Source organism: Carex rostrata, chromosome 12 (assembly GCF_964058835.1).
Source record: "Carex rostrata chromosome 12, lpCarRost1.2, whole genome shotgun sequence".
NCBI classification, from domain to species: Eukaryota; Viridiplantae; Streptophyta; class Magnoliopsida; order Poales; family Cyperaceae; genus Carex; species Carex rostrata.
Genome location: NC_135929.1, coordinates 5383725 through 5448210, shown reverse-complemented (window position 1 = coordinate 5448210; position 64486 = coordinate 5383725). Strand labels below are relative to the sequence as shown.

Genomic DNA, 64486 nt, shown 5'->3' with positions numbered 1-64486 from the left:
GGCAGAGAATAATTATATTTTTTTTCAAACGGTAGCCGAAATGGTTGAATTTGAAGTTCCTCCAATCTCATTACCATCTAAACAGCTAGTTTCTGTAGATATAGTGGATGTTGTCTTGCCTCCAGTAATTAAAACGGAGAGCTCCATTGTTCTCACGTTCTCAAGTGTTTTCCTGATAGGCTATATGAATGCGAAATAATTTATTTTGACAAATGCAAATAATTAGGAAACGAGAAAAGAGTATATATATATATATATATATATTCTCTTTTTTTGTATGGTACGTATTTGTCGTCGGATGTACATTTGCAACTTGTTATTCAAAATAGTTTTCTTGTTCACAGTTTGTGTGTGTATATAATTTAGAATTTTTGACTATTAATAACTTGGTTGATTTCTTTTTCAAGCTAACTATTAAATTTTATAATTTATAATGTCGTACCCAAAGCATTAAAATAAAATGCTAAATGGTGTGGCAGAAAATTAGTAAATAGAAACGATAAATGACATCCTCCATTTCAAGATATTAATTAGAGAAGAATAGCATCAGTGGTTCAGTGGTTAGTGCATCACGCGATTCAAATAGTATAGGTCAACGGATTTGCTGACCTGTGCCAACCTGGCCGGAAAATATCAAATAGTTCGTGTCAATTATGAATCGTGCATTTAAAAAGGGTAAATTTCGCTGTAGGTCACTAAACTTTGTTATTTGTCACGATTACTCAAGTTTAATTTGTCTCTTTTGAGTCACTCAACTTTGTTATTTGTCTCAATTAAGTCACTTTACACTTTTCTATCCAAAATTTTAACGGAATATACTAATTCCGTTAGTATTTTGGATGGAATATGCTAATTTCGTTAATATTTTGGATGTAATAAGTATATTCCGTTAATTTTTTGGACGGAATAGGAATATATTCCATTAAAATTTTGAATGGAGAAGTGTAAAGGGACTTGATTGCGACAAATAACAAAGTTGAATGACTCAAAAGAGACAAATCAAACTTGAGTAATCAATTCGTGACAAATAACAAAGTTTAGTGACCTACAGCGAAATTTACCCATTTAAAACGATCAAATTTAAAATTAATTAAATTAATGATGTGTTATAACTGAGGAGGGTTCAAATTTTTCATTTGCTTTATGCCTCCATCATACCTCAACATTTTTATCTTCAATTTCAAAGTTTAAACAAATGATCTGAACTGCTCAACACGATATCCACGTTAAAATATGAATGAAGTCCAAATTTTATATTTTTTTTAAATTCTTTAAATATTTTTAAGATAGATACAAAATTATTGTTTTTCAAAAAATTTGTTTCATCTAAAAATAATAATTTTATATTTATCTTAAAAAATAGTAAACAAAATTCAAAAAAAATATAAAATTTGATCTCCAATCATATTTTCAACATTTTTATCTTCAATTTCAAAGTTTAAACAAATGATCTGAACTGCTCAACACGATATCCACGTTAAAATATGAATGAAGTCCAAATTTTATATTTTTTTAAATTCTTTAAATATTTTTAAGATAGATACAAAATTATTGTTTTTCAAAAAATTTGGTTCATCTAAAAATAATAATTTTATATTTATCTTAAAAAATAGTAAAAAAATTCAAAAAAAATATAAAATTTGATCTCCAATCATATTTTAACGTAAATATCATATTTAGCGTTTAGAATCGTCTACTTAAATTTTAAAATCGAAAATAAAAATATTAGAGTACAATTTGAGTATGAAGCACTGGTAGGGGTGAAAACGGAGTCAGATATCTTTCCGAATCCGGACTAAACGAATTCGGATAATCCCAAAACCGACTCGGATAATTTTCACATACTCAGTTTTCATTCGGATACGAATACGGATATATTCTCCGATCTGAAAACGGAGCGGATATCCACTACTATCCGAATCAAAATCCATCTCTCATCCGTAAGACCTTTCTCGTTACTCAAGCGGTCAGGAACTTATATTATATACCGCTCTATGCACTCTATCTATTTCCTCGTGGGTCTAAGCAAATGGAGATCCGGACAATTCAATTCAGCTGACTTTACTTCGCGCTTTGGTGTTCTAAATTTTAACGGAATCTCACTCTCTTACGTGGCTTATCACTATTGGACCGTTAAAGTGGTGGTGTGACTTTGGAGAGAAAAAAAACTAAGAAAACGACAAGCATGAGGGGTTCCGATGTGGGACCCAGGCTCTCATCCCATCATTTCATCTCATATAATATATATTAATGTATTTATATCTCTAAACCCTGAAAACGGATTAAGAAATATTCGTTCAAACCCGCTTCAAATCTGTTCCTGATTTGAATTGAGATAAACAGATGCAATAATTTTGTGAATAAATTAATTATTTATTTTCATAAATTTGTTAATTAATATTTATATCATAAAGTTCATGTAACTCTGTTATCCGACAATTATCTGTTTCGTATCCGTATTCGAATCCGTATTCGTAGACTATCTGTTCTGTATCCGTATCCGTTTAAGACGGATTTAGTTTTGAATTTTGATATCTGTTTACTATCCGTATCCGTATTCGTATCCGCTCATTGAAAAACGGATGTGAATATGGTATCAACATTATCCGCTCCGTTTTCACCCCTAAGCACGGGTCATTCGAGCCCTCCTCGTTATATATAACTATACTGCAATCTTTCAATAATGCGAGTGGCCCACCATATATATTTGCGGAACTAATTGACTGAAAAAAATGAAGACAATGACCAAGATTTTTAATTATATTTTTATTCCCTTTTTGTCTAACAATTATTTTATTATTATTGGAAAATATGCATAATTGCATACACTGATACTGCAGGCGGTATCCGAGAGAAGACTTCCGACATTTTTATTTTTACCCAATTAGAAAATTATTTTAATAATAATAATCAAGGTTTATCAAAAATTTTAAAAATACTCAATCCGTGGAATTTTTCCACGGGTTGGAATTTTAATTCCCACCAGTGGAAAAATTCCACGGGCCCAACTTTTTTTTTTTTTTTTTAAAACCAGAAATTTGTATTTATTTTTTATTTTTTGTATTGAAATATTAGAAATATTGGATATATTTCTTTGAAAATAGATGGAATACAATATAATTTGATTTATTAGAAAGACTGCAACAAATAACCCGGATCAATATTTTTCAGGTCGGATTTTTCGCGGCTGTAAGAAAAATTAATATATTTCTTTATGTGTTATTGGAAAAAAATAAAAATACTTAGATTCCGAGTTATTGATCCCGGTTCAAAAGTCACTTCTATGTAATCTAGAAAATATTATGATCTTTCTAGTACATTTAATTTATTAAAAGTTTTATCTATTTTGAGAATTATTTTTGAATAATAATCATTAAATAAATTAAAGTTTTTGTTTTTTTTTTCAAAATAGATATAACTTTTAATAAATTAAATGTACTAGAAATATCATAATATTTTCTAGATTACATAGAAGTGAATTTTGAACCGGGATCAATAACTCGGAATCTAAGCATTTTTATTTTTTTCCAATAACACATAAAGAAATATATTAATTTTTCTTACAGCCGCGAAAAATCCGACCTGAAAAATATTGATCCGGGTTATTTGTTGCAGTCTTTCTAATAAATCAAATTATATTGTATTTCATCTATTTTCAAAGAAATATATCCAATATTTCTAATATTTCAATACAAAAAATAAAAAATAAATACAAATTTTTTTTTTTTAAAAAAAAAAAAAAAAAAGTAGGGTCCGTGGAATTTTTCCACGGGTGGGAATTAAAATTCCACGGGTTGGATATTTTTAAAATTTTTGATAAACCTTGGTTATTATTATTAAAATAATTTTTTAATTGGATAAAAATAAAAATGTCGGAGAAGACTTTGACCTGAATTGCTTGTCTTCTGCCGAACTTCGCGAGCAATTTGTTCGCAAAAATTATTATCTTATTGCCACTTGTTTATATTAACCAATTTATTTTCCCTTCATTAATTAGTTTGATTGTTAATGGCTTATTAATGATTGACCAGATAAATCCTCGCGACGCTTGTACGTGGATAATAGAATTTCGAGCAAACACGATCGAATTGAACCAAATAGATTTACGTATTTTGTCAAACCAATCGACCCAGTCGAAAGTAGATCGGCTTATTTTCAATCCTTGGAACTAGCCGAGTGCAAATTCGGTCTGGATAATTCTTTTTTTCTAGTTACAATATTTGCGGTAAAGTTTAAATAGGTTTATATTTGCATATTTTGTATTAATTGTTTCCAGTTTTTTCTTTGGACTTAGGATTAACTATGTTATTGAGGATATGCGAAATAAAACATTTTTTTTTAATCACTTTTTCAAAATAAATATTTATTTGATGTAGATTTTTTTTTTCAATATATACGGCGCTCATTCCCTCTTATAAAATGGGCCAAATGTCTTTCATTGTTACATTACAAATAAAAGGGACTAATGTATTATTTGGATAAATTTCGTCAAAGATCACTAAATTTTAATTAGCTATTGAACTTTCAATTTGTTTAACTTAGTCACTCCCCAACTATTTTCGTATAAAATAGTAATAGAATATGCTGTGGCAGCCTATTCATCATATTTGATAAATTATTGTCACCCACTTTCCTCTTCTTTCTACTTTTGTCTTTTTTTTCTTTTTTTTCAGCCATCCATTGTTTAACCCTTAGATTACCACATATAGCATATCAACAAGTCCAATCTCCACAAATGAGTTAAAAGCAAGAGCCAATTTAACTACAAATCCATAAAACATTTGAACCAGTTCAAAAATGCTCATACCAGCACATACTATTAAAACAGAAGATATCACAAAAACAATTCAGCTTAGAACCACTGTGACACATCAATCTACATAATACCCATAATTTGAGAAACCTGAAATCAGCGTGCACCAACAAATCGAATCTCTGATGAGCATTTCATTGAACAGCTTGCGGAACCGGCCAAAATTCCAAAAAAATTATTAATAGAAAAATACAAAAATAAATATCAACAATGGAGAAGGAAATAGCGTAAATTTGACATTTAGGAAAAAACGTGATAGTTTATAATGTCCATAGGACGTTATAAACAATCACGGCCAGCTTAGTGAAATTCACAGAAAATACTAAACCTGATGAGAAATTCTCATCAAAGATTTAAATAGTAGATATTCAGAGGATGCTATCCGTTAATAGAGAAATGATTTTTCTAACTTTTTTTTCTTTTCTTTGTATGTAATGAAATCTAACAAAAAAAATCGATCTCAAAACATATATAAAGTCACTATAGTATCGTGTCCATGCATTATAACATGGAGATATTATATGAGGAAAAAAAATTCGCATACAAAAAGGCATATTTTTATAAAAAAAAAAAAGATATTTAACAATATCCATAAGTGATATTAAAATAGATTGGTTTTAAATTCAAATTATAAATGAAATATCAATTAGTATAATTAAGTCCAATAAAAACAAGTACAAATCATAACAACAACGTCAACAACAACAAAATAATCGAAACTATAACTTAAAATTTATCATAATATTAAGAATATTGTACAACAAATATTGGACCAATTATGAAGTAACAACATAGAAATTATGCCTGAAGTATGAGACAATTATGTAGAGATCCCAGTATCCCACCAATAAACTGTTTACTTCAAATCAGAGATCTCACCAATAAATTTGCATGTTGGTTAATCAGGTAGTATGATGTATTTTTTGCATTTTTAATATAGACATCATGTTAAGTTTATGATGTATTTTTCTTCTTTCCCTTTCATTTCTTCCAATAAGCAAATTTTTAGTGTTTAATTAGCATTACTTTTATGAATGATTTCGCAAAATATATATATATGCTTATAAAATATTCTTCAACGAGGCGGTGGTATTGAAATAATACTTTTTTTTTAGTGTAAGCATCATTTTCTAACGTCCTACAGGATTGCTAGAATTGACCAAACATTTGATTTCTTCAAAATTCTCATGCTAAGAGCTAATCTACTTGGTAGTCGGTACAAGCAAACAATTAAGTCTAGTCAACAACAATATGAAATGCATGCACATGATGTGTTGACATACGTAATTTGTCACAATCAAGTTGACACATGTTACTCTTCTTTATTTGACTTCAAAACTCTTCTCTCTTTGTTTCTTTCTGAAAATGAGACATGATGAAAAAGGACAATCTGTTTCCCTATCTAATGTTCCTTGTCCTTGTTTCTACAATTGCAACGTCTACTCCACAACAACATGAATGCATGCAAGTCATCCATTACATACGTAATTTGAAATAATCAAGTTGAAATATGTAATTAGTTTTGTCTTGTTCTCTGGCTTTTCTTATTTATTTGGCCATTTAAGGCCTTCTCACATTGTTTCTTCCTGGAAATGAGACTTGATGAAAAAGGGCAATTTATGTTTCTCTATCTAATGAGGTGCTCCTTGTGAGTTGTGACCTTGTCCTTTGTTTTTACAATTGCAAAATCAGACCTAATTTAAAAATGAAATGTTACTAAAATAGACAACTGAGTTACCACTAATTGTTATTCACCTTCTTCCTTTTTCCTTGTATAATACATATGGTTCCGTCCGTATTTATACATTTCATATCTAACTTTTGTTAGACTGACATTTATTGAATTTCAATAATTATATTAAAAACAAAAACTCAACAATATAACAGTGTATCTTGTCATGGGACTACAAGTGTTGTGATATCCTCAGCTCCCATCAGTGTCGCAATATAGCTGGAATCCGACTAGTATTACTTATTCCCTGCTCCTTGTATTACCATTACTACTATTTCCGGTATAATGACTCCCACTCCTAACAGGACCATTTCTGCTATTCTGGCAGGAATAGTATTTGGTAGAAACACTCTCAGTCTCACCAGTCACCTCCAATTCTGTGCACTCCTCCAACTTTGCCACAACTTCATGCATAGTCGGCCTCTGTGATCCATGTGGCATAATGCATTTGAGTGCTAGATCAGCAACTTTCCATACAGAGTTCACATCGTAATCTCCTTGCATTCTTGCATCAACTATGCTTTCGATATTTCCTGTCCTGAGCCTATGGCGTACCCAAAAGACAATGTTGGTTGTCTCAGCTCCTTCTGTTGGTGCCCGAATTATGACCCTTTGGCCCGTTATTAGCTCTAAAAGCACCACTCCGAAGCTGTAGACATCACTCTTTTCTGTTAGTTGACATGTCATATAATACCTGTAGATGTTTCAGTTGCATAAAATGGCAATGAATAATTAATAACATAATGATAACAAATTATAATGACAATAAATGGAAGATTCAAATGATGGGTGCATATATACTCTGGATCCAAATATCCTGGTGTGCCTACCACACACGTTGTTATGTGGGTTTGTGTGTCCAAACAGACGGCCTTCGACAAACCAAAATCAGCAACTTTGGCCTTGAGATTTGCGTTCAAGAGAATATTAGTTGTCTTCACATCTCTATGTATCAGCGGTGGGTTACAGCCCTTGTGTAGATATTCCAGTCCTGCATTTCAGTGATATATCATCTTAGAATGGAAGTCTGTGTCAAGATAGCATGTGTTAAAGCCCCAAATTAATTAATTATTGGTTAATTCATTTTTTAATCAAATCTCCATTTGGCAAAGTCACAAAATTGTGTCCTGCATGTGTGATTCTTTCATGTGTAGAGTATAACTAGACATTCATTAATTATAGACCACTCCTGATTGTAAAGCCTAATTATATATTTCATAGCTGATTTCATCAATGACTCAACTCTTAATTTTATTTCTAAACCTTTTGCAGATTCCAAAGCGATACGTATTCTTTGTCTCCAAGATAAAGGCGCAGAATTGCCTGTCCAAGAAAAAGAAAACGATGATGGATTTTAGATTCCTTGAATTAAAGGACTTCAATTCAATGATGATAAGAACAAACATATAATTGAAATTAAGTTGCATATTTATACCTTGGAGATGTTCTTGTAGGGTTCCTCCGGCCATGTACTCGTAGACGAGTGCTACACAACTTCCCTCTTTACAATAGCCTATCATGGATACCAAGAATTTGTGATGAACTCTTGCCAAAATTTTTGCCTGTAAAATTTGTCATAAACATTATAAAAACTGAAATTTTTTAAGCTTAAACAAACTGTTAAAGCGGCTCCTAATTCTCATAGTCAAGTAAGAAAAAAAAATTTGAAGCAAACTAAGTTTTTTTTTTTTTTTTGGAGATATCTAAGTCAGAATATTACCAAGAATATAGTTAAATTAAATGTTGAAAATTACCTCTGACAAAAAATCTCGAGTCCCTTGCGGAGATGATTCAGACTGAATCTTGACTGCAACCTCAGTCCCATCTTCTAAAAGGCCGTGAAAAACAGTTCCAAATCCTCCTTTCCCAAGGATACGTGAAAATTCGTTTGTAATTGTCATTAATTCTTTATATGTGAACTGGCGATTCTCCAGATGAAACGAACTATCTCCAAAGCCATCTTTTATGAAATCTGAATATTGTACCTTCCCAGTAGCTAAAATTTTTCAAAAATAATATGGATTTATAAGTATCATTCCAGATAGGAGATTAAATTTTCAAACACTAAGAGTAGATTAGTAACATGTATTACTGTATCAATATGGTACCCAACTTGCATAGCCACTTAGGAAATATGTCGATGTTCCTTGAGTCCTTTTTATATTGAATCTTATTTCTAGTTTTATTTTTATTTGGAAACTATCAGCTTCCAGGTTATAGGACTGCCTAAATCTTGTGGCACTAGTAATACAAAAGGATTTTTATCTTGATTTTTCTTAAGTTGTGGTTTTATGGTTCATTGATATATAGAGTCCACAATAGATAATCATGTATGAACTATGAATTGGTAGAATTTGTACTGCAAATATATTGCAGATTGAGTTGCTGTGCTTTTTGTTACTATATTTACCTTTATCTTTTGGCTTTCTAAATTTACAAACGAGAAGAGCTACCGCTACCAGAATTAGAATTAGAACCACCAATACTGGCACAACAATAGCAACTACTCTTGTTGAACCATTGTTTTTCTTCCGCTCATTTGAGATGCAGTCAGTCGCGTTATAACAGACATTTGCATTATGCTCAACTCTACCATAGATCCAGCAAAAAAAAAACTTTAGTTAATTAGCAATTCATTAAATTACAAAAAGTATGGATATGATGCAAGTAGCTAGAGCAAACCTCAGTATAAGTGAGCCAGCTTGTGATTTTTTTAGAAGGGCGTCTGGAATTGGTCCTTCTAGTTGGTTTCCTGTCAAATCTCTTCAAGAAAATAACCAGCTAGCATGAACAAGGATTTGATCTTCAAAATTTGGTACCGAACAGACCGATGAGGTCAGGTTTTGAAATATTTATGTCAGTACACAGTACAGTACGTTTACCTAACATTGGAGTCTGAAATATTTGTACCTTGCTAGAATCAGGCACTGTTATGGTTTTTCAACAGTTAAAAACTTAAAATTGGATATTGTGGTCTTATACATATAAACTTTATACATACTAGAGGGTTCAGATAACAGTAAAATTGTTCACAAGATGAATCTCAGAGGCTAACTTACAGAAGTGTAAGCGATACTAGTTGAGATAGAACACCAGGAATTAGACCCGTCAAGTTGTTGTAAGACAAATTCCTGGAAATAGTATTTCATAAAAGCATTTTTCCTAAAATAAGGAGATAAATTTGGCTTTGCACACTAAAATTCAATTGGGCAGATTTCAAAACATGAAACTTACAAGGACTGTAACGCTTTTAGCTCTGAAAATAAAGGTGTAAAGTCTCCCATCAATCCACTGGATGCTAAATTCCTACAGAAGTATAGAGTTCCAAGTTGAAAACTTAAAAAGGGCAAATAGAAAAATTGCTGAGATAAAACCATATACTTCTTAATTTCTTAATCAATTTTCAAGTTAATATATTTGAAAAGAACTCACAAAGTTGTGATCCTTGGAGCACTGAAGGAAGCATAATCACAGATTAAGCCATCCCAAATGTAATTTTTTGGAGCACATGGATCACCAGCCCAGTTCTTTTTTATCTGATATTTTGCCTTGATTGCATTCATAGTACTTACTGTGGTTACAGTAACAGAACAACAATGAGAACTATCATAGTATATAGTTCCACAAAAGTCTCATGACTAATGTGTATCCTTATGCTGTTATGCAACTTCGAAACATCATATAATGCACGCCAACGTATCGTTCACATGAAAAGTATCATTAATCGGTCATCAAGCTTATCAAGTTAATGTTGAGATTTGTATCTTTGCTAGGGTCCTATTGGTAAATAGGAATTATAGAGAAGTCTATGGACTTATTAGATAGAATGTAAGCTATATAAACCCAAGAAGTGAATCAATAAAATAACTTTTTTTTTGGCTGAAATCTTTTGTTAATATTTCATTTTCTTCCAATTGTGAGCTATTGAAGTTGTATTACAACAAGAAATTGTACCGTTGGAGGTAATTATTGTCCTGGTAATAGAATACTGCTATGAAAATCATTTATGATGCTTAGTAAGGTAGGTTTGATGAAGAATTCATGGTACCCCTGATTGTACAGGATATACATTATATATAATATTAATATTTGCTGGAGTACCCATCAAGTTCATTGGTCAAACAGTTTAAATAAAAGAAGAAAAATCTCACCATCTCCGCCATCAGTTGGTGCATTTGCGACAGGAAGCACAATGAAACACTCAAATGCATTGAGAAGTGGTGGCAGTGTCGAGTTTCCTGTGGCCACAAGGGACACATTATATTGCTTTAACTGGAGAGCACTTCTCCCATAAAGTGCATCGGTGAGCAGGTAAGGCGGCGAGTACGACTTGTCATACCACATCTCTCCATCTACAGTAACGTTGAACCAGCGGGATTGGTTCTTATCTAGGAATTGGATTTCAGAAAAGTGCAATGCAAACCAATAACTGGGGTTTTTATAAAATGGGTTGGGGCCCCAGTCGAACTTGAGCACAGAAGAGTTGGCCGGCGTGACTGCTGTCTGCATGACAGCAGAGGGGCTTTCAAACGGGTCGATTATTAACTTTGATATGTGGGAGGTGGTAGTTAGCTCAGTCCAGTACGGCTCGTTGCTCCATGGCTCCCACATGCGGTCGTACTGATCGTCTGGATACCTGTTTCATTATATCTCATTTTGTTTAAATGACATTTTTTTAGTGGGGATCCTTTATTTTATTTTATTTTTCTGTTAATACCTTACAGGATTGAAAAATCTCATAAGTCTCATATCTGTTTTTAGTAATCATGGCCATGAAACTTAATTGATCACATGACCTCTTAAAAGTCATTTTATTAAATTACTAGGTAAACTACTACACCGTTTTGCAAAGAAAACAAGTCAACCATGGGAGAATTAATCATAATTTTTAAAACGATTTATTATGTGCAATCATCATTTGCTAAAATTGTACCAAACATTGTGGTTGATTACCTCAGTTGATCACATGATTTTGATCAGAGCAATTATTAAGGTACTATACAATATATGTGTTTTGAATTCTTGAGGCTACAAACAATTGACTTCATCATGCTACAATGCACTCCTTCTATCATTCATTTATTTATGCATTCTACTATATCATTAAGATGAATTAACCTAAACGAAAGGACTGATGAAAATAAACATGACAGGATATTGCCAAAAAAAAATGAAAATATACATGAAAATGATAAGAGGATAAAATTAAAAAATGCCTGATTACGGCGATTTCTGTTGGTCCTGCATTGAGACGCTTTACAAGTGAGAGAGACTGAGTCGAGTTTGCGAGTGGGTAAATGCTATCTTTCAAAGGCCTCAAATCCAATGACGAGATAAATGGGATCCCTCCACCAGTATTCACCAAGCAAACTTGAACATAATTGGCCAGTGCCACTGCAATTACCTCGGCAATAATGGGAATTCCTGCATTGGAGATGTTAACTGTTTTCCAAAAATTGACTCCAATGTGGAGATCAAAAATGGCAAACTTATTCAATCCATCATAGTTTCCATACAAAAAGGTTGCTCTTATTAGATACTTCAACTCCGGCACTAAGGATTTCAACGAGTAGCAATTTCGAGTCCCTGAATCGAAGCTTCTGACAGTTAAATATTGTCTTGAGAGAGACGGTGTAATGTACTCCCTGGAAATGTTGCGGTTCATCCCTGTGTCGATAAACTGTGCATCAGACGTGTATGATAACTTTGTGGGGTTATCTATGTAACTATCATTTGCTGATAAACCGCAATCAATGCTAACGAAACCTGTAAATAAAAGAGTAAAATGTACATCATTACAGAAACAAATAATGTGCTGAGGTTTATCAGCACCCATAAAGTTATATATTGTTACATCAATGCTAACATTGAAGCATAGAAAATGTAGCAACTAACAAATAGTTAACTTTTCAGTTTAGATATTAATAATTACCATTACTATCAAATTGGTCCCGCACCCATTTGTTACCACCATTACCCCAGAAACTAAGAAAAAAAATCCACCAGAGTATCATTGTTTGCGGAACCCCTCTCTCTCTCTCTCTAAAATTTAGCATCAGCGGCTAAGCTCTCTCTCTTTGGCTAGCTGGCTTACACATAATTAAGAAGCAAAAAAAGGGAAGGTGTAATATGTAAGTTGTTAATTTTTTTCTGAATTGACTCAGTTGGGGTCAACTGCGCCACTTAATCAAGGCATTGGGATACGAGATATATAGTTGATTTTACTACAGTCATTATTGTCTAGTCATTGGACCATGTATACTATGAGCTGTAAAGATATTTTTTTTTCAATTGTGTACAACTTAATTTTGATACCATGTATCTTATTTATCAAGTATCGACAACTCTTTTGACCAACTATTATGGGATATACATTAATTTTTTTTCCTTTATTTATCGACCTGTGCAATTGTGGAAGGCCCGGCCCAAAATGCGTACTGCGCCTTGTTTGTCTTTTTGGGCCATTCAGTCTGATTAAAGGCTTCTATTAACTTGGAATCTTCAACTATTGATTAAAGCAGAGTAAAGCTAGGGTGTGACATGCTCACCAAATGTGTGACATGCTCATCAAGAAAATTTGGTGAGCATAACTCCAAAAGTATATCGGATCAATGTCAAATGTCGAATCCAAACCGTTGAAATCCATGTACTTCATGAGTGATGCTTATACATGCAAAATTTTGAAAGTTTCGAGTTTATTTGCTACACGGTCAAGTGGTCAAAGAAACGAACATTTTATTATAAGTTATTTTATATATTCAATTTTTATTATTTCTTTGACCACTTGACCGTATAGTAAATAAACTCGAAACATTCAAAAATTTTCATGTATATGCATCACTCATGAATTACATGGATTTCAACGGTTTGGATTCGACATTTAACATGGATCCGATATACTTTTGGAGTTATGCTCACCAAACTTTCTTGGTGAGCATGTCACACCCTAGCTTTACTCATTAAAGCAAAGCATTACCTGGAAGCAAATCTTTTGTGCATTTAAAAAAAAAAAATGACATGTAATTTTTCTCTTATAAGAAGTATATAAAATGTTGAAGATTTCTTATTCCATCCTACTGAATTTAAGAATTCCGACTTCCAAACAGGCCTTGGCAGAAGAAAACACACAGAGGTCCACACATGCGTTGGTCCAGAGAATCTAAAGAGATCAGCTGCCCTTTCCCAAGTCGAATTCGTATCCTCTGAGATATCTCAAACTTTGCTTGACTTTATGGAAATCCTAACCGTTTAAATACGTTCTACACGAATCTCAAAGCACACATAATACTGACCCCTACATCACCCCCGAATAGACACCGGACACGTCGGTCACGCAAAAGTTGAGATATCTCAGACGATACTCACTCTCCCAAGTCGGCAAATAACAATTGATATATAGAAATTTAGTGTATCCTTTTCTTTGATTGTTCGACCCGGATTTAGTTTCTTTGTCAACATATTACTCGGCGATTTTTATTAATATCCCTAAAACAAATCAAAATTTTAAAAATGCCCCTGCTTCCAATTTTTTTTTAAAAATGCCCTGACCGCCTGGGCTTCGGGCGGCCCAAAAAAGCCTCTGAGGCGCCGGCCCAAATGGCGGCCCACAACACCAGTGAGACGCCCCCCCATCTGGCGCCCCATAAGCCAAGTGAGGCGCCCCCCCATCTGGCGCCCCACTGCCCAACTATAACCCCACCATCTGAGTCGCCCCTCCTCTCTCTCCCCCATTGTTTCTGCCGAAAAAAAGAGGAAAAAAAGAGAAAAAAAGAGAAGAAAGAAGAAGAAAGAAGCCGTTCCGAGCCGACCCCTCTCTGCCTCGTGCCTCGATTCGCTTCTCTCTCGATCAAACAAGTGAGTTTTCTTTTTTTCGATTTGATTAGGGTTTAGGGTTTCGGTTAAATGTGATTAAATGATGTAATGTGATTCGGTTTTGTTTGATTCGATGTTTAGGGTGAAATGTTAGTAATTAGTTGAATTGATTGAATTGGTCGAATTGGTTCGATTGGATGCTTGAATTAGATGATTGAATTGCTTGATTGCTTGAATTAGACGGTTGAATTGCTTGATTGCTTGAATTAGATGGTTGAATTGCTTGATTGCTTGAATTGGATGCTTGAATTGCTTGAATTGGTGCAATTGCTCGAATTTAGGATTATGATTTATGGTAAAATTGCTTGAATGACATATGGTTGAATTTAGGGTTTGTAGTTGTGAATTGTGATTTTTTTTTAAAATTTAGGGTTTATAGTTAAATTTAGGGTTTATGGTTGTCAATTGTGAATTACTTACAAATTTAGGGTTTACACTTCAATTTAGGGTTTATGATTTAAAAATATGCATATTTATTTTTTGAAAATTATTTTTGTGATAGTTTATTAAAAACATGTATATATGAATATAAAAGATTTGAAGTAAAACTAATTATTTTGAAGTATATCAATATTTGTTTAAAAATGATATATATATTTTTTTATTGTAAGTAAATTGCATCTATATCTCATTTTTTTTATTGTAAGTAAATTGCATGCATTTGTTTACCAAAAATGAGCTGGATGGAGCACCTCGTTGGAATGTCGATCCCATATTTAGCATAAATGAGCTGGACCCGGCAGATACAGATGCAGAGGCGTATGGCTCCCACAGACCACGATATGGAGTGGAGATGGAGCATGACTTTGAGGCTGGTGGGAGTTCATCTCAGACTGCAGATGGCTTTGTCTCTGCATTATTTGGCGCACCGCCTCCTTCCACGTATTCTGCAAGCTGGGAGCAAGATCCATGGGAGCTGCGTACACAGCCCGCCAATGCAGAGTCAACTGCTGGATTTGATCCACGGGCAGCCAGGACAGGTACGCAGCACATGTATACGGGGGACGAGGATGAGGATATGGGGGACGATGAGGAGGATTTGGGAGAGGATGCACTCCGAGATGTGAGTCCGCAGAGGCGCGTGCAGCCGCACAGGCATGGCAAGGGCGTAGCGGCTCCTAGGTTGTCTCTATCAGGAAGGAGACGAAGATGATGATTGTAGAGTTTTTGTTTATTGTGATATATTTCTGACTGTAGTATTTTGACTATGGGACTGCTGTATTATGTTGACATTACGTTTTTTTATTTTATGTTCATGTTGGTATTATGTTGTTTGCACTTTGCATTTCATTATTATAACACAGTTCAACAATACAATTAAAGTTCAACAATACAATTAAAGTTCAACAATACAATTAAAGTTCAACAATACAATTAAAGTTCAACAATACAATTAAAGTTCAACAATATAATTAAAAGCTTAACAGTATACTTCAAGTAATTACATTCAAACTAAGAAATTATATTCAAGTAATTACAATTTCTTCACTATTTGCGACCCACACTCCCAGCAGACCGCCTGTGACAGGGGCGGTTTGCTAGGGTCCTGACCGCCTGGGCCACGGGCGGTCCACTAGGGATGCCTATTTATTCGTTTTTTTTCTCTCTCTTCTCACTCCAACATCAGTCTACCTTCCACCTCAAAGGCAGAAAGAAGGGAGAAAGCGCTCAAGGCGATTTCGGACGATTTCGGGTGATTTTCTGGGCGACTACAGCTACAGGTAATTGATCGGCGTAAAGCGCAACACAAGTTTCGGTACGCTTGGGAGCGTACCTTTTAAACCTCGGTTACACCTTCCGATTAGGGTTGCAAGTGCACAACCCTATCGAGGAGTATAATCGGGTATCGATCCACAGGGACGGTTTCTTTATCTAGAATTTTACTTAGCTTAGCTAAAGACTAGAAGTGAGAAAAAGGGGTTTTGGTGTTTAATTTTCCTAAGGAATCAACTCAAGCAATCACACAATGATATAGAATAGTAAATGTGCAAGAAAAGGTATAAACTGTGTTTTGATTTGGGATAAAAGGTGTTTCAAGGGTTTCAGACTTCATCTCTGATTTGCCTCTAGTGGTACGGCCCTTACCAAGTTGGTACGGCCAGGCCGCACCAACCTGGTATGACCAAGCCGTATGGGGCTTGGTACGGGTAGGCCGCACCACTCTTGTAAGGGCCGTACTGGTTTACCAGAACAGAGCTTACAAGTTCGAGTTGATGCATTTCTTGCTGGTACCTCGTATTAAACTCTTGATAAAGGTTCAATTGACCATACCTAAGGTTCCTAAACCTCAACTCTCGTTTGTTGGTTCAAGATCTAAGTTTTGGATTCAATTCTTCACCTTCTAGGGTTTCTAAACCTCAACTCTCGTGTTTTAGTCCAGATCCTCTAGTTGATTGATTGGAGATCTAAGGTAACCTCTAATCTGTCGATTAGAGGAGAATTCAACATTTCGGCTTCAATTCGATCAAGTCTACCTAAAGGGATTGGTTTGGTTGAGAGAAGGCAATGGTCACATGACCTTGTTAGGGTTGATCTACCACTATAGGCACACCACATGCAATCACAGCAACACAAAGCAATCAAGACAAGCAAATTCACAATCAAATCAATCACAAGAGTTCATACAAGATCCAAATCAAGAAAAGCAACACAAATCAAGAAAATCCATCTACAAACCCTAGAAACGAAAGTCTACTACTCACAAGTCATGGATCTGTCCAGATATACAAGAAAAGAGATAGAGAAAGTCATGAAAGAACTAGATTGAAGATCGGGAATGGAGAAGGTGTAGATCCGTCGATTGTCGCCTCTTCCTCTTCCTTGATCTTCTCTTCTTGCTCCTTTGCTCTCTTTCTCTCTTTCTCTCTTTCACTGAGCTCTCAATCTGGAATGAAGTGGAATCCCCGAAAATGGAGAGATCCCCCGCTATATATAGCCTCTGCCAAGATTTGAATTCTGTCAGGCGGCACCTATGTACGGCCCGTACCAATTTGGTACGGCCAGGCCGTACAAGGTGGGAAGAAGGCTGAAACGGCTAAGTTTGGTACAGGCCGTACCAAGTTTGGTAAGGGCCGTACCAAGGTGTCCAAAAACGCCGTTTCTTCGTGTATTTTGCTCCAATCCTGCAGAAAACAAACAAACTCTCAGCAGTACCAAATTCTAAGAATATATCAATGAAATGCACATGGTTTTGACAATTTGGAACATGAATTTGGTATGAAATCAAGTCAAATATAGGCTAAATATGCGAGGTATCAGTAATTTAAATATTTTTTAAATTATTCTTTAAATATTTTTGGTAATTATTTTTTAAATATTTCTTTTAATTATTTTTAAAATATTTATTTCAATTATTTTTTATATATTTTCTAATTATTTTCTAATTAGCCGTTGATTACTGTACAGTTAGTATTTAATTACGCACATAATTAGCCTTCCTAATCAATTGCTGTCACTTCAAACCCTAGTTATAATGGCACCCAAAGTTGGAAAAAATAGAGGAAGAACTGAAACCGAACGCGAAGCAAAAAGAGCACTCATTAATAATTTTTGGACGGCTGAAGCCTACGCGATGAGGAATTTGGAAAGATTGTTTTCACCCAAAAATAAAGAAGCATTTCTGAGCACTCTTGATCCATCAATTAGAAAAATGCTGATGGAAGGCTGGGTGGACAGGGTCCCTCCACCTGGATGGGGACAGTGCTGCTTATGTGAGCTGAACGGAGATATGGTGGATATGTTCTTCTGTTATAAATGTGGCAAAGCTGTTCATCCCAATTGCATGGACCCGCATGCAGATCTGCTGAACGACGCTCGTCTCACTACGTGGGAGTGTCCTGCGTGCGTCCGTCGGGCTGAGGAAAAAAAGGGAGCAAGCTCCTCGTCTCGTAAGGCTTAGACCCCAATTGTATGTTGTTGTAGTATTTTATGTTTTAACTGTAACGGTTTGTATAATTGATATTTGAACTGGTTGTTGCTGTATGAATTTTATGTTACCTTATTCTATGGACTCGACGGTACTGTATTATTTAGTAATGTATTTGAATTTTAAATTCCTGGATTTATTATGAATTTTAATCCGTTTTTCTTCACAAAATTCTTCAAATCAAAATTATCAGATCTATATAAAAAAAAAAAAAAAAAAAAACCATGGGGCGCCAGATGGGGGGGCGCCTCACTGGTGTTGTGGGCCGCCATTTGGGCCGGCGCCTCACAGGCTTTTTTGGGCCGCCCGAAGCCCAGGCGGTCAGGGCATTTTTAAAATTTTGATTTGTTTTAGGGATATTAATAAAAATCGCCGCATATTACTCTCGTAGAGGTCCTTACAAAGTTCAGTATTATATTATAGTTTTTTTTTCTCTCCTTATATATCATTTTTATTTTTTTTAGAGTAAAATAGCCTTTTTTATTAACCATTAATTAGAGATAAATTTCGAATTTGTCTTTCTCATATAGAATGCAATACTTTAGTCAATTGTACTAAACATTATTTACTGTTGAATTTTGTTTTGCACGTAAATAATATCTAATTGTTCAAATATGAAAAGATGCCGTAACAGCGTCCTCCGACCCATAATTATCTACCAACTCATATTATTGGTGCATAAGTTAAAAAAAAAAAAAAAATTAAGTATGGTCACCTTTAATTTTTTGTATAAATAATAAAAAAAGGACGTATTATTGAACAATTTTGACAATTTTCACAAATAAAATTTTAACTTTGAGATCTTCATAAATAAAAATTACACAAAGCGAAAACATGAACAGGGCGAGAGCTTGATATCCAATGTTGTAGGCAGGAGCGGATCCACATGGTCCGAGGAGGACAACTCCTTAGATTTTGAATTTTAATGGAGATATATTGGTCCTGACTGACTTTGCTTCTCTCTGAAAAAAAATTTGAGTAAAGGAAGGGCTCAAGATTCTCCTTTCCTTTTCACAAAATCTAATTTAAGTTGGATTTTAAACTTGTGTTTTTAACAGAGAGTATAATGTCCCAATCAAGTGTTCCAGAGACATGATTTTCAACCTTATTACAATTTTTAAAACACAAACTCCCTTTTGAAAAATTATTTACTAATGAAAAATCCTGTTAGCTATGGATGTGCGTGTGTATTTAAATCTCCTTTTTTTTTCCCAAAAAAATGATAAAAAAAGATGAGACTGAATCGTCTGCCTCCAAAGTCACTGCGGATGGGCCCTCATTTAAAAACAGTAACAGTAGTTAAACCCTTTAACAGTAATCGGTCCTACCCCGCAGTGACTTTAGGGGCAGGAATTTCCTGCACCCGGGGCAGGAAATCCGGTTCCAAAAAATATAGCTAGAGTTTTACTTCAAAGAAAAAAAGGGTATTTTTAATATTAATATTATCTTTAAAATATTAATATATCCTCTGACAGAACAAAGAAGTCCTTCAAAAATATTAATATTATCTTTAAAATATATCAGCAACGCTATCTTCAACTAAAAATTAATGACCGCACGAAACACTTGATTTTGAATATTAATTGACAATGATGTCTGTCCTTATGGTTAGTGAGATTTTTTATTTTTATTTTTAGTAAAAATACGGGTGTAGGAAATAAATCTGTTGTTATTTCTTTGAAATAACAGGGCCTGTTATTCATCTTATTCATCATTCGACCGTTCAATTTCATCGAAATTCGTGTATGATAAAGTATCTTTATTGAGATCCGCACATAAAAAAAATTGAACACTAAAGGAAGAATAACAGGTTCTATATATTATCCCAAAGGAATAACTCATTTCATTGATATAAAAATAGTCCAAGAGTTTAGATACCGGTTACAACAAAAACGGATTGGCTCAATGTTTTTGAACCACTCTTCAAATTCTAAAATAATAAAATAAAATAAAACATAAGCAAAATATAAATGCGGTTCAAATTTAATAGTGAGATTGTTTTACAAGGAATGAATTCAAATTTTGCAAGGAGTATTTCAAAACTGTCCTTGGTCTTGGTAAGAGAGCTATCTTCAGCTGTCAGCCTTTCACGGATTCAGATCTGCTGAAGTAACTCAGAATTTAAGTTTGGATCCGGACTGTCCGATTAGAATCTAGATCAATTCGGTCCAAAACAGTATAATTAGACGCCTTGGATATAATATCAAACTTCGAGTTACTTTAGGAGCTCCGAATTCAGTTCTCAAAGTCTACCGAGTACCGACATAAAAGTTATTAGAAAACCTCGTCCAGGGATGAAGTCAAAAAGTACGGCTGCATCCTTCAGGGAATTCGCATCCTATATCTCATATTTTGCGTGACTTTATGGAAAATTTCAACCGTTGAAATACGTTCTGCACGAATCTCAAAGCTCAAAAAACACTGACCCCCGAATAGGCACCGGACATGTCGGTCATGTGTAACCAAAAAAAAAAAATGTCGGTCATGCAAAATATGAGATATCTCAGTGGATACGCACTCGAGAAACTTGCATCCTGACTAAAAGGAATAGTTAAACAAACTTATTTTTCCTGTAGTTTTTTTCATGCAATTATAAAAACTATTCTTTAAATTTAAAAATAATTTTAAAATCGTGTGTTATTTTGTCCAACTTATATTTTTTTTAAATTTGACAAATGCCTAGCCTCTTTAAGAAAAGACGTTTAAGAGTACGTTAAATTAAAAAAATAAATTTAATATTAATGACGCCTTCTCCTTGAAAAATATAAAATGGTAAAGGGGCAAGTTCAATAGAAATTTAAAGACTAGTCAACGTTATATAATGACCGGTGCTTAAATAAACCTATTGGATTGCAAAAGTTGCGATATTAATTCTATTGAGTTGACTCATCTTAATCCATGCTTAAGAAACCATCAGGTGGCAATTTCAAATGACGTATACAATTTATTTTCAAATATCAAGTTCATCTCGGAAACCCTGAAATATCCATAAATTGCACAAATATAACATCCTTGATATTGCGCAAGAACGGTCCGTACATATTATCATAGAATTTCAGAAAGAGAGTCCCGCCCCCTAATTGTAGTCCATAAGACCATTATTCCGTTGATGTTATACCAAACTAGGGCTGCACGAAAAGTTCGTAGTTCATGATTTGATTTGAGTTTGATTCGGAAAAAGTTTGTAATTAATTTGATTTGAAATTAGTTTGTTTTGAAACAAATCAAACCAGTTCGGTTCGAATTTTATTCAAACTCAAACTCAAACTGGATATAGTTCGTTTGAAATTAGTTTGTGAACTATTTAAATTCGGATCTCAAATAATGCAACTAATGACTTCATCCATCAATCTTTAATAATGCAGGAACCAAATTTATATCAGAGCTCAAAATTGTTAATATAATAATAGCTTATAATAGAAAAATGCTTTAGCATCGTAACAAATTACAATGGAAATAAGTTTCATTTGAATAAAATCATGCCGTGATTTTAATCAATCCAGCAGCATAAAAGGTAAGAAATTTTGGATTGGCCCATAATTCATCAATATAAATTCATAAAAGGTAAAAAGTAAAAGAAAACCGCGTGAATTTTGTTCCGCATGAAAAAAACTAATGCATAAACTACCGGTGGCTGTCAAAAAAAGCTTGTAGTTCGTGATTCGATTGACTTTAATTCGATTTGAATAAATATCGCAATTAATTTGTTCAATTGAAGTTCGTTCTGAAACAAATCAAACAATTTCAATTTAAATCTAATTCAAACTCAAAGTCAAACTGAAATAAGTTTAACTTGGTTCGATTCGTTTGCAGCCCTATACCAAACATATCAAAAACTAAATGGACAAAATACATTCATGCATTTCAATTCTTATTTAAAAAGTTTACATTTCAACATTATTATTTCATAAAATATACTAATTCAGATGTTCTCCAATTCTTAACTCCGTCTGTGTTTTTCGTATATAGTCAGTTCCAAGCCCAGAAAATATGAGGAATTTGTTTTTAAATTAGGATACTTTAATCTTCAAATAACAAGCCACAAAAAAATTAATGATATTTAATCACATTTAAAAATTAATATTTTTTGTCACATAATCTTATCTTTTTAATGAAGTAAAATATATATAAAAAAATTAACATTCTCTCTTCACTCTAAAATAATTTCCCATTTTTCCACAATATACGCATTTTAAATTTTTTTAATCAACAACTCAAAATTCAGGAAAAATTTATAAATATTTCTATAACATGGAAATTTTTTCCAACATTTATCTTTATTTTACAATATTATTGCAATATTCCCACAGTTTTTGCATTTTTTTTCTATTTGTTTCAACTAACAATCTAAAGTCCGATGAAAAAAAAATGTCACATGTAATTATTATTACAATATATCACAGCATGACTAAACGTGATGTCTTTCTTCTAATTATTGTTTACATATCACATAAATATAATATTTTCATCACATCACGTTACATAGTATGTCTAAAAAAAATCTAGGGAATTTTATAATTTCTGTATTTATAAAAGGGGTTTTGTGAAAATTTGTCCCAAAAAAAAAAAGATGCGGAATTCCTCGCGAATTTTCAATTCGTTATCGCTGCCGCGTGTTCCATTTTTTTCCTTCTTAACTTTAGAAATTCAAATACGCCTCTCTCTCTATCTGGAAAATCTCGTGATCGTTCTAAAGTTATTTATTCATTATACATCTTAAGTCTCCAGTTCAGTTAAGAAAACACTACTTCGAATTGGTAGATTGATTTTAGATATGGATTTCATGAAGATCCTTGATCAAGCAGTTCGGGAGATGTACGCGATTCCTTGACTTTTATAGTTTCCTCTTTCATATTTCCTTGTAATTTTGTGAAGTAACTATGAGATACTCTGTTTTTTACTTGTCTCAGAAAGAGGGAAGTCAATTTGAAAGTTCTCAGTGTGCCAGAGATTGAACAAAAGGTTTGTTTATGTTTTTTTTTTCTTTAATTTTGATGGTTTTTTTTCCTATAGAGAATTTTTTTTTGTTATTTTGTTTCCATTGTATTTGTATTATTGATTCTACAAACTTATTCATCTAGGTTCTTGATGCTACCAGCGACGAACCCTGGGGCCCCCATGGATCCGAGTTGTCAGATATTGCTCGGGCAACCACCAAAAATTAGTTAGTATAATACTTTTATTAGTATAAGCTTAAGACTTATTTTCACAAGCACCTTGCTGTTTATTGATTTTTTTACGCTTTGATTATAATTTTATACAATCTGTATGTAGTTTGGATTGCGATTTGGTAATGAATGTACTTTGGCAACGGCTATGCAACACAAAAGCAAATTGGCTTCATTTATACAAGGTATTAAGAAGCAATATTGTCAATATTTAAAAAATGATCATGCAATAAATAATAATATTTTCGTGTTTCAGTCATTGGTTGTTATTGAGTACCTGGTTGCAAATGGATCCGAGCGTGCTGTGGATGATATTTATGATAACATATCTCAAATAACTGTTAGTTTTCTTTTTCTTATTTTTTGTATAAAGAGTATTTTTTTTTAAATATGTTGAGAATCTCTTTGTTTATTTATTTTGTAAAATAAAAATTTTGAAGGCACTATTAAGATATGAGTGTGTTGAACCTAATGGGAAGGATGTGGGGTTAAGTGTGAGAAAAAAGTCAGAAGCAATTTTATCAATCTTAGACGACAGGGAAAAGCTACAACAAGTACGGGAGAAAGCAGCCGCCACACGTGATAAGTAAACAGTCTTCTTTTTTAATTTCAAAAGCTTGTATCGTCTTAATTATTTTTCCATATATCTTCTTTTTATGACCCAAAAGATAACCAATAACACCGGCCAAAAGAAGGAAATATTGGATCAGTACATGCTAGACAGACGTTGTGTGGTAGAGATAAGATTGTATAAAAAGGAGATGGTGCCAGTACTGTACCAGTAGAATGCAGACCAGAAGTACTGTATGCTAATTAATTATCAAGCATCCTGTACTGATATACTTGCCATATGTAATTATTTCTCTTACTTTTGTTTATCGTTTATAATTGTTTATTTTAAATAACTCTGTACATAGATATATTGGTTTATCTTCAACTGGAATGTCATACAAATCAAGTTCAACATCGTCCAATATTGGGAATTATGAATCTAGCAACAAATATGGAGGTACAAACAGGTCGAAAGAAACAAACCTATTTATAAGTGATAAAGAGACCAAGTCGTATAACAATATTGAAAGAGATCAATACAAGGAGAAGTTTAGTCAAAAACCTCGAGGGAGCACATCAAAGGATGAGTTTGATGAGGACTTTAATCCACGTGCAGCAACAACTACTTCTGGTAAGTATCTCGGCTGAAGTGCCAAAAGAACCCAAATATCATTGGTGACCTTCAATTTGTTAGTGAACGTTTTGGTCACGGTGATCCGAAGGGCCAAGTGATACAAGCTGCATCATTAATTGTTTCTGGTAAATATCTTAGCCAGACCTAGGAAATCAAAAGGAATCGTGTATCAATGATGAACCAGAAAATAAGTCAACATGTGTTAATATTGTTATTGATTTTTTTGGTCTTGGCAATGCATAGGATCAGCTGATAAGAGCTCTAAAAGGGTGGATCTCTTTGTGCCTAATTTGATGGATGATACAATTGATACACCTGCGTCCACTCCAAATTTGGAAACCACTAGAAACTATGTGCAAGTGCAGGCTGATTTATTTGCAGACGCTACCTTTCAATCTGCGACATCCAACTCAGAAACAACTACAGTTGAGGACCTTAAGGTACGATTAATTTTTGATGGTTTTAGTTTCCCTTTATACACTTGCAATTTTTAGAATGCTATAGAAACAAGATAAATTAACTTTCTTGTTCCTCCTTTTTCCCTCCAGTATCCTTCAACCAAAAGGGTATAACAATATGGGTAATTTGGGCAAGACAAATAATATCATGAAATTAGGTTATCTTGGCTTAATATATGTATAGAAGCCATGACCAACGCAAAACAGGTCAAATGTGACGTTGTAATGGAAAAATAAAAAGCTAAGTAGCTTATACAGTCATGTGGGACCCCCAAAAAATAACCAAAACCTCTGGTTATGCATAAAAATTTACAAATGCTGGCTTAGGCCTTTCATTGATCTCATCCTAATTTCATTTGCAGGGTAATATTGATCTCTTTGCAAAAATACCTTCTAAAGAAAAGCTTAATTCCTCCATTTCTGGTAACAAAATTGACAGCAGTTTCGACCCTTTTGTGGCAATTCCATTCAACAACTCTGGCACGCGCAACAACATATCTGACCAGACTGATGAAACCGAATATAAATTTGGTGCTTTTACATCAAGTACTGAAAGCAATGAAACGCCCAAAACCAAGGACGGTACCTTTCAGGTTAAGTCAGGAATATGGGCTGACTCCTTGAGCCGGGGATTGATCGAACTTGATATAACTGCACGTAAGTTTCTAATATCCGGAAAATATTATTGAATTGTTTGTGTTATTGATTTTGCTATATGTCTATAGAATAGTATGACACTAAGATAACATTTTTTACGAAATACTTCATATATTCTTTTATATGCAGCGAAGAAGAAAGATTCAACACTCAGCCAAAGCCATTTTTCAATATCCAAGTGAATTATATTAATTCGAATATCAGAGGCATATGTTTCAATTAAAAAAGAAAAAGAAAAAAAAGATGTAGTGTTCATTTTCCATGTTTGAGGGTTTTTTTTTCCTCTTTTTATTTTTTTCTTTAGATCTGGTAACTCCACAGCGGCTTACAAATAGATGTACCTGTACTATCCAATTAATGCCATTGTAAAGCAATGGAGATTGGAGGTGGTCCATGTTTATGAAATGTACCTCTTTCTCACACTTAAATTAGCTTATAATCTAATCCACTGATTTATGTGACCTCCTATTTTGTTTATGACTATATATTTTTATAATGGTGAAAGCCAATTTGAATCATATAAGGTTTTAATTAACCTAAATCACAATATTCAGTGTACATTTTAGAAAAATGAGCTCACAAATGACATGTAAGGTCTATAATGCCGTTCAAAATCATTATGACCATGATTTTGTATGAACATAACATAGGCAACATCATTATGACCATGGTTTTGTATTAAACGCCTTTTCTGTCTAATCATGGCTTCCTATGATTTAGATTTTATTACCTGTAACAAAGGCTTCCTGTGTTATAAAGTTAGCTTGCTATCATCATAATTTTCTAAAACCATTCAAAACTGTGCTCCCAGTCAGGTTCTTTTACTAGATTTTTCTGAGTTTATAGGTCTTTTCTTATTCCCCAGTCAACATACTTAATTTAAGAAACATCGAGTAGTACTAATACCTCGACAAAATACAAAAGAATACATACAATTTGTGATGGTGAAAAAAAATACCAACTAAATAAACGGCAAATCTGAAATCCCTTGTCGCTAAAAAAATATTTTAGAAGTAGGGATGCAATCAAACTATATATTTTTTTCTAATAAATAAACTTTATTTTGTTAAATTCCAGTGTGCCCACAAGATTAAATTGTCAGATAGTTGTTCCTTCTACAACACTTAAACACTTGAAGAAAAACTAATCAGAGCAAAATTCAGGGTCGCCAAGAAAGACCCTGGCAACAGTTTAGTACAGAGCCAAATTTGTGAACGCTCAAGTCATGATGAGAACAAGGTTCAGTAAATGAAGTGAGCCTCTAATTTTATTAGTTTCGAATATAAAAAGTTCTTTCTTTTTCCTAAAGGCGTGTAATAAAATTCACGGACGGAACTTCCTGCTGACAGATTCATAGCTAGGGACATTACCAACTGCAATAAAATAAGTAAAGAAAGAAGATAATATTAATAATTATTTCACAGGGAATTGATTTTAGCAAAATATGCATTGGTAGACAGGTGACTGTTACGATGTTGGTCTGGTTTGGCAATTGGCACCAATCATCTTTAGACGAGAACTCAAGTTTAATCCTTGATCCGAGTACAGCAGTTCTTCAGAAGGGTATTGATAAGCATTTCAGCTATTGCTAGCCTACCAGTACAGGATTCATCTGATACTTTACCGGCACGTGCTGGCTGGATCAGTTTTATACCCATGCCAACTGGACACTGCTTCATATCTCTCACTACACACTCTTTTTTTCCCCTTATTCCTGATCAAAGGCCTTGTTTGTTTCTAAGGACAAGACCCTGCATCTGAAAATGTCATAATTCCCTTTATTCTAAACCCAATGGTCTCGAGCTACTCCCTTATCTCCCTATGGAGAAACAACAGTGTCATCCAACCCATCTGCATCGTCACCTGTTCAATTTCATTCTTTTTTCCTTTTCATTTCTAGTTTTATTACTCTGCAACAGAAAAACGATTTCAATTAACTAATATCTGATAATATATTAGTAAAGTATATTGTTACCTTCACCCCAAGATGCCATAGTGAGAGGCGAAGAGATAATTCTTTCAGAGATGGAAGCTATGTCTTTCACTGTTATTCCCTCAACAAAATCCAAGAAATGCTTGATTGGTTTCCTGTTTTATTTTTTATATAAACACCCCAAAGAAAAAAAGAGTTGTTCAGCCTATTAAAGTACTTGAAAGGGAAACTACCTCATGAGTATACAACTGACATGGTGGGCATATCTATTGGTACTTTAAATGTTCTGGCTGTTTGGTGGTTTTAGCTCTCAAAGGTCATTACTAGCTCTGGCAGGTACATAGCCAGTTTACATTGTTTATATCACTGCTCAAATGCTTAGCCGTATTATTAATTCCTTGTCGTCTTCTTTTTCGGTGTTTCATAATTTCATTTATACATTTGAGGGTAATTGTGATTAATGTCTAAATATTTGAAAGTAATAACAAACTACCTCTCTCCATATGTCAAAATCTGACGCCCAATGTCCTCAGATGCTACCATCTGCGATCAAATGAAATTGATTATATTACAGAATGTATCATAAAATTAGACAATGAAATATGGTGAGAATTTTGTGGAGCTTTACTACCCTAGATTCTAAGTTCATTAAAACGGCTGATTTGGTAGCTTCTTTAGCACGATTAAGCTGTGTCTGATCAACTGCAAGATACAAACAAAAGAGATGGATAAATTTAGATGTCATAACATAAATATAGAGTCCGGCTAAATTGCTGCTGGCAGCAGTTCTCCCCAAGTGCTGCCGGGGCTATATTTAGCCGTGTGATGTCCAAACAACAAATCCAAACCGTTAGATGTTTAATCTATATTATAATCTACTTGGAGACCAAATTTTACATTTTTTGGAATTTTTTTACTATTTATTAAGCTGGTTTGAAAACCGCTGTTTTCAATGCTGCAGAAATTTACTGAAAACAGCGGTTTTCAAACCAGCTTAACAAATAATAAAAAAATTCCAAAAAATGTAAAATTTGGTCTCCAAGTAGATTATAATATAGATTAAACATCTAACGGTTTTGATTTGTTGTTTGGACATCACACGGCTAAATATAGCCCCGGCAGCACTTGGGCAGAACTGCTGCCAGCAGCAATTTAGCCGGACTCCATAAATATAATTCCATGCAAATTGCATAAAAATTAATATCAATGATAAGATCCCCTGCAAGTAAGAAACATCATACAATGTATCATTTTCCCCATTTCACGAATGACACACTACACCTTTTTCCACACTGCTTTTAATTTACAGTTAACAAGGATAGGAGTACTAGAGGTAGGTTGGGGTGATTCTTAACAAATCAAACGAGGGGAATAGGTGATGTGCATGGCCAGTTTTGCAGGAATAAAAAATTATATATTTTATTGTGCTGTTTGGACATATATTGGTAATTTCCAAATTAGAAATACAGAGAAAAAAAAATTAAAAACAAATGCACATGCATATCTGTAGTTTTCAACTCCTGGATTTCCAAGAAACCAGAAACTAAAACAAACCTTGCCCAGGAGTAGCTACAGCAATAAGTTCTCTTGCTGCCAAATCAACAGCCTTGGAAGTGAACCCTGGATCCTGTAATAAAAGCCAGCAGAAATGTTGGAAAAGTTTCATTTCCCTATTGCTCAATACTGGCAATTAAGCTCATAACATTCGTCACAACTTAAAAAAGTAATGAAATTACAGTATTTTGAAAAATCTTACACAGCTAGCATGAATACCAAAAAGGCCGGTGTGATTGTAGATGCTATTGAAGGCGGAGAATGATTCCACCTGTCTGAACTCATTCAACACACGAAGATCTGACAAAAAAAAGAAAATGCAAAAACATGATTTAAAACAAAATCAACAATTATTGTCAATCGAAAACCATAAAGGATGTAGAAAAATGAAGCGTCTGACTGCCTTCTGTTATTGGTGAATGTATACATAGAGTAAACTTGGTTTTACTTGACCACCATTGATTATCCTCCTAGACTAAACCTGAATAGACAGGTAGAAATGAACTTACAAAATAATAGCAAAAAGTTCCGTACATACAGGTACTAAAATAAACTGAAACGATACCAACAGCTGATAAGATAACTCTTGTCCCAACCTAACAGATTAAACTAACAAAGTTAGATGAAAATAACATACACAAGCGAGAATGCATTCCTTTCCCAGGACCACCCGCAGAGAAAGAGCCACCACCTCCCATAAGCATCTGCAATAACAAGGTGAAAGATAAACTACAATGAAAGTATGAGCTATCCATGGCGAACAGCTGAATCATGAAACTATAATTGAGGTTGTATATGGATGGATGGATCATGGATGATAAATTTAAGATCAAATAAGGCAAATATAGAAGTCTGTAACAGTACCTGGAGAACAGTGACTGTTACGGCTTCCTTTTCCTGATTCCAGCCGCCGGGCACTTCAAAAGCAAGAGCGACATGAGTCTTCTGCTTCCCACAAAAAAAAGGAGTCAACTATAAGAAATTAAAACCTTAAAAAAAAACTATAAGAAATAAAAAAAACAGCAACAAATTTTAGAAACAAACATCAAATCCAAAGTTAGACAGTCTTTGCATGTACACCTCAAAAAGAGGGACTCACCAAAACTAATCTACCCTCATTGACCAACCAGCACAAACTGCCTCATCGAGAACTAGCTCCCCAACCCCAACTCCCATCCACACACTAACAACAGACATCCAACCACACACATCCCACTGATCTAGCAGCTACATATTCCACTCCACCCCCCAGAGGGAGGGAGGGAGAGATGCTGGCATATGCAAGAAAAAGATAATATATTGACGTTCTTTTAGACGAACCTCAGAGGCAGCTTGTTGGCGATACTCGCCTCCTACATAGACAGATTTGGGCTCTTGCGGTACTTCTACTCCAGGAAGATCTTCTAGAATTGGCTTTGCAATTTCTGTCAGCTCTTCATGGTGCACCCCTGATGCTGCTAATACCATTCTAGGTGCTGTGTAGTTCTCCTGAATTTTGCAGAGATAAATAAATGGACAATAAATGAAATAAATAAGATCCTGTCACATCAGAGGTTGAATATGAATAGACAAAATTAACATGAGAATTATCAGCACCACTTTAGTCAGGGTTGGTACTGTTATCATCTGGTAAGTGTTGTATAGAATCAAGTCAAGAGAATTTTAGTCCTTCCTACTATTTTTGTGTATATATTTTAATTCCCTTTGTAGGGAATTAATGTGCGTATGGAGGGAAATCCGAACTAAACTACCAAAGAAAAACTGAAGCTCAATTATGTCTCAATTATATCAATGAGGGTTAACTGAGGGTAAATTGAAATTTAGTAAAGTAGAAGGCGTCAATTAGGGCTAAGATGCAAAATTAGAGGTCGTACCATAATAATGTGAGGTTTACACGATAACATTATAACTTTAGTAAAAGGTAGTTTATCTGAAAAAGATTCAAAACACTCAGGTTTTAACAGGAAAAATGACAAAGTAAAGGTGACTCAACAAGTCTCACCACAACAAAGTCTTCCAAGATTGAACCATCCAACCTACTAAGTGCAGATTCTGATGCAATAAGGCTATGGGCCAGTGCACCTGAGTAGCCAGCTGAGTGAAGAGCCTCCATGATTAGGCCTTGTGGATTTTGCGAAGCCTCTTCTATTTCCAATTTTATTTTCTGCAACTGTTATACCATGGAATTGTCAAGAAACAATCAAGGATATCGTTGCAAATTTGCTATCATAGTTGGCTGCAAATGTAACAGTACCAACCAGCAGACCAGCACCTGCCATAACCAGTTCTCTTAACCTGGTTAAGAAAGCAGGATGTCTACAGGGTTCTTCTGAAAATCAGGAAAAACTGGCATGTCAGACATCTGTTATGCTCACAGGGATATATGAGACATTGATCATATCTTTTTCATTTCATCTATTTGAATAACATATGAAAAGCCTCTTAAAAGTTGCATCGGCATTTATTTTTAACCTTGTTTGAAATAAATTGAAATAAAGGACCTAATTAAACTTAGATATTTCAGTAGTTATGCAAAATAAGAAATTCCATACTTTATTTTAATCAATTGCTAAAAAAAAAATACATTGGCCATTATGATTACTAACTATTTTTTTTCTCTCTTGTTTTATTTGTATTTTTGTGTGTGTACGTGTGTTGGGGGGGGGGGGGGGGGGGGGGGGGGGGGGGGGGGAGTGGTTTGGAGAACTGGGAAAATATTAACAAATCTGTTATTTTGAGGGGTGTTTATCAGAACCAAAGAGCTTGTGGGCTGTGTAGATATTAAATAAAATAACATTGGTAAGTTTATCAACCTGCTCTTTAACCTCCCAATCAAGGAAAGCCGGGTTTCTGACAGAGTCGATGAGCACCTCTACCATCTCTGGCAGGTGTGTCTTCAAAGCATCATAAGTGTACCCCATCTGCTCCCTTGAACCGGAGGCAGAAACATTTCCGCCAATCGATTCAGTTTCCCGAATGATGCGCAAGTGGCTTCGGTTGGTTGTGGTCTTGAATGCCATCCTCTCCAGAAGGTGTGTGGCACCATATGAGATTGGTGTCTCATAAATCGAGCCACAGTTAACGTATATTCCAACTGATGCAATTGGATTCTGATAAATTGCTTGCAAAAGGATAGGTTAGGAAGTAGTTCATTGTAAAGTTCTCTTGTGGGTAAAAACATAAACATCTTTTTGGTTTGCACAGAGGAAATAAAATTCTAAGTAAGCCTAGTGTTAGCTTTACAAAGCAATTTTCTTGTATGTGGTTGTTTAAAGGAGAGAAAGTGATACGAACTTTTAGCAAGTTTCATACCGGTGAAAACTCGGATGCAATCTTGAAACCATTTGGGAGAGTTGTAATCTTGGTTGTACCAGGGCTGGCAACATCAGGCAAAGGTGGCGGTATCTCAACACCTGGTAAAGGGAGCGTCAGAGGAGGTAATTGACTTGATTTGTCCCCAATAAGCCAACTAAAACTTCCTGATGGCTTTTTTTCAACACTTGTACTGACATGTCTACTGGCTGCAAATTCCTAAGCAAGCAGAAACAAAAGTGGAACTAAATATATCGATAAGAAAAAGATCTTATAACATAAAATTGTTAATAGTATGCTGGTACAAGCTGTTCTATATAGTATTGTATCCTTCATTTCCATTGATTGCAGTGTTGGCTACCTTTTCACTAATATAGTACCATAACACCTGACAAACTTGATTCAAATTATGTACTTTGATCCTTATACTTGCTCCTTATTTCTGATTGAACATAATTGCAGTTTTCATTGCTTATTTGATGCAATATTGAAATCAGACATTGCACTATTATCAAATAATGCCCCAAAAATCTGAATTGTACAATCCCATACACTAACTTCCTGGTGAGGCCAACCAAAGATGCCGTACCCATAAAAAATTACTATCTCGCTCCAAATTGAAATTGTCTATTCAGGTAGAACAACTTATCAACAGACCCAAATTACTTTTACTCAGTTTTCTTTTCAGACTAGACCTGAAATTATTTTGTGGCCCATATGATTGTTTTGATAATGTAGTACATTTGAGCTTGCTTTAGCATCTAGTACGATTTTCATACTTATTAGCAATTGTCAGATGAAAACTTTAGCAACTCAAAGGCTCTCAAATTTACATGAAGAAACCTTGTTCATCATATTGACGAGCTCAAAATTGGGATGTACGCAACAACAAATTCAATGAGGAAGGTAATTTTAACATTTTTTTAACAGTAAGGGGCCTATATAAAAATCGTACTGAATAATACAATCAAGTAAGAAGGAAAAAGAACTTATATATGTCTAACCTCACACAGTTTTTGTTAGAATTTTCTTTGTGAGAGCTAAAATTAATCCAATCTGCCACATGTTCTGTTACAATTTCTTTTTTCTGACTTGAAAAATGCAGAGACGAAGCTCTTCTTTCGAATCAGTTACATTTTACGGGGTAAAATTCTATAAAATTAGCGGCTTGACATTCATGATAGATAATCGATAGATGGTTTCCGATCGGAGAATTAAGATTTACCTTGAGAGAACGGAGATGGCATCTTCCAGCTCTAGCTCTGTACATGGTTGGTAAATGGATAAATGTACAAATCCTTTAAAGAGTCGGAGAAAGAGGCGAAGCGGCGGTGTGGCAATGGCGGGCTCAGTCCCCGAAAAGCGAGACTATGTCTATGGGGCAAGAACTTGTGGATGCGGGTCCAGTTAATGTTGTTCGGGTGCGAATAACCCAATCGTATTGTAATTAACTGTTTCAGCAATGAAATGGGCTTTTAGCCTCTTTTAAAAAAAATAAAATAAATAACCCAATCGTATCCGTTACAGTACTGGGCTACTTGCTCCCCCTATGGGACCTCTGTGTCTCTGTGATGGAGTCCGCATCTTCAAAATATTTGAGGTGCAAGTTAAAAAAACGGACGGTTCAGATTAATTTCATCCGGATCAAGTTTAATCCAGTGCCTATAAATTTTATAGGGTCTGTTTTGAGATTTGTGTCAAGTTAAATAACGGTCCAGATGTACTTATTGGACGTTAGGTACCTGTGGGATTCGAATTCTCTGTAATGTGCCGAAAGACTGAATTTAGATTCAGGGCAATACTGTATTGATACGAATGAAATTTGAGCTGTCGGTTTTAACTGATACGAATCTCAAAATGGACCTTCATGTATTCTAAATATATATATCATTTCGCTCCATTGAATATAAGGTACGAGTATGACCTAAGTTTTTCTGAGCTTAATTTGAAAATCTATTAAATTGATTTCAAACAACAAATTTTAACTATCAAAAACAATCTACATCATTTATTCACAAGTAATATATTTATATGTTAAATTTATAAATTTTTGAATTAATTTAGTATAAAATTAAGTGGTACAAAAAAAATAAATAACAACAACAACCAAGTCTTTAGTCCCAAATAAGTTGGAGTAGACTAGAAATGAAACTCAATCACAATCATAAAATAAAAATTAGTAATAAAGTAGTAATAAAAATAATAAAAATAAAAGTGATAGTGGTAGTGATAATACTAATACTAATATTAACTATATTCTACCTAAGCGAATGTTCACGACCAGTTCGGATTGAAATTGGAACATCATGATCGACCCGAAATGAAAGACTAATTGCTCATGCTCAGCCTATTCAGTTTTGTTCAAAGCTGAGTCCTATTCAAAACAGAACCAACTGAGCCTTGCTTTGAACAACTTATGGACAGTTTCACTTTTTGGATTGCTAATTTGCAACCTTGGTTTTCAAACTGGACCGCTTGTGAATGATATATGAAAAATTAATTTAATGCAGCCATCAATTCATGATAATTTTGAATCAACTACATATAGCCGATTTTGAATTATAACTAATTGTGAAACTAAAATTTTGTATCAACAACTAAAAAATCCACTAATATAACTGATTAATTGTAGCCTATTTTGAAAGAGGAAAAAACAGTTACATAATTCTACAAAATACAAAGATCAAACAATAGGAAAAACAAAGACCAGCATTAAATTTTCTCACAACACTAAAAATAAAGTGTTAGAATGAGACATCAATTTCAATATTAAAAACACAAAATTATCTGATCCAGCTGCACCTCTCTCCTATGCCTAATCAAAACTCCAGTTCTAAAATTCAAAACTCCTATGCTAAATTTCACAACTCGAAGCATTACAACGTAACCTACCAAATTTCACAAATAGAAGTATTAATAAGTGAAGAAATAAGTAATTGTATGTAACCATCAAAAAAAGTAATTGTATGTCACCAACAATCAGATATATACCAGTTCAAGTCCACTCCTTAATTTCCATTCTTACATTTTATTTAAATTAATTAATTCACATCAAAAGAAATCTTTGTTTATGTACTATTTAACAAATGTGTAAATCCAACACAACCTAATCAACAAATGGCAACAAATAAACAAAGCATGAGTAAATATAAAATAATAAGCAACATTAACATTACAAAAAAAGTTGGGTCTTTATGCAAATGTACATGAAAATTCTCAATTGTTGTGCTCATATTCTTTGAGAACATATTGAAAATTGCATTAAAGATTTAAAAAAATGGAAGTTATTAAGAGTCTACTACAATTGTAAGAGAAAGCTCTTGTGGATATGGATGAAATATCTCTCAAAAATAGGAGGAAGAAATGCCCTAAAATCCAAATCAACCAACCCAAGACTTGAAATCAGAAATCATAAATCATACACCTGAAATACATAAGTGAAATCAGAAATCATACACCTGAAAGTAATATTTGAGATTAAAAAATAAAAAATATTTTGATGAAATTTAAATAAAAGGACCTATATTAAAAAAATGCTATTACATGACTTAAGAAATTGGTGCAACCAAGTAACAAATGCTATGATACAACTCAGATGAAAATTATTGTGGAAGGTAAGTTTCAGCCCAATACTAGTCACAGTACCAGTTCTATTTTAGTGACAATCATTTTTGTAAAATTTTACAAGCAAACGATAGCTCCAATTTGGAATTTCTTATTATCAAAATTTTCAAGATAGCACAATCTATATCCTCAAAAAGTTTCAAGGATTTAGAAGACCTAAATCTATACTTAAAGACCATGCAAAGGTAGGGGTATATGCTGGTATTTTGTTTCAGCTGCTGTTTTTTTGTTCTGACAATCATTCTTTAAAAATTAATTCTAGACATTCTACAAAACCATTTTTTTGTTCTTATTATGGAAATGTAGAGAAAGGTCAGATCTGCATGCTTGCCAATTTTCAGGACTTTTGGAGTTTTCTAACTATTCCTAACAGATGCTTCAATGCAGGTGCAGATTGGTAAAAGATGTAGAAAAAACAACAGTTTTTGTATTTTCAGAAAGCAAACTTTAAAAATAGCTAGTAAATCGTATAAAAATGCTATGAATGTAAAATTTGGGTCTAAAGTGTGTGTTTTGAAGTCCTTTATCCATTTGTGGTCTTGGTTTGTTCAGGTTAACAGTGTAACTGTCAGTTATGTTCTGATTTTCATTTGCTGGTCATAAGTGCTTTTTAGTGTACCAATTGAGTGCCGAAGACATTTTGCTTGTGTTTTACAGCTGGTGCAGTGTTTGGTCAATTCTCTAGGACTAGTTAAGGGCCGATGCACTAAAGAAGAAAAGGAGATCAAAGATTGGAAAGAAGCAAAAATCAAGATAAAAAATCATTATTAGCTGAAAAGGGCAAATTTTGCAGAGAAGACCTTATGTTTTATTTATTTACATGATATGTTTTCTTTTCACTTGTTTTATGGACAGATCAGCTGAAAACTGGGATCTTGGAGATTTTGCATATAGGTCCCTTACTTTGTAAGAAATACTAAACCACATGAAATTTGAATTTTAAATCAACTATGCCCATAGAGAGAAATTTTCAAAATGAGAACTACAGAAATATTCAAAATGAGAACTACAGAAATATTCAAAATGAGAACTACAGAATTTTCAACACTTACCTACAATTCAAATTAACTGACCTTTTGTTCACCCTTGTAGCTTTTCATAAAACTTGATCATGTGCAAAATCTTAGTAACCTACAATTATTTAGCAGAATCTTAATAACATGCAATACTGCTTATCTAAAAAAGTACTAGGACTAGATTTGGATTTTGGTATTATACTGTAGTTTAATTAAAATTCAGCTTTACCTAAACTGAATCATTTCTGAACTAAACTAACTAAGACCCAAACTGATAATTTTCTCATATTTATTCTATATAAATTTCAGATTAATTAATGATTACCAACAGAATATTAACAATCTCTTTATTACCAACAGACCCTTATAAAAAGAAAGATAAGAAAACAAAGATTTGTTGCTTACCAACAGACCGCATGATCGAACAAAATTTGTCCAAATCAAAACTGTCAATGGAGCCAAACCAGTCTTTTGTGTAGACGAGGGCCTCAATAGTTTCAGCATTCATCGAGCTACGCAAGTGATCTGTTAATCAGCCCACTGCACTAATGCCGACTCTGAAGCAATGGTTGATACCAGAACAGCCAAAAAATATGTTGCCATTTTGGCTAAAGTAGGAAACAAATATGAGTTTCTTTTCCACTACCCCAAAACATCGAATTCTTCATCCTCGGATACCACCAAGGGTTCTTCAAGATAACTATCCAACTCGCATTTCTTTTGTGGTAGATTACGGTTCTGAACTTGAAATTTAGAGAATCTTATCTCAAACTTCTTTTTGATGAGTATCTCACTTTCCACTTCTGGGGATTGACTACTTATCAGCCGGACCGTATTGGAAGTTGTCCTCTCATACTCGTTATGAAATTTTCTAAGCCAAGTTTTCACATCTCTTATCTTCTCATCATACAAAACAGGCCCTTCTTCATATGAATCTTCAAAACAAAATTCTACACAAACCATCTTTCTTCGAGGATCAAAAACACATGCCAATGTGAGGATCAAATTTGAAGTTTTTCAATATTTGTCAAACTTCTTTTGTATCTCCTTCGATAATTTTGGCATAATTGGTTTGGAACTCATATCTTTCTCCAACAATGCACTCCGAATGGACCACACCTCTTTCATATAACAATTTGAACCTAGTCGCCTCACAGTTGAGAAAGTTTTTGTAGCATCTACTAATACCGCCAAGAACTTTGCCATCTCTTCGGCCTGCTTCCAATCCTTTGGACTAGGAACCGCCATTTTAACATCATCACCAAACCTTACCAAAGCCTACTTGCATTTTATAGCTTCATTAACCATCTCAAAAGTACAATTTTACCTAGATGAACAATCTAGAATCATACCCCTCATAGATGGCAAGTTCAGATCTTTTAGGATGTCATTGAACAATTGAAATTTGGCGCCACTCAATGAAACATTCCGTATTAAATCTATAATTGTAAGCAAACACGGCTGGATAATCTTCATACCATCTTGTACCATTATATTCAAGATGTGTGCAGCACATCTCGTATGCATGTATTTTCCTTTAAAAATGGACTTGTCCCAAAATTGCTTCACTATAAGTCTAACCGCCAAATCATTCACCGTGAAATTGTCTAAAGTAACCGCGAAGATCTTACCCTCCAACTTCCACTCTAGTAAAATATTCCTAACTAAACCCGCAATAGTTGCACGCTCGTAATCTTTTTCGACTTCGTTTTGCTACGGTCGATCCGCTCTTGGACTTGACACCAATATCATGATTTTCGTGCGTCTAGGATTCTGACATTATACTCTACAAAAAAAAAAAAAAACAATCAATAAGACTAAAAGAATAACACCAAATATCAGGATTCACTATCTTAGACCTAAATAAAAAGTGTAAATTTTACAGGGATAGAGAGTACACATTTAGTCATCAATTCTAAACAAAAAAAAAAAATACAATCTATAATCAGATAACAATAGAATTAACAATAGAATCTACAACTGGAAAAACATGCGAGGGAATCGACATGCATAACAAAATGGTTGATTATGGTAACATATTGATACAAGGGTAGATGCATCCAAACGACATGCATAACAATTATATAAAATAATATAGAACATAATTTGGTGAACCACCAATTTGAGAAAATTGATATCAGATGCATAGACAAACAAGAAGATAATATAACATAGAACATACTTCAGTGTATAAGCACCACCAGCCTTAATTTTCCCACAGTCCTTGCAACCTCAGATTTCAACTGCCTTTGTTTTCACAGCAAACTAAAAATTAAAAAATACACAAAATTAGGCTATTTTTTATTTTAAAAAAAATTCACGTGTGCTTCTGCAATACCTCAAAATTCACAAACAAGTTATATGCAATACTGTAAAAACATAAGAAATACTACAACTATCCTACAAAACACCACCTTTCTGCTACACCTGCCTTCACCACTAGAGAATAGAGATGATACCCAATTTTCTCCCACCTTTCTCAATCTTAATCAGTACTGATTATGAGAGAGAGAGAGAAGGTTAATTTGGTCCATTGTTTTCACGCATAAACCCCCTAATATACATGACTTTTCAAATGTTCACCGGGGGTCTCTAAAACATTTCTCAATTTGTATATTTTCAATATTAGCTTGTAAGCTTCTGACACAGGAAGGATAAGTTTGAAATTTTCCAAATACTTGGAAGCAACAACATAACAATATTCTCAAATTTATCGAGACAACAAGAATAAAATAAAACAAAACACAAACAAATAAGAGTAGAACTAGGGTGTTCTTAAGCTCACCAAAGTGTTTGGTGAGCTTGACTCCAAAACCCGTCAAATCGGTTTCAAATGACGAATCCGAACCGTTGGAACCCGTCTATTTTACGTGTGATGCGTCTACATGTGAAATTTTTTAACTTTCGAATTAGTTTATTATAAAGTCAATTGGTCAAAATTAGAAAGTTAATAAATTAATTTTAGTGCATTCATTTTTTGAACATGTTTTGACCACTTGACTTTATACTAAACTAATTCGAAAGTTTAAAAATTTCACATGTAGACGCATCACACGTAAAATAAGCGGGTTCCAACAGTTCGGATTTGTCATTTGAAACCGATTTGACGGATTTTGGAGTCAAGCTCACCAAACACTTTGGTGAGCTTAAGAACACCCTAGTTCTACTCAACAAATAAATATTAAGAAAACAATATATCCAAACCAAAGTAACTTTCCACAAATCCGTCGGAAATGGGTGGGCAGGGCTACACGTGGGCTATAGCTGCTGGTCTCAATGCCGCTTTAGCTGCCATCTCTGCCAAACTAATTGCTTCTCAGTTAGGTCACCTCACATTTTCAAATGCCAAACTAACTGCGAGATCAATTCAGATTCTTTTATATAATATAATATAATATAATATAATATAATCATGATTGTCAAGTATGGCATGATTGTTTTTTGCAATGTAATCATGTGGGGTTGCTACGTCAACAGTCTCAAGGCTTTATCTTCTTTACAAGTTACAACCTACTAATTTTGCAACTAATTTACCTCAGATTTTTGCATCATCGACCCCGGTCAATCCAATTGAAATCAAGAAATTAGAAAAAAAAAGTCTTAATTTTCCTCAAATAAGTGATCCAATTTAAAGATAATATGAGATTTCTGTAAAAAAACTTTCTTATTAATCAAAATGTAGGATGGCAAGTTGCCACCCTACCCTCAAAAAAAAGATAATATGAGATAATTTACCTCAAATAAGTGATCCAACAAGAAATTTGACCTGCTTCCTGTTCCTGTTCAATGGAAACTGACACAAATATCAACCAAACAGTCTTAATTTCCCAAATTAGAAAATAAATCTTCAATGACTTGCATCAATCTCAAATACTCAATCGATTCTTTGATGAAACCCTATCAAATTGATTCAAGGCGAAACGGTACCTCAAATGGCTAAGAGATGCAGCAGAGCAGAGGTGAGGTGGAGCGACAGATGAGAGATGGCGTGACGGAGAGGAGGTGGCGCCGGTGAGAGAGATTACTTTGGCAGTTAGCAAAAAAACCAAAAATTGTTGAATTTGTGGGGATGTAGCCAATTTTGCCTTGGATTTATACCATTTATGCTAGAGTTCAGAATTTCATTTAGGTTGTGTTACCATACTAGATTTGGAGAATATATTATATTGTATACCCTTGTATACCTCTGCTTTCTCACTCCTCACTCTATCTCTATCTCTATGTCAATGGGTGCGAAATTAGGCATTTGTTAAGTTAGGAATTTTTATTGCTAGGGGGTGGCTAAATGGTGAGTATTCTCTTATTCTTTGTTTTGTTTGCTAATATTATTTTGTTGGCTTGATTTTAAAAATATTGTCAGGATTGCTAATTGATCCCTACATGTAATATTTTCTCCAATAATGTTTCATCATGGTTATTACATAGAGTGACTGCATAAGTAATGGTTATAATCCATTGATGACTGATTTTAGATAAATTTACTCAATTTTTTGTATAGTTCATGTGCCACCTAGAGTAAGTTTTCTAATTCATTCATTAAGTAATTGTTGTTGTTTATGACGATCAGTTTTGTTTGATTGCCCCATTGCAGGTTACAGATTGTAGAATGTAGTTGTAGATTATCCTACTTCGATAAATTACGATAGGATTATCTTTTAAGTATATTCAAGACACGAATCCAGAAAATGATCCATGGCATGCATTTCAAGTAGGGCATATCAAGGTGCAATAAATTTTCTGATGTTAATCATTCTCGGAGCAATGAACTTGATAAGTAGTTTCTATTTGTTTCAAGAAGCATGCCATCTCTTAAATTTAGAAGACAATGGTGATTTTCTTTTCTAATTCCTCTCTTTATATAGGTTATTTTGCACACAGATTCACATACTCGAGACATAGTCGATTCATGCCAAGAGGTTATGATCATGCCTAAGGATATCCAACTCACTAGGAGGATCAGAGGTGAGAGAGTTTGATCGTGTACATTGTTTGTCTGAGTAGATAGATCTGTCTGGTAGTGGGTTGGGTTTGTGCAAGATATGTTATTGGGTTAGTATTTGCTTAATTTCATCTTACTATTTAGACTTTGGATGTTATAGGCTGGTGACATAAATAGTTGAATGATGTATGTTTTTGTTTTCTTTTTTGAAGTGAAATCTTGTATTTATTTGATTGATGAAATGGATCTAGTCTTTTTTTTATTGAAATAAAATATTTTAATTGAAATGGTGTTTTGATTATGTTTTAATATGCAATAAGCATTCTACAAACACAAAAAATAAAAATAAAAATATCAACATCAACTGTTCATTAAGTTTTCCAACCAATGGTAAAGATAGTCAACATTATCTGATGTTTAGTTTTTTAACAGATGGTAAAGATAGTCAACACTATATGTTGTTCAATGTTTCAACCAATGTACATACTTTTGCTATCGGGGGGATAGCCAATGGTTCAACAACAGATGGTAAAGTGTAATTTGAACTGATGGTGAATATCTTTTTTGTAATAGTGTACTTGAGTTTAGCTGGACGTAATTTTAATTTATTTAAAGAAAAGATTGCAAAATAGGAGTGGGGCCGTCAGGGCAGTCCGATTTGGACGCAGTTATTCGATTTGCGTCAAAACCATCAAGATTCATGTCAATATGTTTCACATGAATTTTTTAGATTATTCATACAAAGTTTAATGTGAATCGGACGGTTCCAATCAAATACCATATCAAATTTGATCCGATGATCGAACCGTCCCTATTCCCCCAAAATAATGGAGCACTGTGCTGTGTGAACTTAAATGACGGATGATATGTATTTGATCACAAAACCACGCAACAGCAAAGTAATGGAAAAAAATTAATAAAGGCACTGATCGGATCCAACGAACCAAAGACTCTCTTGTTCTCCAGTGGTTTGGATGCGACGGTTAAAAGCGCGCCATTTGTCTATTCGTTGTCGCGCCGCAAGAGTAGGCCCCACTAGTGGATTGATTTTACCCCAGTCGGGTATACCCGCCCGTACCCGCCTGTACCCGCCGCCCGGGGTACCCGTGCCCGAGCTCGGGTATGGGTCGGGTACTCGGGTACGCGGGTACGGGCAAAAACCGGACCGGACCTGTTATTTTGGACCAATACCCGACCATACCCTACCCGAGTTTACCCGTACCCGACTAAACCCGTACCCGACTACCCGAGTACCCGTACCCGTATACCCGACCACTGTTCATCCCATTTCAAAATTCAAAAAATCTAATTTTCTTCCCCCCCAAACCAACAAAAAAAACCAGAAAAAAATAGGAAAAAACCAGAAAAAAATCAAAAAAAACCAACAAAAAAACAAAAACAAAAAAACCAGAAAAAAAAAAAGCAAAAAAAAAAAAAAAAAAAAAAAATACCCGTATCCGCCCTACCCTTACCCGTCAAGGGTACACGGGTAAGGGTATAGGACGGGTAGGGTATGGGTTTTGAAAATTATACCCGCCATACCCGTACCCAAATACCCTTGTACCCGAGTATACCCGTACCCGAGACGTACCCGTACCCGAGACGGGTATACCCGGGGTACCCGTACCCGCCCGAGTTGCAAACCACTAGGCCCCACTAATTTGTCCATTTTTAGTAAAGATTTTATTTATTTCAGCTTTTTTTCTTTCCTTCGTGAATTCTGAGGGTTTGTGGTTTAACATTTCTTTCTGCATATATACCCCTGCCAAAATTTTATCGAAGAATGAAACAAATTTTCATGAAATCATAAAGTCTAGTCCTTTGTTCCTCCTCCCCTGTTTCTTACATAGAATTGAAAAAAAAATTTCAATATTGAAAAATAAAGGAGATCTCAGATTTAATTAATCATTATTGATCTAAGGTCAAGATTTAATCAAGTGGATAAAAACATCTGTTCCTTTTGTTACTTGATATAAATAGAAAATAAACGATACACTACTGTAGGGGTGATTAATGAGCGAGCATGAGCGAGTTAGGGTATGCTCATGCTCGCTCATTAAGTAAATGAGCGAGTTGTTAATGAGCGAGTTTAAATGAGCGGATAAATGAGCGAGCTTTTAATGAGCGAGTTATGAGCGGCTCACGAGTTATGACTTATGACTCAAAACAAAATTATATAGTATGCCCACGCATAACAAAATGTGTTAAAAGTCATCATAACAAAATCCAACAAATTGTCATAATTCATTTAAATGAGTTGTTATGACTATTACTTGTTTTGGGCTTTAGGCGGAGGTTTTGGTTCTGCTGATTTACAAAAAAAAAAGAATATGAAACTATGAATATTAGTATATTACACAGGATTAAATATGAAACTATGCTCACTATCTATCAATCTTAATGAGACAAGGTTGATGTTACACATAATTACATAGGATTAAATGTGGCAGGGATTAGATGTGGCAAATTATTAATGAGCGAGTTATGAGCGAGTTGGGTCATGCTCATGCTCGCTCATTAAGTAAATGAGCGAGTTGTTAATGAGCGAGTTTAAATGAGCGGATAAATGAGCGAGTTTAGGCGAGCTTTTAATGAGCGAGTTATGAGCGGTTCACGAGTTATGAGCGATTTACTCACCCCTACACTACTGTAAGGTACCAAGAAAACTAGATTTAGAAATCAGTACCGCCTTCCAGCAGCTTCCGCTTCATTTAATTGAACGGCTCTATTTGAAGCTTGTAATATAAACTAGTAAGTGCCAACACGCGTTGCCGTGGGAATTAAAAAAATGTGTTTTGATCACTTTTATTCAAGGTTCTAAATAGCGATTATCACGTCACCGTGAAAAGGCTAAAAAAAAAAAGCTACTGCGAAGCGTAGCTATAGCAAAAGTTATTCTACATAGCGTTTTTTGTTTAAAAAAATATATTTATATTTCCACTAATTAACAACATTATTTGAAATATCTCTAATAAATTAGAATATTTATATTGAACCAGTACAAAGTTCAAATTGTTATTTGAAATATCCCTAATAATATCATAAACTATCTTTTTCCATTCAAAATAACTTAAGAATCATGGCATAAACTATATATCATTTTCTATTAAAAAAAACCCTAAGCATTATGGAATAAGCTATCTATCTTTTTTTATTTAAAAAACAAAAGTAATATGAATCTTGAAAAACATTGATCATTGAAATAAATTTTCAGTCTGGGCTTTTAAATAAAAACCTATGTAGCATAACATTCGCTATAGTGCATAGCATGTAGCGTAAATAGGAGACCGCTATTACCACTATAGCAGTCGTAGTTGAAATAGCACACTTTTATTCCATAGCTTAGCATTAAAGGTCCAAAAACGCTATAGCACCGCTATTGTATCACCATAGCGCGCTATTTAGAACATTGATTTTTTTAGATATGAAGTTTGTACAGTTGGATACTTTGTTAAATTTAATTATATTTATATGAAATTTATATTGTTATAGGTGCTTTGTTAATTATCTCTTGTTTTTTCTTCTTTCCTTGTGTTGATCGTGACACAATGTTATGATTAAATTTAACAAATGAATTAGATAAATAAATATTAAATGTAATTACATAAATAAATAAGGAGAGAATAAACATTCGTAATTTTTTTTTGTTTGCATTCAAATGACCGTAAGCTTTACATTCATTTTGGGATACACATGTTTGATTGTAAATATAAAAGATTCCCTGATTCATTTAAAAGTTATCCTTGGATTTGTTGCCAGTGTATAAGCAGCACTCTGTTATCCTTATTCTCGACACCTTCGATATAAAGGAATTATAAATAGTGCAGTGTGTAAGACCAGTCAAAGCTGCCTCATGCCATATAAGCATCAGAGGAGATTCCAGGAAGGAAAGACCTAAAATTTGAAAAGAAGGAATGAAATAGGTCTATTTAGAAGTATTTGGGCCTGTAAAAGCATTGTTTCTTCTTGGTCCGAACCTAGATTGTAGGTCTTCTAAAGTGTGCTGGACCACTAAGAGCTGGGGATCATCTGCTGGTATTTTCCTTCACTGCATTATAATCAAGAACACCAAGGAGGTGATACATATAAATAAGAAAAAATGCAATAGTAACAACATCTACAGTATGACAAACTTACAAGAACTCCCTCTTCTTAAAATCAAGGTACCATCAAGATTTTTAATGCACAAAAAAACACAGTATGTGCTAAGGAATGTTTGTATTAGTCTAGAGAGAATCCAATTAAAAACATTTCTTTTTCTTTATTGGATAAGTCAAATAGGTGACCAGCAGGAAGAAGTGATAGATCCTATGTTAATCTAACATGATTTTCACAATGTTATTTAATCCACCACAAGAAAAACTGCTCCAAATTGGAATTGCATATTTGTCAGGGAAAAAGAATAATTTCAATGAAATTTTTTTGATTGAATTATTCTAAAGATTCACACTTGCAATTATCAATTCTTTGATAGTAAACAAAAAGGAATAGAATTTTGGGGTTGGGGGAAGGAGGGGATTAGATTGCAATTTCTTTTATCTCGATTAATAACTAAGTCACAAGTTCTTTTCAATAGAGATAGTAACAATTAATTATCCTTTTCCAAAGCAAATAGGCTCAGCAACAATGAAGGTATAATTGCAAAATCCTAAATTTTCAAACCCAGTTCGTAAAGGAAAACTGCCTATACTAATAAACAGACATGTAAATTTAAAAATTTCAGTAGAGTAATCTATCATACATTTTAGTAAACCAAAAAGAAATAGTACCTTCAAACCCCTGTGGTAAGCCTCAACTGCAGGAAGTGGTGGCACTATTTTACGACTTTGCAACATAACCATATGTAATTTGCAATTACATATCCACCAATCTACACATACATGGGTATAATCAATGCAAAAAGGAAATAAGCAAGTCAAAACCTTTTGGTAGCAGTTCATTTTGTTATTTACATATCTTGAAATAGTTGATCTTTCATATCTCCAGTCTCTTAATTGAGGTTGCTTTGAGAGCTCAATTGGCTCTTATTCTTAAAAATAAAAAACATGCCAAAACTAAAGAAACAAGAGGAGACACCAGAAATAATGCCTTTTTAAGAAAAGATTTATAAAAGTAAACAACGCAAAACAAGACAAAATTATCATAAATTTTAGAGCAAGATGCATCCCTCTCTCAGTGTAACCAACCATGGCTCCCTCCACAAATGTCTACAGTATCACGCAACAGAACGAAATAAGTAATAAAGAGTTGTAATCAAAATCCAACCTAAGGTACAACCAAATCAACATTTTGTGTCAGATCAGGTTTAAGTTGTGCTCTCCTGATGACTCAAAAGTCATGCTTTGCTGCAAGTCAGCAATGTCCAAGTTTATACATAGTACTTCTACATTAGTAAGATACTGTAAACATCCTACCGAAGAAGTTATTTTAGCAGGAAGTATAAAGGCCCCCTTATCATGTAGTTTCATGCAAAAAGAAACTGTATAAATAGAATTTGTACTAAAAAACAAATGAAATGACAACAAGAGATGTAATATATGACACAAGCTTCTTCTTATGCAAGCACTCCATAAAAAAAACTGAAGTGACATTTTAAATGAATAAAACCACTTGTAGTTAACTCTAATTAGAGTATGTGGTAATTATTATGGGTTATCTAATAAGGAGTCTAGAGCTTTTCTGCAGACTCAAGCCTTTAAAAAGGAAATCCAAAAGCAAAACAAATAAATAAGGATGTACCTAGTGCCGAAAGCTCCCACACGTTGTGGGAATCTGGGGAAGGGAATATCTAGGCAGCCTTTCCCTTGCAATTTTGAAAGAAGGCTGATTAGAACAAATAAATAAATAAAATAAATAAAGAAATAATCAAAACTCACCACATGTAACTCAATAGTTGGGGGCCTTGAGATGGTGTACTCCTCAAAAACCCTAACACCTTGTTTGGATGGAGAGTAGAGGGAGGGAGGGAATGGAAAGGAACAAAAACTTTCTGTTGAATTGTGTTTGGTTGATAAAATTATGTCGGAGGTGAAGGGTACAGGAGGTGAAAGGTTTAACCTTGTATCATGATAATTAATAGAATCGGTTTCCCTCCCAAATTGGGGTGTAACGGATGGAAATAAATTTTATTACAAATATTTTTAGACAAAATAACACAAATGCTCTATCCTATATCTTACATATATAATTTTCATACAAGATTTTTTCCTCAAACCTACAACAGTCACCGAATTTCTCATTAACCTCCTAAATTTTAATCAACCAAACAAGAAATAAGACGGAAAGGAAAGTTAAATTTATTTTCTCTCATTAATCATCCAAACACGAAGAGGTTAAATATGTTAATCTTCCTTTCTATTCCATTCCATTCCCTTCTATTCTTTACCTCTCATTCCTTCCTCTACTCTCCATCCAAACAAGGTGTAAGTCTAGAGTCGATATCACCACACTGAAGATAACACCTGCAGATAGGCCGTGCCAAGGAAAAGTCATCATTCACTCAAAAGGCTTGCTCTGAAAAACATTATAAACTTGAGTTTGTCTATGTACAATTATCACAAGTTCCTAATCACTTTGGAGGTATCCATTTTTGACATAGATATATGATCTGCAACAGCATTGCCTGATACCAGAATTGAGCATAAATTGAGAGTATACATGCTTAAATCAGAAGAATTAGGGTGTAACTTAGGTCTCATTATGCAACTGAATGCTAATTGAGGCTTGATAAGGGAAACTGAGATAAACTATGCAGCTGGGTTTACAAATAGAATACATTAATAGTTAGGCTTGGCACAAGCAGGCACCAACGAAGATCTCGTTTTAATCTCAAAAACTATATACAATACATTATATTTTACCTTATTTTTTTAATGGAAAAGGAAAATAGACACAGACGAGATGCAGGGCTTTTGGAATTCCAGAAAACCCAATCCATGAATATTGATTCTTCCCCTTTCTTACAAGAACCTAAAAGAAAACAATTACAGTTGTAAATCACAAACACAAATTGGAATTTCTTGTTTTGCATATAGGACCCTGCAATTTGTGATTTTACATATCTTCTCTATACATTTTTTAAGGAAAAATTGGCTCACCGTATACCCTAAAGTGGGTAGAGACAGGTACCAAGGCCGTGGTGCTGCCCTGCGACATCACCTCCTGGTCGTGCTTCCAATCCACGAACACAAGCGACACCGAGGCACACAAGCAAAAAAAAAAAAACCTAACAGGTAGAGTGTTGAGCGACTCAAAAACCTAGGGCCAAGGAGACGGAGGCCGGAGATGCGGATCGCGGAGAGCACCGTGCGCGGCGCATCTGGGGGGCTGGTCGCTTCGCTGTCTCGCTGGTGGGGATTAGGTTAGGGTTAGTAACTTAGGTCAGAGAAGGCAGAGATGGGATTACGGAAAGCACCTCAATTTGTCTCCAAGAGATAAAGAGGAAGCGTAGGCGATTGAGGGAAGAAAAGCCACCGACTGAGGAGACGAAGAGAGAAAAGGAAAGAGAGAGGATCCCAAGAGAGGAAAGAGGGAGGAGATGAAGATGGAGAAAGAGAGAAGTGGATCCGTTTTCCTGCCAGAGACTGAGGGAGAAAGAAAAATCCGTGTGGTTTTGTATGTTGCAGGTTGATATATAATTAATTTCAGACTTGTACACAAACGGATACATAAAATACATGCATAATATCTCATATTTAACAGAATGGTTTAGAATCGTTGGATCTGCTGAATGAAAGGCTGAGATCGTCTCTGGACAGATACACCATTCAGTCCCCTTTATTTCAAGGTGCTATTATAGGAGTTCTGATAGATACTTAGAACACTTATCAATAATTTTTTCTCTCCTCAAAACTCAATATTTTCAACATTAAAGATTACATTTATAGATTATAATTTTGACATCAGTGCCCATCCGAAAACCACCAAGCTAGACTTTGAGAAAGGAACAAATTAAGAAGGGGACCAATGACGCTTGTATATTGAAATATAGATAATTTATTAACTGTTACTTTTATGCAACTGATATTCTAAATTCCATATACCGTTACGGTACGGGATATATAATGCAGAAAATTTTGGTTGAAAATTTAGAACGCGTCAGATGCATGTCTCCTATACGTACTGCATTATAGAATTACACAAACTCACACTTGAACTATTCAGGGAATATATATATAGACAGATGATACTGATATAGCATTACACACTACTTAATTTACCATAATTAATATATGGTAAGATAATTACATACAGCTCCAAATTGTCCAAATTGACAAAACAACCTCTTTTATTCTTTCTAATCTCATGATATGAAATATCTCCACTTATTTACTTCTATCAATTATTTATTAGCCTGTAACATAAATTATACGGTTTTATACTTTCATGCAGTATGTGCAAATACATTATCCACACTATAGGTTTATAATATCTCACGGGTGGCCTCCAGCACCACTGCCATACCCGGACCCGTAACCTGATCCGTACCCTGATCCAGAACCAGATCCATATCCTTCACCGCCGCCACCACCGCCACCACCGCCATCTCTACCATATCCTTCTGCATTGCCGCTACCTTCCCCATATCCAGATCCATAACCCGATCCATAGCCCGACCCACTACTACCACCATTTCCACCGCCTGATCCACCACCACCTCCGCCGCCTCCACCTCTTCCATACCCTCCACCAAAGGCACCGCCACCCTCACCATACCCTGATCCAGACCCGTACCCACTTCCGGATCCATAACCACCACCATGACCTTCGCCACCACCTCCACCACCACCGCCGCCACCGCCTCTACCATATCCACCTGCGGCTCCTCCTGAACCCACGCCTTCTCCATAGCCCGAGCCCGAGCCATAGCCATAGCCAGAACCACCATTATGGCCATAACCACCACCTCCTCCACCTCCACCTCCACCTCCACCTCCACCTCCACCTCCACCGCCACCTCCGCCGCCACCTGAAATTCCTAATCTAGCTGCATTGGACAAGCCAATGCAAAGAAGAGCTGTCAAGGCAATAGCTACAACTTTAGTGTAAGCCATTTGTGCTTGGTTTAGTGAGGAATGTGGAATAAGTGTGCTTAATTTGCTGGATGGTTGTGAGTTGAATCAACGCAAGGTATTTATAGAGGTTTAGGACCATGCAAACAGTAGGTGAAAAAAATTGGTGGTGTGAATGGTGTGACTTGTTAATGATAGATAGTGCGTTATCTTGACTAAAGTTGCCAGGTGTTAAAAAATAGTTGTTTATTGTTGCTTTGTTTTTCAAACACAATTGGTGTTTACATCAGTGATATTAGTGACAAACATACAATCTAATATACTGTTGTATTGAAGTTCAATATATTGATTTTATTATTATACATTTGGCAACTGTTGTCAAATTAATTAAGTAATTTGTATAAGATTTTACTTGATATAAATTAACTGAGACGACATTTTCACTAAACTCATGGGGTGAGTGTCAGTATATATATTGAGGAGGGTTCCAATGCCTCATGCTTTTTATACTTCATCCTATCTCATATTTTATATCTTCGTTTTCAAAGTCTAAGTTGTTGATTCGAACTGTTCAACATGATATTCATACTAAAATATGATTAGGGATGAAATTCTATAATTATTATTTTATTTTTTTACTATTTTTTAAGATGAGTAGAAAATCACTATTTTTTGAACGGTCCAAAAGTATAGTGATTTTGTACCTATCTTAAAAAATAGTAAAAAAATTTCAAAAAATATAAAATTTCATCTCCATGCATATTTTAGTATAAATATTATGTTGAGTAGCTCGGATCAACAGTTTGAATTTTGAAAACAAAGATATAAAATATGAGGTATGAAAAGTACGAGGTATTGGAGATCTCCTCATATATATAATGAGCTAGTTACTCTTGTACATATATTCAAACCATGGTGATTGATCACTGGGAGAGGGAAGAAGAACCGTTTTTCAAACTTTCCTAAAATCAACTACTTTGGACACTATTTCAAAGTGAAAAAACCATTTAACTACGATATGTTAATATTTTTGTTGGCTAAAATATATTTCATATTGTTTAGTGTTTACTGTTCTGTGTACATTAATTATACAAGGTACTTGTCAATAAATTTGATTCTCGGAGGAAAAAGAGAGAGAGTTAATTTATAGGTATACCCTAAAAAAAATTAGAATTTAATATTCGTATTCAAATTATATATGGATCAAATTACTACACCACCCTCTTTGCACTGACCCTCTAAATAGAGTGGTTAAAATAAAATGCCTTAACAGATGGACCGGTGCAATGAACCATCTGAGTCACCTAATGTGATCTTGATCATATCAAATTTTGTAGAAATCAAATTGTATATTTATTAACAAAAATTACTGTCTTTTGGCTATGAAGAAAACATTATATTGTTATTGGATTAATTGTGTAGAATCCTTATATTAATTTATTTCCTTCCTTTAATGTAAAATTTCAAAATATATATCTAGAAAAATGCTTGATAAATTTCGGTATTTATGAAGACAAAATTTAAAATCCCAAACCATATACATTTTTGGTTAAGCAAAAAAAGGGGAAAAAAATGAGGGCCTTGATTTGAGTCATGAGTCACGGTTCGGATTTGCAACTCCGACTCGTTAAGGATCGTGATCTCAAAGGCCGGTCTTTTTTTTCTTAAGAAAAAGAAAAAATTAACCTTTTGAGATGTGACGGGATTAAAAAGTCCTGTTTTTCTTAGAAACGGGATTTGAAAATCCAATGCATTCTGTTTTTGTTTTTTCTTGTTTGTGTCAGAAAAAAGAAGGTTATGATCGAGATATTATATTATGCTTCTCAAATTTCACAATTGTTTAACGTTTTTTACAAGTTCAATCTCTAATTTTATATTTATTACATAAAAAAAAAGTCAGCTTGAGCTGATCAATTTACCCATGCATGCTCTAGAGATGAAGACCCGTCTTCTTTTAGGGGGAATTTCATGTATATCCCTCAAAAACTTAAGAATTACGTATTTTTCTCTCTAAACTTTAAAATTACATATTCCCTTTAAACTTCAAAAACTTACAAACTTACTCGTTTTATTGTCTTTCATGTGAAAACTCATTTTAAAATTATAAAATACTTATTTTACCCTTTATTAAAAGCATAAAAAAAATTGTTGCATGTGTAAGAAAAATGTCGATCTTAGATTTGATCGGTCTTTTAGAACAAATGGTTCATTTTTTTTTTTTTTTTACTTTTAAGTTTTGACTTATAAGTGGTGACATTTTGGTATACCCTTAATTATATATGTATCATAAGTTGAGAAATGAACCATTTGTCCTGGGAAATCGATCAATTATAAGATTGACATTTATGTTAAATATACTACATATATTTTATGTTATTGATAAATGATAAAAGGGGTATTTTATAAATTTAAAATAAGTTTATTATAAAAGAAATAAAATGGATAAATTTGTGAGTTTTTGAAGTTTATAGAGGGGTATGTAATTTTGAAGTTTTTGAGGGGTATATGTGAAATTCCCCCTTTTTAACTTGAAAAAACAGGTGAAATACACGAAGAAAAGAAGAAGCAATACTTCAATATATTATTCTGCAATCAGCTAGATTTGCGAGTGGAACTCGAGTGTTCTTAAGTTCATCAAGAAATTTAGTGAGTATAATTTCAAAAATTATGGAATTTATTTCAAATAATAAATTTAAATATTGGGACTGACATATGTACTTCACGAGTGATGTGTTTGCATATAAAATTTACAAATTTTGAATTAATTTAGTATAAATTCAAACAGTAAAAAAACAAGATTTAAATTAATTTCAACGCATCCATGAATTTTTCATTATTTTTATCATTTTATTTTATACTTAATTAATCCCAAAATTTATAAATATTACATGTAAGCCTACCATTTATGATATAGATCAGTTTAAGGAGCTTGAATTTTTTGTTTGAAGCCAATGTTATAATTTTAAGAATTAAGTTTAGTTAGAATTGAACTTAAAAATACTCTAATATTACTTCAAGTCATGACTACATAACAATGGCTCTTTGTGATCTCCCATCCCCCACCTTTTATGCGCCAATAGAACTTCCCTCTTTGTATATACTTCAAAATTGATTGAATATAATCGTTTGATGCATACATTTAAGGAGTTCCCAAATTCATGCATCATTTGATTAAGACCTAACGGTCATAATTACACGTGACTCACGTGATACGTGTCGTGCTGTGATCGGATTTTTCGCGTGCTGTGTTGTGACCAAAATATTAAAGGGTGGTCACGGCACATAACAGTAACACGTGCTGTGCTGTGCTATGACCATGCCGTTTCGTGACAGAGCCGGTTCCGCCGTACCATTTTTCCACTCTAAGAGGAGGGTTGTGAGGATTTTTATGGGACGACATATATATATATATATATATATATATATATATATATATAGGTGGGCTACGGTGAGTTGCGAAGTAAAACACGTTTCTACTTCACGCCGTATTTTTATTTTGAAAGTCCAAACAACCGATTCGAACCGTTAGATGTTTAATCCATATTGAAATGTGCTTGGAGACAAAATTTTACATTTTTTGGAATTTTTTTACTATTTATTAAGCATTTTTGAAAATTGCTGTTTTGCTGTGAACAGTAAAAAACAGTAAAATTTTCTGGACCATCAGATCAGCGACTTTCAAAATTGCTTAATAAATAGTAAAAAAATTCCAAAAAATGTAAAATTTGGTCTCCAAGCACATTTCAATATGAAGAACAAGATGAACGGTTCAGATCGATGTTTTGAACTTTAAAATTACAAAATATGAGCATGAAGTAAAATAGTTGCTTTACTCCGCAACTCACCGTAACCTAGCTCTATATATATATATATATATATATATATATATTTTTTTTTTTTTTTTTGAAAAACATGGTAGTGGCTTCCAGTTGGTAACGCCTGCATCACTCTTTTATTATCTCTTCTACATAATTTAAGTCAAAGATCTGATTCATTCATAATCCTCCTACACAACAACTCAGTTTTTATATAAGATCATGAGACGATACATTAAAGGAACTGAATTATTAATTCAGTTTTTAGAAGTATTTAAAGAAATCAAGTTAATGATTCAGTTCTTTATATGGTGTTAAATACTGCCGTTGTTTATTCATTTTTTTATATATTTTTAATTAATTTTATAAATTTAAAATTATCTACGTGAAGGTGAGGTAAAGTAAATAGAGGAGGGTTCAAATGCCTCCATGTTTTTGTGCCTCCATCATGCCTCCATCTCTCTTCATCATTTTCAAAGTTCAAACGGTCGATCCGAACCGCTCAACCTTAACCTCCATACTAAAATATGTTCGGAGACCAAATTTTATATTTTTAGGAATTTTTTTACTATTTATTTAGATAGGTACAAAAATACTGTTTTTAGATGGTTCAGATTTACTGATTTTGTACCTATCTAAAAAAACAGTAAAAAAATTCCTAAAAATATAAAATTTGGTCTCCAAACATATTTTAGTATGGAGGTTAAGTTGAGCGGTTCGGATCGACTATTTGAACTTTGAAAATGATAGAGAGAGATAGAGGCATGATGGAGACACAAAAACATGGAGGCATTTGAACCCTCCTCAAGTAAATATGACATCTGTCCAAAGAATAAATAAAGTTGTTAATTACTTTACCCAGTGCTAACGTTTGTCAACGCGGGAGATTTGGACAGTCACTTTCTCTTCAGAAACTTTTTTTTATTTTTTACTAATAAATTTCTCTTCAGAATTAGTTGTACCAACTTTACTACGTACGTCCGCGTGACACGTGTCATTGCATAATTTAACCTTTCCTTGATAAGCTGGTCCATTAATTAAACACATGGAGCTTGTTCAACAACCTCCACTAAGGGATTGAGAATTAAGAAATTCACATTAAGAAATCACGGAATATCTTGTGGCGGAAGACTCTTGGATCGAAATGATTGTTTTCATGTTAATTTGTTGAATATATATATATATATACGTTCACTAACTTGAAACGTACTTTTTCATATCACCGTCTAAAAATAGACTATGATTGTATCAAACAATTCAAGTTTTTTAATATGCAAACTTAATTTTTTCAAACAGAAAGAATTTAATATGTAAAAAATACAAATTAAATTTTTAACAAACAAAAATCTTTCTAATAGGATGAAATATAAATACTACAGAAGTCCAACAGTTCTATTGTAGACTAAATGAATATACTGACTGAAAACTGCGCATGAAACAGTTAGGACCATACTCTAATCATACACGTGTAGGATTTAGCATAACCCATTTTGCCCACGCTATCTGACCCGCCAGCGCCCAGAAACATCGATACTTAGGGATCCGCTACCATCCGGAAGGGAGCTAATAGGTCCTTCTCTGTTTTTCTTTTGCGATTCTTATTTTAGTCGTGTTTTTTCTGTTTGAGGTTCAATTTGACCCATTTTTGAACTGTATCGATCTATTCTCAATGTATAAGATCAATATATATTCCATTACTCAATAATTTCATTGTCACATATTTTTATTTTATTTTAATCCCAACAGTATGTATATATACAAGGAGGAGGGATCAAATTACAACAAGTTACAACAAGCATGATTTACATTCTCAAAGTCCAAATCGTCGATCCAAACCATTAGATGTGATCTCTACAATAAAATGTGCTTGGAGACCAAATTTTATATTTTTTGAAATTTTTTTACTATTTATTAATGTGGGTACAAAAACTAATCAAATTCATACCATTGAATTTTGTACCCATCTTTATAAATAGTAAAAAAAATTCCAAAAAATGTAAAATTTGGTCTCCAAGCACATTTTATTGTAGAGATCACATCTAACGGTTTGGATCGACGATTTGGACTTTGAAAATGTAAATAATGCTTGTTGTAACTCAAAAAATGTTGTAACTTGATCCCTCCTCATATATAAGAGATGAGCTACGGTGAGTTGCAAAGTAAAATGCGTTTCTACTTCACGCAATATTTTCATTTTCAAACTTCAAAATGTCGATCCGAACCGTTAGATATGATCTCCATATTGAAATGTGCTTGGAGACCAAATTTTACATTTTTATTTTTATTTTGTTACTATTTATTAAGCCACTTTGAAAATCTGAAAATCCGGATGAACAGTAAAAACAGTAAAAATTTCTGGACTACTGGATCGGCGATTTTCAAAGTGGCTTAATAAATAGTAAAAAAATTTCAAAAAATGTAAAATTTGATCTCCAATCATATTTCAATATGAAGAACAAGATGAACGGTTCGAATCGACGCTTTGAACTTTAAAATTGCAACTCACCGTAGCTCATCTCTATATATAATATATATACTAAGAGAAAGTTAGATTTTGTGTTTGTGTTTTTGATGTGAATTTTACTATACTTCCAATTTATTTTAATGTAAAAGAAAGTTTCTCTATTAGTTTTTTTTTTTTTTGATAAAAGTGGTATTATACCACCTGTTTCCTTAGAAACTGGTACGAAATTACAAAACATGCTTAGAAGCAAGTCCAAAGTAACTCCAAAATATTACACAGAGAATATAAAATCTGAGCAGATGGAAAGCAGCTGCCAGATATCTAAATCATTTAAAAAAACATAAAATCTGGGCAGTTGAAAAGCAACTACCAGATATCTAAAGCATTCAAGAGCGAAGCTAACAGAGTAAGGTCATATTATACAAGAAAGGATAGAGTATTATCATATTTCAATTTTTAAGGTAACTAAGAAGCAACTGATGAGCTGGTATGAGATGAACTAGTATTAGTAGCCGGGTCAGAGACAGCAAAGTATTCGGCATCTATGGCATCACAGTCTACACGGTCACGTAGATACTCAGAGAGGTCGGACCCCTCGAGACCATGACCAGGATCGTCCTCGGAATCCCAGAAATTGCTTTCCTCCTCTGATGTATCTATCCCCGATAGGGTTATAGCGCCTGCCTGTGACAAAAAGGTTACATCCATTGGAAGAATCAAAGTTAGTTTAAAAAAAGAGTCATCTTAATTTGCTTTACACCAATAAGAGGTTAGAGAAATAATATGAGATCCTAAAGAAGCCACTTTTGGTATTGGTGTGTTGTTAAAACACACTTTGTTCCTAGCTAACCAGACAACCCAAATGGTGGCTGCTCTAATCAATTCTAATAAGAAACAGTCTTTAAGGGGTATACATGCATCTAAGAGCCATAAATCTGACAATTGTTCACAGTTATAAGAGAAGTTATTGTGTTGTGCTATCCAAGTCCAGATTCGTGAAATTAGGGGGCATGTTACAAAAAGGTGATCGATTGTCTCAACTGCATTACAAAAACAGCATGATTGATCCCCTGTCCAACCCTTTTTTGCTAGGTTATCCTTAGTTAAGATTTTACCCTCTTTAACTAACCAAATGAATATTTTGATTTTAAAAGGAATTTTGCATTTCCATAGTGTTGTATAGGTTGTATTATTAATACCCCCATATTCTAACCAAAGATATAAAGAATGTACAGTAAAAGTTCCTGAGGAGTTCCATCTCCATATAATTCTGTCAGGTTGTGGGTTAGTAATAAAAATGGGGGGAGAAAAAACATGTGAAATCAGATTGTGCCATTCAGATAAAAGAGTTCCTGTTAATTGTCTATTGAACTGAAGAGATGTGTAAGGGGCATTAGGGGTGTTGAAGGCCTGAGCTACTGTAATAAGGGGATTAGTAGATATGCGAAAGATATTAGGGTATAAAGAGTATAAAGCACTATCTCCTATCCATCTGTCAAGCCAGAAGGAAGTTTCCAGTCCATTACTTACTATTCTATTTAATCCTAATTCAACTATGTGTTTAATAGATAAGATACCCTTCCAAAAGGAAGAGCAGGTTGAAACTTGTAATCCAGAAGAACTATATTTATGTAGAAGTATGTCTTTCCATTTTCCAGAAACATTGGGATCCTTAAACCTAAAGTACCACTTGGCTAAAAGTGATATATTCATTCTTTCTAGGCTAGTAATCCCCAAACCTCCTTGATTTTTACTTAGACAAATTTGATCCCAGGCCACTAGGTGATATTTCTTCCTGGTAGAGGAATTGGAGCCTGACCATAGGAACTTTTTCCTAATTTTGTCTATTTTTGATCTGATATTAACTGGAATTCTATAAATGGAAAGCCAATAAAGAGGGATTGCTGATAAAACTGAGTTGAGTAAGGTAACTCTGCCTCCCAAGGAGAGTAGTGAACCTTTCCAGGTTTGAAGTCTATTTTCTATTTTAGATACTAGAGGTTGCCATTCAGATGTGCTAAGTTTTTTCCAATGTAATGGTACTCCTAAATAAGTTATAGGCAGAGTTGTTAATTGGCAGCCTAGCTGTTGAGCAAACATCAATGCTATGTCATTGGTAATATTTAATGGGACTAGAGCACTTTTATCAAAATTGATCTTCAAACCTGAGAGAGATTCAAATCCGATAAGAAGAAATTTAAGATTTTCAACCATCACATGATTAGCTTCTAAAAAAAGAATGGTATCATCCGCAAAGTGTAGATTAAGGATGTTAGAACAGTTGGGGAAGTTGCCCAAACCTGAAATTAAACCAGCTGCTTGTGCTCTAGAAAGGATTTTATTTAAGGAGTCAGCTACTAAGTCAAAGAGGAGGGGTGAGATGGGATCTCCTTGTCTTAATCCCTTTTTACATGGAAAATATGGACCTTGAGTTCCATTAAATGAGATACAGGATCTACCACCCTCTAAAATGTCTTTAATCCAACTAATAAAAAGAGTACCAAATCCTCTGGCTTCAAGAATTTCTAAAAGGAAGTCCCAGTTAACTTTATCGAAAGCTTTCTCGAAATCCAGTTTAAGTAGGATACCTTTTTGCTTTGATAATCTAACTCTGTGTAATACCTCATGTGCACAAATAATATTATCCCCGATTAACCTTCCCTTAATGAAGGCTGCCTGTGAATCATCTATTAAAGGATCTATCACCTAAGACAATCTATTGGTGACAATCTATTAGTTATTTTAATTAATCATTTATTGAATTAATTAAATGAACTAGTTTAATGATACAGGCGGAACTGCTGCTCCCATTTTCTGTCTTAACTCTTAAGGGACTATTAAGCAGAAACCTGAAAACAAGGGAGATCTGACTAAGCAGTCGATCCGAACTAAGAGAGAGATCGGACTGAGAGAGAGAGGCAATATCGGGAGAGAGATCTCTGGCTGTCGGCTGCTGCCCAAAACATTTCCAAACGGGCTGTTCAAATCACGTTCAAACGGGCTCATGATCAATGAACTTAACCGAACAAAGTTCGGGTTCTGTTCGGATTCGATTCATAATAAAAATTAAATTTGAACTGAACTGAACATTGGACTCAGTTCTGATCACACCTTGTTCAATATTCATTTTTCAAGGGTTCAGCCCAGTTGTTCATGAACACCTGTTCAATTAACAGACCTAATTCTACCTAAACTATTAATCGTAGGGGATCAAACTCCTAAGCTTACATCCTTGACTCTAAATTTCTAATTCTATTACCTAAGAACCATAATACTTATCCTAAATAATTCATAACTACTACGAGGTCATGGTTTTGGTACATGGATCGCTAGCTTCCATGTGCTCTTGTCCGAAGCCCACTTCTGAGATACATTTCACTCCTTTAAGTCCCTTTTTACTACTCCGTCCCATGTCAATTATGGCCGAGCTCTGTTTCTCCTTGTGTTTTCAATACACCTTATAATTCCAGTACACACTGGTGCTTCAGGAGGCCTTTGTTGGAGATGTTCAAACGATCTCAAGTAGTGTAGGATGATCTTCTCTTCAATTGATGTTATCCCAAGTCTATCACGTATATCATTATTTCTAATGCGATCTCGTCTTGTATGGCCACAGCTCTATCGCAACATACGCATCTTTGCTACACTTATCTTCTGAACGTATTGTCTTTTAGTAACCCAACATTCTGCATCATACAACATCGCAGGTCTGATAATCGTCTTATAGAACTTGCCTTTGAGCTTTTATGGGACTTTTTTGTCACATAGGATGCCAGATGCTTATTGCTTGTATCTTATGACTAACATCTTCATCAATCTCACCATCACTCTAGAACATCAACTCCAAATATTGAAAGGTGTCATTCCTAGGCACTACTTGTATAGCCAAAGTGACATCTCCATCATCTGATCTGACATCGCTGAACTCGCACCTCATATACTCGGTATTATTCCTACTAAGTCTAAAACCCTTCGATTCTAAAGTATGTCTCCACAACTCTAGTTGTCTATTAACTCTTATCATACTCTCATCGATTAGTACCACACATCAAGGGATCTCCCCTTGTATGTCCATTGTAACTTCGTCCATTAGTAGAGCAAAAATGTAGGGGCTCAAAGCTGACCCTTGATGAAATCTTATCTTAAGAGGAAAGTCATTGGTTTCACTATTGCATGCTCTGACAATAGTTACAACATCATCGTACATATCCTTGATGAGGGTAGCGTACTTTGTTGGAACTTTCTTCTTTTCAAGAGCCCACCGTATGACATTTATCGGTACTTTGTCATACACTTTCTCCAAGTCAATAAATACCATGTGTAGATCCTTCTTCTGCTCCCTATATCTCTCCATAAGCTGTCTCGTCAAGAAAATCGCCTCTATGGTTGACCTCCCAGGCATAAAACCAAATTGGTTCTTCGTGACGCTTATCATTTTTCTTAAACGATGCTCGATGACTCTCTCCCAAAGTTTTATTGTATGACTCATAAACTTAATTCCTCTGTAATTTGTACAACTTTGAATATCTTCATTCTTCTTAAAAATTAGTATTAATATGCTTCTCCTCCACTTGTCAGGCATCTTATTTGATCTGAAAATGTTATTCAACAACTTAGTTAGCCAAGCTACCCCTACGTCTCCAAGTCTCGATAGTGATGTTATCAGGCACCAACGCCTTACCTACTTTCATCCTTCTTAACCCTCATTCACCTCAGACTCTTGAATTCTCCGAACAAATCGTCTATTGGTGTCATCAAAAGAGTCATCCAACTTGATCATGGTATGTCGAAGTATGCTCTCCATCTATCATCACCTTGATTAAATAGTTTGTCGAAGTATGCTCTCGTCGTCCTTAATGCATTTAACTTGGTTGAAGTCTCTCGCCTAACTCTCGCGGAGTGTAACTATTCTATAGACGTCCTTTTTGTCCTCCTTCGTAGTTAGCTTCTAATATAGATCTTCATATGCACGACCCCTTGCTTCACTCACCGCTTTCTTTATGTTCTTTTTTGCTGTTGTGTACTTACAAAAATAAATAAATAAGAGCATTAAAATTAACTTATACATTTTCTTTTAATCTCTTAACTGTATATTAAATTAATAAGTCAAAAATTTATAAATTTAACAGATAAAATTGTAAATACATTATTTAAGAAATATATATGTTTTAACATATAAATTTATTATTTGAACTCGTTCTAATAAATTGTAAAATTTAAGTTCATTTTAAATTTTAATTAGATAAGAACACTTCAGTCCCATAACACCAAACCATCTTCTTTTTCGAGCAGAAAAAAAGAAAAGCGCACATGATTCCAAAACCCTATCTCAATCGAAGCTCAGTGGTGAGCAAATTCGGTCCGGTCGTTCGAGCGTGATGACGGTCGAAGAAGAGCATATCCGATCGCGGAGAATGATAGAGATTAAGATAATAAAATAATTAAGGGTGTTTATTAAGTAAGATTAGATGATTATAGTAATTTAGAGGATTTTATGAGAATAAAAAATAGATCTAGAGATTAAGGTCATTTGACTCATTGTAAATACGTTTATTAGTGATAGAATTGTTAGTAGGTATTTAAAACCACTAATATTAAAAAAAAAAAAATCTAGTTTGAGCAAGGCTATGGTACTATGAATGGCGTGGATTGGTCCATACTACGAATCAATATTTTTGTTTCCAAAATTTTAACGGTTGATCTGAACCATTAAACATAGTTTCATATGAATATATACTTGTAAACTAAATTTTATATTTTTTTAGAAAAAAATTACTATTTTTTTAGAAAAAAATTACTATTTTTTTATATTGATATAAAATCACTGTTTTCAAAAGTCCAGAATTTTCAAATCAAGTGATTTTCTACCCATCTAAAAAGTAGTAATTAGATTCTAAAAAAATATAAAATTTAGTTTACATATACATATTCATTTGAAGATCATATCGAACGGTTTAGATTGATCATTAGAACTTTCAAAGTGAAAATTTAAGTCCATAGCGCAAGCCAATATACGCTATGCATATAACCTTATCCTCACTCTAGTTTTATTGCTCGTGAAAAGACTAAATTCGCATCATCTGAGATATCTCCCCGCGTGTGTGACTTTTTGAAAAATCTCAACCGTTCAAATAAATTCTGCACGAATTAAAAGTACAAATAATATTGCCCCTTCACTATTCCCGAATAGGCACGGTACAAGTAAATAAATCTGCTGTAAAGGTCAACGGTAGGAATTTCCTTTGGAATATATAACAGCAGATATATTTCCCGAAAAGACTGACCGGCTGACCCCTAATGTAAGGGGAATAGAATAACAGAAATTTGCATGATAATCGGACTGAGTTGGGCCCTTGGCACATCACTAACAACAAAAAACATAGAGTTGGCTATTTATTAGGCCTGGGGCTTGCTAGTTTTGTGATTTAGGCAATCAACATGTTGTTGGTTACTAAATTGTTTATTTGTTGTGATTCATATGTCAAAAATAGTGTTGTTTTCTTAATAATTTGTATAGTGCAAATAATTGCAGAAATTCACATGATGTTTTATTGGAAAACTCTTTTTCTTGTTCGATTTTGTTCTGACAAGCATGCTGCTAATTCACCATGAACCGTTCCTTCGACAATTCATTTTTAGGCGGGCTGTAATGATTATAACGAGAAGCGGGATTAGAAGTGGTATGCTCGATCAGTACTTTTGTACATTTCTTGAGTGGTCTTCAGTTCTTTGCTTGGCATCCAACCAATCTTTCAGGCAGACTAGCAATTCGAAAGTCTTATTTCCGAAATGGTTGCGACCATCAGTTAAAACTCTGGTGCATGCACTAAAAACATATTTGAAATCTACTATCGAGGTACTGCAAATATGTATTTTCATTTTTTTTTGGCAATATCTTGTCATGTTTATTTTGTTAGTCCTTTTGTAAGGATAAAATGGTTCTTAATTAATGACTAATTATGTTTAGGTTAATTAATCTTAATGATTTAGTGGGCTGCATAAATAAA

General features: G+C 34.0%; 4 protein-coding genes and 2 long non-coding RNA genes across 9 annotated transcripts; 2 read left to right on the top strand and 4 right to left on the bottom strand.

Moving 5' to 3' along the window:
- Positions 1-6555: 6555 nt before the first annotated feature.
- On the bottom strand, positions 6556-12590 carry LOC144563517 (putative leucine-rich repeat receptor-like protein kinase At2g19210). Its single transcript, XM_078313000.1, has 13 exons — positions 12478-12590; positions 11762-12311; positions 10697-11181; positions 9978-10116; positions 9780-9851; positions 9605-9676; positions 9228-9308; positions 8956-9134; positions 8300-8541; positions 7981-8107; positions 7809-7868; positions 7347-7536; positions 6556-7239 (listed from the first exon to the last, which is right to left on the bottom strand). The coding sequence occupies exons 1-13, from the start codon at positions 12557-12559 to the stop codon at positions 6786-6788; spliced, it is 2733 nt and encodes a 910-aa protein (XP_078169126.1). The 5' UTR covers positions 12560-12590; the 3' UTR covers positions 6556-6785.
- A 10387-nt stretch (positions 12591-22977) lies between these two features.
- On the top strand, positions 22978-26259 carry LOC144563065 (clathrin interactor EPSIN 1-like). Its single transcript, XM_078312437.1, has 10 exons — positions 22978-23157; positions 23253-23304; positions 23424-23506; positions 23617-23695; positions 23767-23850; positions 23951-24096; positions 24428-24693; positions 24940-25124; positions 25514-25811; positions 25941-26259. The coding sequence occupies exons 1-10, from the start codon at positions 23117-23119 to the stop codon at positions 25991-25993; spliced, it is 1287 nt and encodes a 428-aa protein (XP_078168563.1). The 5' UTR covers positions 22978-23116; the 3' UTR covers positions 25994-26259.
- Positions 26260-26799: 540 nt separating this feature from the next.
- LOC144563064 (mitochondrial-processing peptidase subunit alpha-like) lies at positions 26800-33996 on the bottom strand. The gene is made up of 13 exons (XM_078312436.1): positions 33836-33996; positions 32611-32829; positions 32112-32408; positions 31301-31468; positions 30619-30786; positions 30163-30243; positions 29936-30002; positions 29501-29598; positions 29299-29371; positions 28376-28446; positions 28238-28287; positions 27787-27899; positions 26800-27184 (listed from the first exon to the last, which is right to left on the bottom strand). Exons 1-13 carry the CDS (start codon positions 33878-33880, stop codon positions 27135-27137), a joined length of 1500 nt encoding a protein of 499 aa, XP_078168562.1. The 5' UTR covers positions 33881-33996; the 3' UTR covers positions 26800-27134.
- Positions 33997-40425: 6429 nt separating this feature from the next.
- LOC144562637 (uncharacterized) lies at positions 40426-41275 on the bottom strand. Its single transcript, XR_013514173.1, has 3 exons — positions 41178-41275; positions 40986-41043; positions 40426-40604 (listed from the first exon to the last, which is right to left on the bottom strand). It is a non-coding gene; the product is annotated as an uncharacterized LOC144562637 (long non-coding RNA).
- Positions 41276-41851: 576 nt separating this feature from the next.
- Positions 41852-42420, top strand: LOC144562587 (uncharacterized). The gene is made up of 2 exons (XR_013514166.1): positions 41852-41973; positions 42113-42420. It is a non-coding gene; the product is annotated as an uncharacterized LOC144562587 (long non-coding RNA).
- A 7955-nt stretch (positions 42421-50375) lies between these two features.
- Positions 50376-51284, bottom strand: LOC144563211 (uncharacterized). 4 transcript variants are annotated; one of them, XM_078312638.1, is made up of 2 exons: positions 51128-51284; positions 50376-51094 (listed from the first exon to the last, which is right to left on the bottom strand). In XM_078312638.1, exons 1-2 carry the CDS (start codon positions 51240-51242, stop codon positions 50622-50624), a joined length of 588 nt encoding a protein of 195 aa, XP_078168764.1. In that variant the 5' UTR covers positions 51243-51284; the 3' UTR covers positions 50376-50621. The 4 variants fall into 4 exon arrangements, with proteins under 4 accessions (XP_078168764.1, XP_078168765.1, XP_078168766.1 ...); XM_078312639.1 differs by having other exon boundaries at positions 50376-51109; positions 51146-51284; XM_078312640.1 differs by having other exon boundaries at positions 50376-51103; positions 51146-51284.
- Positions 51285-64486: the final 13202 nt, after the last annotated feature.

Bases quoted from the DNA above. Each gene is read 5' to 3' on its own strand.
- LOC144563517 (XM_078313000.1), bottom strand. From the start codon at position 12,559: ATGATACTCTGGTGGATTTTTTTTCTTAGTTTCTGGGGTAATGGTGGT. The intron at 12,312-12,477 runs GTAATTATTAAT...TTTTATTTACAG, and splicing joins GGACCAATTTGATAGTAATG to GTTTCGTTAGCATTGATTGC. The intron at 9,135-9,227 runs GTTTGCTCTAGC...GATCTATGGTAG, and splicing joins GCTGGCTCACTTATACTGAG to AGTTGAGCATAATGCAAATG.
- LOC144563065 (XM_078312437.1), top strand. From the start codon at position 23,117: ATGGATTTCATGAAGATCCTTGATCAAGCAGTTCGGGAGAT. The intron at 23,158-23,252 runs GTACGCGATTCC...TACTTGTCTCAG, and splicing joins GATCAAGCAGTTCGGGAGAT to AAAGAGGGAAGTCAATTTGA. The intron at 25,812-25,940 runs GTAAGTTTCTAA...TTTTATATGCAG, and splicing joins CGAACTTGATATAACTGCAC to CGAAGAAGAAAGATTCAACA.
- LOC144563064 (XM_078312436.1), bottom strand. From the start codon at position 33,880: ATGTACAGAGCTAGAGCTGGAAGATGCCATCTCCGTTCTCTCAAG. The intron at 30,003-30,162 runs GTACTGTTACAG...TTGTTATTGCAG, and splicing joins TAACAGTCACTGTTCTCCAG to ATGCTTATGGGAGGTGGTGG. The intron at 29,599-29,935 runs GTATGTTATTTT...TTTTTTTGTCAG, and splicing joins AGGAATGCATTCTCGCTTGT to ATCTTCGTGTGTTGAATGAG.
- LOC144563211 (XM_078312637.1), bottom strand. From the start codon at position 51,242: ATGGCTTACACTAAAGTTGTAGCTATTGCCTTGACAGCTCTTCTTTGC.